Source organism: Eleutherodactylus coqui, chromosome 7 (assembly GCF_035609145.1).
Source record: "Eleutherodactylus coqui strain aEleCoq1 chromosome 7, aEleCoq1.hap1, whole genome shotgun sequence".
NCBI classification, from domain to species: domain Eukaryota; kingdom Metazoa; phylum Chordata; class Amphibia; order Anura; family Eleutherodactylidae; genus Eleutherodactylus; species Eleutherodactylus coqui.
The window spans coordinates 57,170,160-57,242,248 of NC_089843.1; the positions used below are offsets into that span (position 1 = coordinate 57,170,160).

At 43.0% G+C, this 72,089-nt stretch overlaps 1 protein-coding gene across 1 annotated transcript; it reads left to right on the plus strand.

Annotated features, from left to right (window-relative positions):
- The first annotated feature begins 22,650 nt into the window (after window positions 1-22,650).
- KDR (kinase insert domain receptor) lies at window positions 22,651-59,299 on the plus strand. The gene is made up of 30 exons (XM_066573067.1): window positions 22,651-22,887; window positions 25,391-25,463; window positions 27,143-27,330; window positions 27,990-28,129; window positions 29,903-30,071; window positions 30,212-30,351; window positions 31,689-31,857; window positions 32,264-32,378; window positions 32,469-32,629; window positions 32,714-32,870; window positions 35,600-35,693; window positions 36,698-36,806; window positions 37,889-38,221; window positions 39,331-39,480; window positions 39,936-40,067; window positions 42,860-42,966; window positions 43,365-43,500; window positions 43,611-43,715; window positions 45,437-45,550; window positions 45,884-45,972; window positions 48,537-48,690; window positions 50,293-50,387; window positions 50,490-50,612; window positions 50,697-50,808; window positions 52,497-52,596; window positions 52,981-53,086; window positions 53,174-53,319; window positions 54,825-54,918; window positions 55,002-55,087; window positions 56,988-59,299. The coding sequence occupies exons 1-30, from the start codon at window positions 22,821-22,823 to the stop codon at window positions 57,199-57,201; spliced, it is 3,978 nt and encodes a 1,325-aa protein (XP_066429164.1). The 5' UTR covers window positions 22,651-22,820; the 3' UTR covers window positions 57,202-59,299.
- Window positions 59,300-72,089: the final 12,790 nt, after the last annotated feature.

Genomic DNA, 72,089 nt, shown 5'->3' on the forward strand with positions numbered 1-72,089 from the left:
CAAAGGGATTGTCCTGGACATCTACTATTGATGACATTTTCTCAGGATAGGTCATCAATAGTTAGTTAGTGGGGATCCGCTGCTCAGAATCCCGGTCTATCAGCTGCTCGCCGGGCTCACTGTAAGTGAGGACAGTGTTGGAAGCAGGTAACTCTGTCAACATAGCAGCGGCCTAGATTGGGACTGCAGGCACAGCTCCTATTGAATGGGAGCTGTGCCTGTAGTACCAACCTCAGCCACTGCAGTATGGACAGTGCTATCTGCTTCCAGTGCTATCTGCACTGACAGTGGCCCAAACAAACAGCTGACTGACAGGGACTCAAAGCAGTGGATCCCACCGATCAGCTATTCATCAATAGTAAAAGTCTCGGACAACACCTTTAACATTGTTCCTGGAGGTAATAGGAAAGTCCAACATTTTATTGGAGGCACATTGAGCTGGGTGCCTCCTCAAGGGAATTTTCCAAGCATTTTTTCTATTAACGACCCATCCTCGGGATAGGTCATCAATAGATGATCAGCTGATTCCCAGCACAGCTGTCCAAATGAAGATTTCCTTTAAAGGGGTTATGCCAAGCTCACTACACCTGTTCATAGGCCCTATTAGGGCATGTGACCATCACGGAGTTGAGTCCCTCACTTGGGGCCATTTACTATGCTCCTGAAAAAAGACTGGTGCAGTGTGTTAAGGCAGCAGAAATACAGTCCCAAGCTCACAACCTGAAGGTTATGAGTTCAATCCCTGCATGGTTGAGGTAGCCGACTGAAAGTTGACTCATCCTTCTGAGATTGGTAAAATGAGTACCCAGCTAGGTGGGGGGTAATAAACAAATTACCTGAAAGCGCTGTGGAATAGGTTGGTGCTATACAAATTATTTGGTGCTATACAAGATTTATTTATTTAAGAGTAGCTCCTGTTTTTGGAGGCCTTGCACTATCCTTCTGTTACAGGATGGCCATTCATCTGAATGGCTGTCTTGCAATACTATATTTCTACTGCAGTGGCCACTGTAAGGGCAATATGTCACTGGCTGGCTGCAGCTTTTCCAGCAAAATTAGATGTTTGCCAGGAGTGCTGGATGCGGGGTGATTAGCCAATCAAGCCAGGCTCTGCATTCTGAAAGGGGTTGTACATGTTGGCACAACCTCTTTAAGAAAGAATGTTTCATAAATACTTTAAAAACCCTAGGGATAAGTAGAAAAAGAGAATAGGACAGAATTAACTCTTTAAATTCCCATCCACTACTATGTAAAAGCTTTTTTTCTGCATGTTGGATTGCAACAGGCCACAAGTATGAAAGATACTAATAAGAAGGATAATTGTAACTTTTATAACTAGCCCACTACTTGAGTTAAGCAGAGGACTGGGGATCACAAATGAGGTCTAGTAAGATTTCTGTAAGCAGATGTCATTTACTAAATCCTGTTTCTTTAGGAATACTTTTTCCATTTGTGAAAAGTTCAGGAAGTACAAAACTCCTATACCATGAGGATGAGGATGATGGCCTTAAGGTGACCATAAATGTGCTACTAATGACTTTCTGTGTAATTGCTCCCTGACTCCATTCATTGTGTTCTGTTATATAATTATGTAGGATTTGTGTTACCTTTCTTGTTGTTTTCTTAGTAACAATATAATTGCCTTCATCGTAGCATCCTCAGCTAGATTTACCTCTCTCCAAACAGACCTCAATTTGTCTTGTGCTATATAATACAGTAGAGTACGCGTCCCGCACGTAGGGCCGGCGCGCATGCTGGATGACATGGCTGGCAGTGGGCGGGGGCCGCGTATTCATGCGATACTTCCGATGTGCTACAGCAGAAGTATAGCGTGACGGCTGGCTTCCAATGACTACAATGGAAGCTGGCAATGCGTATTCCTGCGGCAAATAGAACATGCTGCGTTTTCTTTCACGCAGTGGAATTCCGCAGCGTGAACATTGAGCTATTAGATACCATAGAACCTAATAGCTGCGGGACAACGACGCGGATTTTCGCTGCTTAAAAATCGTAGAAATCCAGCCCTGGGCATTAGCCCTAACAGTGTATTTGCTTACTTGTTACAGTAGCATTACTTACTTTCATTCATTCCTTTGTTTGTAAATAAACAGTGCATATTTTGTAACTCCTTCTGCTGCATCATATCCTGAACCTTCATTGCCATACCACCTCCAGCAACAGTCTTCAATAAACATTTGCTGTCTTTGAGAATATAGTGCGTGCAATACTGTAAAATTTGAAACCCTACATAGAAACCCTGGGTGTAATAAAGGCTTTCAGGGCTCCCATGTATTTAACTATATTAAGTCCTGTATCTGTATTTTGGGCTAATCTATCGCAAGTTCAAGTCCCCTAGGGGGACTAAAAAAAGAATGTAAGATGAAGTCAAGTTTAAAAAAAAAAAAAAAGTAATATAACATTAAAAATCTCTCTCTCCCTTTTTTACATTATTCCCACAAAACAATCTAAACAGTAAAAAAAACATACTTGCTACCACCTCATCCAAAAAAGACGACACTATCTAAATATTACATTATTTATCTCACATGGTGAATGTGGTGAAAAAATAAGTAAATAAATAAAAAACATAGTTGGTCAACTCATGTCTCAATAAAAACTGAATAAGAGGTGATCAAAAAGTCATGTCTACCCAAAATGGTATTTTACTACAATATTTTACTACAGACTTTATAGTAACATCTGGCCACAACAAAAAAAAGTGAAAAATGTTCCTGGGCTGAATACGATTCAGGTACCTACCTTTCATGGTGCCCCCAAGCCTTTGCACATATGTATAGATGCAAAGGGTATCATGTTTAATACCAAGTACGAACTTTCAATTTTATTGCAATTGCGATGAAATAATATGAGGGACTGTGTTCTTTCTCTACTGGTGTACATATGAGGGCGACTATGTAGAATGTGTGTCTCAGAGCACACTGGAGTCGTGATTTGTGGCATTAGCTTGCTTCCCGAGTGCATTGAACATCCATCTAACAATAGGTATGATGTATGAGTTCCAGGGCCTCCGACTTCCTGAGCCCTTATCATGCTCTGCATAAGTTGTGGGAGTAGTATCTCGACTGTGGAAACAATTGCTTGGTATCAGCTACTTTCTCCTTCTCACTGATAACACTGCCAGAGAAGGAGTAATACAGAGGAGTATATATGATAATGTGGCAGACATAATAATGCTGTGCTGGAGATCAAAACACCAGGCTGTACACTTCTCTGATATCTTAATGAGGAAGACAGGAGAAAGTGGAAAAAGATTAATTATACCAAACCACGAGAAATATCTGTTCTAAATTACTTCATGTTATATTCATGCAAGGCACAAGTACAGCGTCCCTCATGGACGTCACCAACATGCCAAACCAAGAATTAATGTCCACAATGGACCAATATATACATCACCAAAACAAGGGTAACACAAAAAGGTAGAAAAAATGGTAGCAAAAATACAGGAGTAAGAATGCTATACCTAACCAACTTTGGCTTGGTGGATCCTGCCTAAAACTAGGGCCATTGCCCTAAAAAAGATGGCCTCATGTCTCAAACCTAAGGGATCTAGTCTATCCCTAGATGGATCATAGGGAAGAAAACATAGCAGATTGAAACTGATCTAGGCAAAGAGTAATAAATCTCATAGAGAATTAGTAGCCACAGGTACATAATTTACAGTGTACAGGTATCCGATGACCCGTCGGATAGAGAGAATAGACAGGACATAGATGAGGCATCCGACAACCCATCAGACAGAAGAAACAGACGAAAGGTTGTTCAGGCATCCGACAACCCATTGGATGGACAGAACAGACAAGACGTTGTTCAAGCATACGACAACCCATGAGACGGAGGGAAGAGACAGAACATGGTTCAGGTGTCCGACAACCCATCAGAAGGAGAGAACAGACAAGCAGAGGCGTAACTTGAAGCTCCCGGGCCCCGATGCAAAACTTGTAACAGGGCCCCCAACTATAATGCTTCACTCATAGTACTGGGTTCCCTATATGGAAAAGATAGGCCTTATGGGCCCCCTAAGGCTCCTGGGCCCGGGTGCAATCGCATCCCCTGCATCCTCTATAGTTACGCCCCTGCATACAAGACATGGTTCAGGCATCCAACAACTCAGCAGACAGAGGAAAACAGACAGGACAAGACTCGATCCAGACAAGAAGATGTTGAAGCAAGGAAAAGAAGAAGGAATCATTAAACACTGAGGCATTTCTGACAGATGACACCTAAGAGACTTTCTGCAATGACAGGAAACACTGAGAGATTTCTAACAGACAACACCTAAGGGGCCTTTTGCAGTGACTGGAAAGAGCCTATTGCTGAATGACAAGATGCATGCACAAAAGGCACGATCATGTCGTGACTCCACCCTGACTCAACGTCCTGATTGTGGCCAACTTGCCACAACACTTCCTTTTTCTTTAGAAGTTTCTTAGAGATTAACAGGGTTTTCCAGGACTATCTTTAGGATGGGTCATCAATAGCAGACTGGCAGGGGTCCGCCACCCACCAAATCCACCAGTCAACTGATGTGAGGGAACCATGGTGGGGAGGGCTCACAGCAACATGTATTGTGCAGCGGCCTGGGATGGTACAGCAGCTCTTTCCTATTCACTCTAAAGGCCCTTTTACATGGGACGAGTAACAAACGATACTCGACCCCGTGTATACTCGCTCTTGTGCTGTTACACAGAAGCGAGTATCGCTGGCTTGCTCACAGCATGGTCAGCAAGAAGGCGGAGCGGCTGGAGAGTTCTCTCCCCACTCTCCCACCGCCCCTCTCCATTCACTGTAAGCAGCAGTCGTTCAGTACAGAACGGGTGCTGTTTACACTAAACGATACGTCGTTCGGTTTTTAAGCATGCTGAAAACTGAACAACTGGACGACTCTCGCTCAGTCATTCAGTCTCTGCATGCATTTACTGACCTAGACAATGGGTTTACCAATGGTGTCCAAATCAATGGAGCGGAGTTCACACATGTGCACGGCTGCCCTTTTCATTTCAATTCCAGCGTCAGAGATTACCAAATGCTTGTTTTTGGAATCAATTGGAGGCTCAGTGGTCAGACCCCCACCATTATAAAGTTATCCCCTATCCTGGTCCCCTCCATAAATGTCATACATGTATTGTCTCATATACATGCACTGTGCAATCCTGTACTGTCATTTCCAGTGTGTGTGTTGCACAGCTGCGGCGCTTTAGAGGTTAACTCGTATAAAATCATGGTCTGCCAGTAAATGTATCAGTCTGTCATGTCATGTGGTATAAGTGAAGGTATAAATGCGAGTGCCTGAGAGCGGGAAAGGAGTCTTGTCTTCAATCTGTGTTGAAAGGGGGGCTCCATCTTGTCTGTCTGAGTGTGCTAACACAGAGCCGCATGGAAGCACCTTTAGCTTCCATGTCGGTGAAGATGGAAGAAGAAGAGCGAGCAACTACCTGTAGTTTCTGGCGAGTGGATGTGACAGGAGTGAGTCCCTTCCAGGGAGAGAGCTCACTAACCCAGTTTACTAAAAGAGGTACCTATTCACAACACAGGCATTTTTTTCCTGTGCGGCCATCTGTCATTAGGATCACCGCACAGAGGTACATAATTGTGACACCCACGAGGATGTTGTGCGGGGTGTATCTAGGCTAAGCCGTCTTCTTGAGTAATTTTGTCTGCCAGAGTGTTTGTGGAGTGACCTCCTACCCTTTTCCTCCTCCGGAGTGTTCCCAATTTCAGGACCGGTGACATATAGATAACATGGACTATAGGGCTGTATTGTTCCTGTGTATCCTCCCTACCTCTGAGTTAAAGCCTGTAACTACTACAAGTGAATTGTGCCTGTAAATTACCTGTTATACAAGTTTCCTTTAAGTAAAAGTTATACCTGGCCCTAACCATTCCTAGGGACCCGAGGTACTACACACAAGTCTCTCTGTTATTTACTCCGCCGCATTGATTAATGGTGTGTGGGAACGGTGGTGTCACGAGTGATATCTACGCTGGCCTTGGTTGCGTGTTACAGGATCAGAGCATGGTAAGTGCCACTGTGACACGTCACCACTTCACCCTCCCAGCTCTTCACATTAGCCAGGTGCTCAGGGTCACCCCTCTGGGGTGTTGCACCCATGTTGTAGGTGGCCTCAAACTGGCAACAAGTGGGTCGAATACAACTAGGTAGGGGCCAGCAAATTGCCTGCCACAGCCACAAAGATGGTAGGAGAAAGAAGCCTTTGCGGCATGCATAGCTTACCATAGCACATTTACGATGAAGCACGGAGCGTAACTGGAGGTATTTCTAACCCCGTAAGCCTCCATGATGTAAGTGTACATCATAGAATAGCTTGTCTTTAGCTGCTATAATAGACAGACATGTCATGTGTCCATGTTCTGACAGCCAAGCTCTCGCTGTAATGGCCAGGATCAGAAAGACTCTGATCCCTGTCATTTAACTCCCTAGATGCCATGATCAATAACGACTTTGGGATCTAGGTGACTAGACAGAGGGAAGGAGCTTCCTCTGTCTCCATCAGCACTCGACAAATGCAATGGCAGGATGCCAATAGATGACCATGGTGGCAGACAGAGGCCTTCGAAAAGACCCCCAGGTATGCCACAGCTGTATGACTATTAGGATGATCCTTCAACTTTGCACAAGTTGTATCTTTCACACCTCAATTTTCCAGGGATCCAGCTTCATTTTCCAAACTTCTATATAATCTCCTCTTCCATAGTGCCCCAGATACTGGTAATGCCACCTCAGGTGACCCACACAGTAATAGTGCTTCCTGTACGCCCTACATAGTATGTGCCACTTTTCGTGTCCCACACACAAAGTGACCCCACTCAATAATAATGCTTCTCTTTTGCCCCCGCTCAGAAATAATGCCCCATATAGGCCGCCACTGAGTATTAATCCCCTTCAGAGATCACAGCCAGTAATAATGTCCCATATAGGCCCCCACGCATTAGTAATGCTTCATATAAGCTACAACTCAGGATTAATACCCCATATAGACATCCATTTAATAATAATGCCCCTCACAGGCCCCCACTCAGTAAAAATGCCCCTCATAGGCCCCTCTTCAGTAGTAATACCCCTCACAGACCCTCATTCAGTAATAATGCCCCTCAAAGGACCCCACTAAGTAATAATGCCATATATGGGCCCCCACTCAGTAATAATGCCCCTCACAGGCCCCCATTCAGTAATAATGCCCCATATAGGCTCCTATTTAGTAATAATGCCCCTCATAGGCTTCCCCCTCAGTAGCAATGCCCCTCATAGACTCCAGCAAATGCTCTCTAGAAAAGTTCTGTCAAAGAAGATGGACGCTGTTCATTTGACCTGATGTTCCAGTTTGCCCAAAGCTGTTCAGTAGGCTTCAGGTCGGGACTCTGTGCAGCCAGTCCAACCGCGGAACATCCATATCCTCGAACCAACATTAAACAGCGTTGGATTTATGACAAGCTGCGTTGTCTTGTTGAAAGTATAGCTGACCATTCCCAGAATGTTCATGGTTCTTGTTACTACAACCAACAGACCGAGACCATGCCACATATAACACCCCCAAGACCGTAACAGAACCTCCACCATACTTAACTGTTGGTTCAACACACTCCGGCAAAAGGTGTGATTCGTCACTCCATAGATTGTTTTTCCATTTCTCAAGTGTTCTTTGATGATGCTCCTTGCACTATTGTAGATTATTTGAGAGAAATTGCCAGGCATTTGCAGGATGAATGGAGGGAAATACCAGCTGATGTGTAAGAGATGTTAGTAAAAAGTATACCACGGAGAGTATCTGATGTCATAAGAGCCAAAAGGAGCCCCACTAAGTATTATCATATGGAAATAAACACTACTTTTGATTCTTCCTCGTGTGTCTAATTACTTTTGGTAGGATAGTGTACATACTTTAAGGCCTCATGTCCATGGGTGGATCAGATTCTGCATGCGGGAGCCCGCAGCGGAATCCGACCCTGCCCGTGGCTGAGGACACTGCAGGACTTCTACTTACCTGTCCAGGTCTTCTGCGGGTCTTCTCTTTGCTTCAATACGGATGTGTGTGGAAGCACCGTCTGCCGCGCATGCGCAGTGGAGGTTTTTTCTTCAAAACTCCTGCTTTCCCACGGAATCTGCGGCACTGAAATGGAGCATGCTGTGATTTTTTTTCCGGACCAAAAGGTCTGCAAATCAAATCTGCATGCTTTATTTCGCTTGTGGATGCCCATGTATCCCTATAAGTGACTTGATTTGTGGATCACTTGCATGGATTCCGCAAATCAGATCCGCCCGTTGACATAGGGCTAGAGATGAGCGAGCATACTCTCTAAGGACAATTGCTCGAGCGAGCATTGTCCTTAGCGAGTATCTCCCTGCTCGGAAGAAAAGGTTCGGCTGCCGGCGCGGGTGAGAGGTGAGTTGCGGCGGTGAGCAGGGGGGAGCGAGGGAGAGATCTCCCCTCCGTTCCTCCCCGCTCCCCACCCGCCCCGGCAGCCAAACCTTTTCTTCCGAGCGGGCAGGTACTTGCTCAGGGCAATGCTTGATTGAGTAATTGCCCTTAGCGAGTATGCTCGCTCATCTCTACATAGGGCCTCAATGCACTATCTCAGGAAGCAATATATATGGCATCCTATTCAGCATTTGATGCAGTTGAGTCTTTTGCTCCCATCACTTGTATGACTAATGTGTGATTCTTTGCTGTTTATCATGGACCTCCCTTTGTCAGATAAGCACATAATAATGAAGGGATGCGCCTGTGGAACATTTTTGAAGTGTCTGAAGAACTGATGAGTGGGGTCTTATTCAGGAAGTCATAGACTAATCAGTCAGTGAAGTTCCGCCTACTGCAGACATCATCGGAGTACCGGGAGCACCGAGCGCACAGCAAAATAAAAATCACACCCTCGTTATCTTTCTCCTAGATTGCTGTAGCCAAAGTGCCTTCGAGAAGAGAAAGAACATTCTCAAATCTATTCTAAGAAAATTTCCATGTACAAAACCACATCGCTGGCAAACGCTCATTTCCTGATAATTCCGTCTTGCTACAAAAGACAATAAGTCACAAGCAGCTAAAATCTGTGACTACAGATAACAAGGAATAATAAACACACAACACTGAACATGTGCCCCGAAAGCTGCTAAAAAATAACGCTTTATTGGGTCTGTCTATGGCGCTAGAACAAATGTCATGGGTCTTGGAAGTAATGATCTGATTGGTTGCTTTTAGAGATGAGCAAGCATACTCACTAAGGGCAATTACTCGATTGAGCATTGCCCTTACTGAGTACCTGCCCGCTCGGAAGAAAAGGTTTGGCTGCCGGCGCGGGTGAGAGTGGGGAGGAACGGAGGGGAGATCTCTCTCTCCCTCTCTCCCGCTGCTCACTGCTGCAACTTACCTCTCACCCGCGCCGGCAGCCGAACCTTTTCTCCTGATCGGGCAGGTACTCTCTAAGGGCAATGCTCGATCGAGAAATTGTCCTTAGCGAGTATGCTCGCTCATCTCTAGTGGTTTTGCAGAGTGCATGAGACCACCCTTAAAACACAATAACAACAGCAGCAACGCAAAAGGTGTGTTCCCATCTCAACCAATCGTGGCCACAATACTCCTCTGCACAAGGTAGTTCGGAGTTATGAAAACAGCTAAGTAGGTTGACTTAGGCGAAATGCACACAGCCGGATTTGCATTGTGGGGGAAAATCTCAGCATACTCTATTTTGAGCTGTATTCCGAGCGAACGGCTTCCGTTGAAGTCAATGGAAGCCGTTTTACCTGCGGCCCTTCCGTAATCATCATGGGATGGGAATATCTCTTTAAATGAATGAATTATTTAAAGGAGTGTTCCATCTCTAAATACTTGATGACCTATCCCCAGGACAAGTTCTCAATGGCCGATCAGTAAGGGCCCGCCACTCGGGATCCCCGCCGATCAGCTGATCGCTGGGCTACTGTCACAGTGTACTAATAGCTCTGTATATTGTGCAGTAGACTGGTATGCTATTGCAGGTGTAGCACCCACTGATCGCCCACCGATCGGCTATTGATGACCTATCCTGAGAACAGGTCATCAGTTATTTAGAGCTGGAAAACCCTTTTAGTATTGTTCAGATCCATTGAAGTCAATTACTAGTAACCAACATTTGTATCTGTTCAACAAACTCAAATAGCAACTCTGTGGCATACTCTTAACTGGATGAAGAAGCAGCATGGTTACATAGTATAAGACATACACAGTACGTGTTATCATTAGTAGGTACTGCAAAGCGTAAGGTCTTTGTGACCTTGTGCCTCACTGCAGCCAGCACACAGAGTACTGAGTAAGCTTGGCAAAGTGTGCCATACAGCACAGGACGAAGAGCAGTAAAGTTTTATAGCCAGCTCCACAGATGGGATATTTCCTAGAAAAGATTTCTTTTGTCTCTTCCAAAAAGTTGCTGAGGTTGTGCATCTACTAGGAACATGTTGTGCTCTGTTTCCTACACATCTCTGACCACCCCTATTCTACTGTGATTTAAAAGGCTGTGCAGCCTAATTAGTCCCTTGCACAATTTCGCGGGGATGGGGTGTATATTTGCTCATCCCCGCAGACTCCTATGGTGCATAAATGTGTGCAAAAATAGAGCATGTGATAGTGAATCCATTCAAAGCAATGCATAATGCACGCGCTTGTGTGAGTCAGCCCTAAGGACTCTTTCACACGAGCGCATTTGCTTATGCATCTCCACTCGCATTGTGCAGAGAATAGATCCCATTGTTTTCAATGGGTTCATACTCACTTTTCATTTTGCGCTTACCTGCGAACACCGGATCCTCATTTGGCTTAATAGCCATTTAAATCAGGGTGGGAGTGATTCCCCCTCCCATGTGAATCAGCTGTGCCTGCGCAAATACATACAGTATTTGCGCAGGCACGCGCTTCCAAAATAGTCATTGATTGTGCAAATACATTGACTGAGACCGTCCTATGAAAAAGAACCTAGTAGCCATCCTTCCCATCTTGGTGGCCTTACATCAAAGACTAGATCCTAGGGCTCTCGCCTCCACTTATTTGGGACGCGGCTCCTCAATGCACAGGAAGACAGGCTTAAGCATGTGGAGACATTTTAATCTTATCAGCACACAAGTGTCTTTCGTTGACCCATCACCAGCTTTGCAACAAGCGGTGGGGATAGCACATCAGCAGTCACGTCTGCAGTCACTTGCTGAATAAAGTTACAAGGTTTGTGGGGGGTTTTAATACTTGCATATTTATTGTGACAGGTTTTTTCAACTTTTTTTTTTTGTTAGCGTTTTTTTATATTTTTTGTTGATAATTTGTATTAATTGAAAATCCTGACCCTGTGTAGCATTGGATTCCAATGTAGTCATTCATATGGGCGATTTTCGGGCACGTGAAAAAAAATCACACTGTCAAAACGTCAAGTCGTCGATTTTTCACACTTTCCTAGACTCCTATGGGAGCTGAATAAAAATGGAGGGGGAGGGAGTTTACTTGCGTCCGGCGCTCGAAAAAGAAGACATCTGCCTCTATTAAAGTATTAGAAGTAGAGATGAGCGAGTATACTCGCTAAGGCTAACTACTTGAGCGAGTAGTGCCTTAGCCGAGTATCCTCCCGCTCGTGTCTAAAGATTCTGCTGCCGGCGCGGGTGACAGGTGAGTTGCGGCGGTGAGCAGGGGGGAGCGGGGGGGAGAGAGGGAGAGAGAAATCTCCCCTCCGTTCCTCCCCGCTCTCCCCTGCCGCAACTCTCTCTGCAGGGGTAGGAGGCTGGAAGAGCCAGGACCAGTGCTCTGAGCTCCCGCCCCCTCTCTGCCTCCTCTCCACCTCCCTGCAGTATTTTCAATGGGGAGAGGTGGGACAGGGGCGGAGCTAATTCCCGGAACTTAACCCCACCACTGTCCCGCTTCCTCTCATTGCAAATAGTGCAGAGGGGCGGAGAGGGGGTGGAGAGGAGGCAGAGAGGTTGGCGGAAGCTCAGTTTCTGCTCCTGGCTCTTCCAGGCTCCCCCCCCTGCAGAGAGGGACGCCGTATATCGGCTCAGCGTGAATACCCGGCTGATATACAGTCGTCTGAATGCCCCCTTATATTAACGGCTTTAATACACGCATTTTAGTCATGTGCAGAAAAATAGGACTTGCTCTATTTTTCTGCGTATTTGCACAGCAAAGGAACCATAGAATTCTATGGGAAATGCCTAAATATGCGCACAATATGCAAGAGGTACGCTGCGTAAAACCGCAGGGGAAAGAACAAATCTGGACCTCATTAGGCTAAGAAGCCCTTTAAATCAGGGCAGGGGTGGGGTGTCGCACACCTATGAACATGGCCTGCATGTGTAAAAAAATACAATACAATTGCCAATATACGTGCAAATTAGCCTAGTTCACTGAGCAAATTGATTTATTTGGGCATTTTATACCATTGTTTGACCTTGAAGGGGTTGTGCAGTGTCGGACTGTGGGGCTCAGAGCCCGCCATTCTGGGGGCTGCACACAAATACTACCAGATCCCTGTTCAGAATTTCCCAGCCACATTACTCTTCGTACACTAATAAAGAGGTGGCTGAGTTTACAGAACGCGGTGGGCAAGAACTGTAAGACCCTCATTCACCTGACAGATAAGGATTCCAGAGGGGGCATTCATTGCACATCTTGTGAAAGATGAGATCACACATCGCAGCCGAAAAGTGCGCCAACATGCTGTTTTATCATAAAACAGCAGTTTTTAAACAGAGTTTAAGAGCTTATTCAGACAACCGTATTTGCGCAGGTATTTCTAAACGTTTAGGCCCCGGTCACACAGGGCGGATTCCCGATGGAAATTTCGCGGTTTGGCCGCAGCGAAAAACCACGACATTTCCGCCAGGAGAACAGCCGCTGCAAAAGCCGCGGCGGCTTTGAAGCGGCCAGGCCGCTCGCTCTTCCGCTGCGGCCGGCGCTCCCTAAGAGGAGAGTGCGGCTGCAGTGGAGAAAAAAAAAATAGACATGCTGCGGTCGGCAAATCCGCGTTGCAGCAGCGGCTTCTGCCGGCTTAGCCGCAGCGGATTTGCCGTCCTGTGTGGACGAGATTTCTGAGAAATCTCGTCCACATGGCTGGCTAATCCCAGGATTAGCGGCCGCATGTGGATTTGTCGCGGCGAAATTCCGCACGGAATTTCTGCAGCAAATCCGCCCTGTGTGAACCCAGCCTTAAAACTCGCACATAAAACGCGAGAATGTGAAGCATTGGATTTCAATGGCTTCATTCAGACGAACGTGTTTTTTCAACGCAAAATATTTTCACGATAAAAAATAGGACCTACTCGATCTTTCTCGGCTGTCTTTTTCATACGGCCAGATTCACACAAGTGTATTTGCGCGTGCAATGCGCAGCGAATAGAACCCATTGATTTTAATGAGTTTGTTTTGCACATGTGTATTTTGCGTGTGCAAAGAAATATGCAGTATATCCTATTTTCCTGCAGATTTGCGCAAGGAAAGTGAACATTTTGAAATCCTGAAACTAATTGGCCGTCTCAACGGCTGAGAGCATCGCTGCGTGTTTTTATGCATGTGCAAATGCACACCATTTGCTTGCGCCAAAATTACAGTAAGAGACGCAGTTGCGCAGCATATAGGTAACGCCCATTCCGCAAAAACATGGCACAACATAGCCGAGTATCTCCCCGCTTGTCTCTAAAGATTCGGGTGCCGGACCGGGTGACAGGTGAGTTGCGGCGGGGAGCGGGGGGGAGAGAGGGAGAGAGAGATCTCCCCTCCATTCCTCCCCGCTCTCCCCCGCTGCTCCCCGCCGCCCCCCGAATCTTTAGAGACGAGCGGGGAGATACTCGGCTATGGCACTACTTGCTCGAGTAATGTGCCTTAGCGAGTACACTCGCTCATCTCTAATTATAACATGTAAGGGGTTAAACTTCCAAGATCTGAGGTTTTTCCGCTACTTGCTGTTAAAGCAGCAGCCTGGCTGTCAGTAGTTAGTCAAGCCACCTCTATTAACCCATTATCGGCCGCCATAAAAAGGAATATTGGCAGTCACTAAGGAGTTAATAAAATCCTTTTTAGCATTGCAGAGACTTCGGTTTGATACTGGATCATACATTGTAAAGGAGAATGTCTAACTGTTGCATGTTCTTGGCAAACATCTCCGGTGGAAAGGTATAAGGCAGGAAACATGAACATCTGGGAGTGGAAACATTCATCCGCCCTGTCACTTTTCTACATAGACTAAGGAAGGTGAAGGCCTTACACAAACAGACTTGTATCAAACTATTTCCTACCCTCAATGTGTCGCTGCGCATTTCTATGTTCACACAAATAGTAAAGAATCCTGAAGTCCATAAACATAACTGTTTGCCACCATGGAGGCCCATTATTGCCACCCGCTGTGTCACTCATCCTAGATAACCCATCCCTTTGCTTTCAAGGGATGTGTGACCCTAAGGGCTCCTTCACAATAGTGATCACGATATCTCCGCGAGCAAAATCACGGCAAAATCGCAAGCTTTGCTCAGGCGATTTTTGAAGGTCAGCGGTGCCCGTGATTTTATTGCGCAAAAGTCAGTAAGAGTTTCTAATGTTAAAAACGCATCACATAAAAAATGTGTACGTTGCGATGCGATAAAAAGGAGGCTTCATAGGGAAACATGGCCTAGAAAAAAAAAATTGCAAAACGCAAAATGATAGGGAATTGCGCAATTTTTTTTTCACGTCACATCGCATGAGTGAAAACATCGCAAATGAGAATGAAACCATTGAAAATCATTGGTTTCATAATTCGCTCTCACATTGCGTGAAAATCGTGCGATTTTACCGCCAGTGTGTAGGCAGCCTAAAAGACACTCCTGCCAGCATGTTAGATGATACAACCTGACATTGTGATGACCTGTCATGTTATACTTTTGGGATATGTACATGTTCTATTAAAAAAAACCCTAAGTATTAGGCCCATTTATAAAGAGGCGACACCTTTTATTGTCTTCAGTGAAATGGTTAATGGGGTATTCTATTAAAAGGGGCTTTCCATGACTTAAAATTGCTTCACAACCCCTCTGTCCTTCCTGGTTGCTGCTGACCAGGACATGTGACTGCTGCAGCCAATCACTGCCCACAACAAATACTTTCTATAGCCAATGGTTGGCTGCAGCAGTCACAGCAACAACCAGGAAGGACAGAGGGGCTGAGAAGCTATTTCAAGTCTTGGGAAATAATATACATTATTGCTTCTGTAGCAGACAATTTTCTAATATACTTTGTGTATCAGTTCTTTGACAAGTTTTACCTCTTTTTAACTATTAGGAGCACTATAGTAGTCATTAATAATGCTTAATAAAAGTTAATTTCAGTAATCATAATCCTGGCATTGCTGTAGAATAGGGCTTTTTGCAACCATTGATGGCCTTAGGATAGATGGCACCCTGAGCTGAATTTTTGGCACCCTCCCATCACAAGAAATAAATTATATAGATTGCACTGATAGGCAGACTGCCTATATTCTGTTTGTGTAAAAAGCAGCAATTTTGCAGCATACCCACACCAGAACACCTCAGTGAATTACAGCACCAGAACCAAGCTCATAACCTAAATACAGCACCAGAGCCAAGCTCATAACATGCATACAGCACCAGAATCAAGCTCATAACAAAAATACACCACCAGAACCAAGCTTAACCCTTTCCAATCCACTGTCTGACTCCTGAAGACATTCTCATTGAAGGCTGTACAGCTCCGATGTTGGAAGACATCCGGCAGGGTATTCTTACTGTATGTTACTGGCTGCTCTGTTGTCGGGGGGCCTCTGCGGCATGTCCCATACCGGAAAGTACTGCTCTAGACAGCAGATGGCACCATTGTATAATGGCAGAAAGAGAAAGCCCGCTCGGAAACCCTGAATCCAAAATTGGATTGCAAAGGGTTAATATATAAATACTGCACCAAAACCAAGTTTATATAAACATCCATACAAAACTAAGCTAATAAAAGAAACACAGCATCAGAACTAAGCTCAGTACATAAATACAGCACAGACCAAACACAGTACATAGATACAATATTAGAACCAAGCAGATAACATAAATACAGTAGCAGAACTAAGCAGTTGTGTTGTGGGGGCGACAATGCCTGGCAGCAGCCCCTTGGTACATCAGTGGGGAGGAGACAGAGCCAGGAGGTGGATAATTCATGTAACTCCACAAAACAGATACATGGAGGATAAAGATCCTCTGGGCACATGGTCCAAAGGGAGGTGATTGCCTGCAGCCGACATCTGTGTGATGACCCCCTGCAAGCTGGTGGCCATCACTCAATGTGACCACATGTATTCAAGTCTCGCCATGTTTAGAGCCAAACAATCTGGTGGGTGGAACTGGACCGTTTGAGCTACCCAGAATCTCCTCTGTAGACATGCCCCCTCTCCGCATGATGATGTGGAAGACATCTGTACATCATCCACAAGATGTTCCAAATCCCACTTGTGCCACACTTTCTGTGAGCAGTGCATGCACAGTTGGTTTGGACCTGCTGTGGGCAAACACGTCAGCTTTTACTGTACCTGTGTGTCACCCCTATTAAGATTATATTGTTCTCTAATGTAGGCATCTCTAACTTGCTTATACTTCATAGAGCCCTTTATCACATGAAGCAATGTTGCATGGGTCGAAGAAAATGTAAGACGGATGAGCGGTCAACCCAACAGTTGACTTTGGCTTGTCATCACTAGAAATGTTACTTCTATAGCTGAAAAGGTGATGAATGATGATATTGTCAGGGCTGGTCACTAGAAGTGCTTGCTGAGCGGAGTATAGACACTCTGACCATAGACTGACAGGGAAGAAAGCAGATATCTGTCTCTTCCATCCAAGGAGATGAGTCAGGTGACAACAGCCGCCTAAAGACCATAGGTGTTCACAGACAGCTGCCTTTAATCTTCCTATGGGGCAGATAAGATTAGTGGAGGTAACACTTGGCATCATTGTACAATGATGATTGTAGCTGGCGGGGAGATTTGTGCTGTGTTCCATGTGTATTATGTGTTTTAGACACTTTTTCGCCTCAGTAGCCAGTGTGTAGGAAATGTACATGACTAAGAGGCGTTGTGAAATGCGCCAAATTTATTTATAGCATGTGCCAATTTGTGTAGCACAAACTACTTGACATAAAATAGGCCAACTAAGAGGGGACTCAGGGCTTCTTCAGACAACTGGGATTTTGTCCCATTTTGCGCAAGAAAAAAAGGACTTTTGACTGGTATATGTGCAAATATGCTCCATAGCGGCAAGTGTACTTGTGCATGCGCCTGTCTGAAGAAGCCCTCAGAGTTCTGCCATGGATTTTCATGTAGATCCACAGACATTTAGTCGTAAGCACCCTTCACATGGGTTTATTTGCCCACGCAATATGCAAAGAATAGAACTCATTAATGTCAACCAGTTTGTTCACATGCGTGTATTTCTCCTGCACATTTCAGTTGCGCACAAAGCGCAGCATACTCTATTATACTGCGCATTTGTGCACCAAAAGTTCCCATAGAAGTCAATGTAAATGTACAAATATGCGCAACATACGCTAGGAGATGTGTGAAATACTCCATAATTGCACAGGAAAAAGAACATATCTGAAAACTCATTAGACTAATTGTCCATTTAAATTGTTATGTCTTCGTTTGCTGCACGCAAATAAACAAGCCTTCTAGCATGCGGAAAAACTGCAGTAAAGAACCCTGACCTTTGATCGTTTTTCTACCTGGCTGCAAGCAGCTCTCTCCAATTCCAGTTTTCTTTTGAGTTCACTTATCTGAGACTCCAATGCGCCATTTTTCTTAGCCAACTGCATTTTCAACTCCGCCATTTGATTATGCTAATCTTTCAAAGTATTGTTCACACGGTGCAGCTTGCGCTTCCAGGCATAATCTGCGATCAGGTTCATCTTTCGCTACATTTCTGAGGTTCTCCTACTCTTTTCAGACAATCTTAATTTCTATTTTCAATTGAGTGGCTACTTTGACAGCGTCCTCTCTTTCCCTCTGGAGTCTCCCTGTTTTCTCCTCTACCACTAGCCTTTGTTTCTTGGCCTCTTCTGCAATTAAACACAAGCTGACAATTCCCTTTTCTAACTGCGAGTCCTATCTCCTATTTGCAGCTTGACATGCCTCTTCTGCACACATCTTAGCCTTCAGAAGAACCACTAGGCAAGCTCGCATCTGCACAAGGTCCTCTTGACCTATAAGCAACGGATCACTTTCCTTCTCATCTTGTACCTCATGGTCTGCACTGACTACATCTTCTGTCATTAGAGAAGCAGTCTTCTTTTTTTTCTTTGTAATTTTACTATTTGTAGTCCCGAGGGACAGTGGGTTGCTACTAGCAACTACCTGAGGTAATAAGAAACTACACTGGCCACAACTCTCTCTAGTTTGCTTTTCCATTAAGTACTACATGCATTATTTTCATTATTTTTACCGTACCTTTAGAGGCATATTTATCTATCTCCTATCTATCTATCTATCTATCTATCTATCTATCTATCCATCTATCTATCGCATATCTATATAATATCTATCTATCTATCTATCTATCTATCTATCTATCTATCTATCTATCTATCGCATATCTATATAATATCTATCTATCTATCTATCTATCTATCTATCTATCTATCTATGTCATATCTATCTATCTATCTATCTATCTATCTATCTATCTATCTATCTATCTATCGCATATCTATCTATCTATCTATCTATCTATCTATCTATCTACCTATCTATCCTTTAGTGGGTTCTGTTTATTACTACATGTACAGATGTAGCAAAATTTAACCCAACACATCACTTCTTGCAACAGCTTAAGCCGCTTTCACATCTGCGCTGCAACATCTGACCAAAGGTTCAAGCGCAGATGTGAAACCACCATTAGGTCACTCCCACACAGGGTGCTTTTTACTGCGATTAGTGCTGCGTTCCCTTGCTAATTGCGGTACAACGCTCCCATTGATTTCAATGGGGCTTCGTAGACCAGATGGGTTTTTTTTTAACACCGGATTTTCAAGCACTATCCGCTCTATTTCTGTGCATTTTTGTGCTTTTTAACGCACCTCATCACCCATCACAATGATGGGGTGAACTGGCAACTACTGACGTACTGCTTTTTACTGACGTCACGTGTGACAGCGGCCTTAAACTTTGCTACATCCGTACAGTATTTTCCACTTTAGCACCTACCACCGCTATAACTTATTTAACATCTTCTCCTTTTCTATCAACAATCTAGAATACAAAAGTGAAGATATGAAAGACGTTTATTTAGTTTGTATGAATGTCAGTGATTATGAATCAGTGCTGGATGTTTCGTTAGGTTGCATTTGCTTTATGTAATATATTCTAGGCCCCCCCGCCTCCCCTCACACTCAGACTATGTTTTCACTGGAACACTCTGGGGTCAAATGTATCATTTTGCTTTTTTAGACGTTTGAAATTTTAGATGATTTTATGATGTGGAAATGATGTGGTTATGTAAATGTTATATATCACTAGATGCACCAAAATGAGTGAACTACATGCAAAATGCTCTTCTTGTATACAGAGCAAGTACGGCCCAGAATAAATACTCATATGGAGGCAGCATATTCCATGTTAGTATGGTCCAGCTTTCAACTTTCGATGACCCATCCTCGGGACGGGTCATCAATAGTTGGTGGTCAGGGGTCCTTCGCTTGGCATTCCCACCTATCAGCTGTTTGCTGGGACGCTGTCAGTGTGTTTGGAGTCAGAAGCTGACTGCTCCGTACACTAAGGGCTCCTTCACACGGGTATATATGGGCACCTTTTTGTGCGTGTAAAATGTGCGTGTGCAATATGAAGAGAATAGAACCCATTGATTTCAGAAGGTTCATTCTCCTTTCTTTTTTTGCGCAGAGAAAAAGCGGTATGCTCTACTTTTGCGCGCATTTGTGCGTAGACGTCCATGGGGGTTGCGCAAATGCACATGCAAAGCCCAAAGAGATGCGCAATACGCTGCGCAATTCTACAGGAAAGAGAACACATCTTGAACTCCATAGGCTCAATAGCCATTTAAATTGGGGCTTCGTCTACTGTGTGTAAATGAACATGTCCTACGGGTGCAAAAAAGTAAGGTAAAATTCGCCCATTATGCGAAAAAAGACCACTTGTTTAGAGCTTCGACAGACGAGCGTATGTCACAATACCCTCGCTCCTGCACAATGAACAAATGTATTTTGCACGCTCTGATTTAAATGCCCAATTAGTCTAACACTGCTCCAGTGATTGCGGCTATGCGCAGCGTTTAGTGCATTCCCACGCGTGCAAATACGTATGTTTGCGCTCCTCCTATAGACCTCTGTGGGGCTCTTTGGTGCACAAATACGCACAAAATAGAGCAGGGTCTATTTTTTTGTGCTCGCGAAAACAGTCAGCACTAGAGATGAGCGAGTATACTCGCTAAAGGCAATTGCTCGAGCGAGCATTGCCTTTAGCGAATATCTCCCCGCTCGAGACAGAAGGTTCGGGTGCCGGCAGTGAGGAGGGAGCTGCGGGGGACAGCGGGGCGGAACGACTGCCGCTACTCACAGCTCCCCCGCTGCCGGCACCTGAACCTTCCGTCTCGAGCGGGGAGATACTCGCTAAAGGCAATGCTCGCTCGAGCAATTGCCTTTAGTGAGTATACTCGCTCATCTCTAGTCAGCACACAAAAAAGAAGTGACAATGAACCCACTGAAATCGCGGTAAAACACGCTAGGCTTGCACATACACTTGTGTGAAGGAGCCTTTAGCAGCAGCCCAGGTTGGTATTGCCACATTACGGGCACTGAATTCAATGGGAAGTGTACCTGCAATACCAACCTGGGCTGCTGCAGTGTATATGAACCTCTCTGCAGCCAACACCTATAAGGGTACGTTCACTTGGAGCAGAAATGCTGCAGGTTTTCTGCAGCCGAAAATTCTACTGTAATATCCACAGTATCTCTGCACCAAAAACCAGGTTAAAATCTGCACTTCTATTTCGGAATGGACTCAGATTCAGGTAAAAATCTGCAGGTGATTTTAGCCTGCACAAAAGTGCATCTCTCACCTTTGAATATGGCGCACTGCCGGCCCTGATAGCGCATCGCATGTCATCTCCCAGCAACTGCTACTACCTTGTTTCCCTGAAAATAAGACATACCCTGAAAATAAGACATAGCATGATTTTCCAGAATTTTTGAGGATGCAAAGTGATTTTTCAGGCTTTTTGAGGATGCTTGAAATATAAGCCCTACTCTAAAATTAAGCCCTGCTAACAGTTAATTTTAAAAAATCAATTTAAATAGAGTCCAGGCAGCTATACATGTAAAAAAGTTAAACCTTTTTGAACAAAAATTAAAATAAGACACTGTCTTATTTTCGGGGAAACACGGTAAGCGCTGCCATCACCGCTGGTTGTCTATCAGTAGCAAAGTGACCGTGTGCGCTGCGCTCTTGAGGCTTCTAGCGCTTTATTCGGAGGTCAGGGAAGCTCTTGTGTGCGGGCTGCAATCAGCAGATATACCGCTGAATTGGAGTCAACATCTGCAGCAATAGTGCGGATTTTGACGTGTTTTTGATGTGGAAATTCTGCAGATTTGGGTACAGAATTTTCCATGTAAATTCTGCCTCAAAAGAACATCTGTCACGGTTTTTGGTGTCCATTCACACATGGATTTTGCCCTGTCCATGGGTAAAACATGTCACTTCCTGACATCCTGGGTCTGTAGTCTGTAATTAGTCAGTTAGAAAGCAGAATAGGGACAGAACATACATTGATGTGAATGGGCCCTAAGGGCTTATTCACACAACCGCACTGCAATGCGCATTAAATAGAACCCACTGATTTCAACGGATTCTTTCACATGAGGGTGTTTGGCACAAGCATTTCGTTCGTGCAAAGAAATACGCAGCCTGTTCTAGTTTTGTGCACATTGTGTACGAATGTAACTCAACTGCCCATTGAAATCAAAGGAAGCATGCTTGCGTGTATTTTTACGCACGGGACATCTCGTAAATATGAAAGACAAATGTTTGTGTAAACGCATTTTTGCGTGTGTGAAGCCGGCATTACTAATCATTTTGGGATCCGTTCAACAGATCCAGCAAAATCTGTTCGCTTTAGCTTGCATCCGTTAGGCCGGCTTCACATGGGCGTAAGTGTATTTATGCATGCATTTGCGGGATGGGCGTTGCATTTTTACGTGTGTGTGCATATTTTTCTGCATTTTTTTGTGCATGCATGCCCTGCATATTTGCAGATGGGCGTATTTGCGCAAGTTTTTGCATGTGGAAATACACTTGCGCAAACCGCAGACAATAGAAGCAATTAATTGGGTTCCCTCACATTACTCATTTTTGCGTGCGCATTTCTGTCGGGTGAAAAAAATACGCAAACTATATACTATCTATACCTATATATATATATATATATAATGTGTATATGAATATATATATATGTTTTGTAAACCTTCATGTAAGATCAGAGAATAAGGACAGCAAGCGCTGGACCTGAATTTATGGTGGGGGCTACTGTGCCAATCTTATGAATGAAAGTGGGTGTGGTCTAGTAGAGGGGGCGTGGTTTAGGAGTAGAAGCACAAGTGCTGTCTGTGCTCTGCTGTCAGTGGAGTGGAGGTCTCCTCTATGCATGGTGCATGAGCTACTCACCAGCATCCCCAGCCCTGAGTGCACACACATCCCTCCAGGCACTGTGGCACCTTGCACTGTCCATGTGTTTGGCAGCAGAGCTCTTCTGATTCCCTCCAAACTTCTCAGTTGGGATATAAATTGATCCAAGGAAGACGATGAGGAGTAGGGTGATGCTGATTGTCGCCCTGTACGGCTACATGGTGGGGGTCTTCACAGCTTCCGGTAAGAGATCCCTACAACTTTTTGCTATAACACCTCCATATTATGACTTGACTTTGTTACTTAGTTTAGACTTTGTATTCTCTTGTGATTAGTTCATCCCGTAGAGTTGATACTTTTGTGGGTGGAAGAAAAGAATAAGGCGGAATCTAATATGTATCTGTTTGGCACATATTTGTCTCACTTTCACCAAGTATCCTATAAAGAATAACATGAACTGCGACAATATCCGTAAATTAATTCCGCCACAGCATGCTGGATATAGGTCCGTGACTGATGAAAACTCCAAAACTTTCTATACGTTTTCCCATGGAGCTAAAGGATTTTTAACTAAATGTATCTGCTCACCATTGCAACATAGACTAAATAATTATATTGGAGATAACGGGTTATATTGAAAACTTCATTAGACAGGGGTGGAGGGGGGGGGGGGGGGGGAGTTATATCATGTGCACTTTTTTAAAGTCAGTTCCCCTGGATGCCATGTTGTCATTGCTTGCAATACATTTATCAAATGTTGCACGCTGCTGACCAATTAGTCACATCTTTAAATATGTCTGGAGATGTTACGTCCTTTTTCCACCCCTTGAGTGAAATTGTGACAAATTTTGCAACTTTTTGAAAAATCAAATCTGTCTATAAAACTCATTCCAGTCAAATCCCACCTCCTTTTCTAGGCACTTTGGAAAAGTCGAGCGCGGGGCATACAAGAGCAAAAAGTTACTAAACTTTTGAGTAAAACCCTACTCTTTAATGACCGTGAACTGCCACATATCCTTGATACATTTCACCCTATATTGATGGAAATCTGATAGTAGTATCACTTCAGTAGTAGAATATTTTTTAGAATTGTCATGCTCTGGCTGTTTTGACTCTATGTGTGTACGGATGTAGCAAACATAAACTTGACATTTAACGCGCTGCAATAACTACAGTGTATTACAATGCTGTAAATGAAGTTATCACAATGTACCGGTTGCGTTAACAATAGCTACATTTGTACACATAATTACATTTATGGATGTATAGCATGCAGCTAAATTATGTATCGAATTACACAAAAAAAACTTTTATTTCTTTATTCTTTCATTGAATTGACTCTGATCCATAAGGCGTCGTGTATAAAAATGTCTCATCATGATGTGATTCGTCCCATTACAATTGTTCCAGGCAAGTAATTAAAAATGCCTCGGTGGACGGGGACTGTATCACAGCACTTACCATTTACATTAGATATTTCTTAAAGGGGTTGTCTGCAACTTTTTGGATTTTTTTCTATTAATGACCTATTCTCAGGACAGGTCAACAATAGACGATTCGTGGGGTTTGCAACTCAGGATCCCCGCTGATTAGATGATTCCTGATTCATGGTACAATTGCCACTACAGACCGTGCAGGAAGCAGATTGCGCCGACCGTAATGCAGCAAACTGGGTTGGTAATGCAGGTGCAGTTCCTATTGAATTTAATGGGAGCTGTGCCTACAATACCAACCTGGGCTGCTGCGCTGTATGAAGTGGTAGCGGCACTGGAAATCAACTTATCGGCAGAGATCCGGCCAATCATCTATTAATGACCAAAAATTCCCGGATTACCCCTTTAAATGTCTTTATATTTGTTGTATGTTGTACACGAACCAATAGATCTTTAAAAGTTTTTGTCGCCATATTGTGGATACATAACAGTGTATATAAGGGCTTCTGCACGTGGCCATATTACACAGGACCAACACCATCCTAAGCTATGCCTCTGATTTAATTTCTCAGGGTCCATAGATTTTAGACTATTTTTCAATGTACGTTTTTGTTTAGGGATGAGTAATGATGTCTCATTTCTCGTACTGCTACCACCGCACCCTATCTGGTATATTAGGCAACTTTACGGGAACATGTACTTCAAGAGTACATGTTGTTCGCTAGTGCCTTTTTATGACGGTACAGAGGAAGCACACCGGAGAACAATGCATGGAGGCGAACAACCTCATTAACACTAGATTAATTAGTGCTTGGAACCACAAGTTTCCAAATAGCGGACAGATGATTTATTATAGTATCCCAGCAGCGATCCAAAGGGAGTGAGGTCATCAGATGAGGGCTCCCTCGTTTCAGTGTCCCACATCCTTTGTAACGACCTTGAAGCTGGCCTGGCAGAATAACAGGAACTCCACCCAAGGTTATGAATTGATTTGCTAGCATTTTACCTCTGGACCATCTGCAGCAGCTTCCTGTTATGAGTCCCAAATAAATGATATGAAGACTTTTCTATAGAATGACCCATAGAGCCAGGGCTCTTTTAGGATGCTTTACACGTCGCTGATTTGCTGCAAATTTGGTATGGATCTGAAGCGGATATCTCCTCTTCAATTTACAGTCAATTGAAATGGTGAAATCTGCTGCAGATCTGCGCCAAAATCCAAGACAAACTCCGCAGCAAATCGTCACTGTGTGAACATTAACTTATAGTACTGTTACTTTCTATTACATTATGTTGTTTCTTCTGCCTTCCAGATCCCCCCACTTTAAGCACTAAGAACGCCAATCTCTTCGTAGCGTCAAACCATACGTTAAATATTACTTGCAGGTACAGTATGACACGTTCAGAAACTATATATGGGATGTGTTTAACTTTTTTTTGTCTACACCAGCTTTTAAGTTGTGACTTGACTCATTAAAGCTTTAGTTGCACTTTGTAATGCATAAAACTTTATATATATCAGCTGATCATGCGGGAAGTAACGTATCGGCTTTCATTATAGCTTGGATATGCACTGTAGTCACCACAACCAATGGAATGATGTGAAAATATAGATAAGAGTGCACACTACACTTGAAGGCATTAGCTCATATAACCAGTGTTACATGGAAATGCCCAACCACTGTCACAAAATTCCATAAATGTTGATTAAAAAGGGTATCTGACAGTAGTGGGCTACTCATTTACACTACTACCGTCTCCCTGAAAATAAGACATACCCTGAAAATAAGACATAGCATGATTTTCCAGAATTTTTGAGGATGCAAAATGATTTTTCAGGCTTTTTGAGGATGCTTGAAATATAAGCCCTACTCCAAAATTAAGCCCTGCTAACAGTTAATTAAAAATGTCAATTTAAATAGTGTCCAGGCAGCTATACATGAAAAAAGTTAAACCTTTTTGAACAAAAATTAATATAAGACACTGTCTTATTTTCGGGGAAACACGGTTTTTGATCAAGATCAATATGGTGTGTTTTCCGTATATTTAGGTCCATACCCAACCTTAGCTATGTGTTACCCATGTTGTTGTATAGTATGCCAGCCACCAACTTGGGGCACCAGGCAGATGTAGGCTAGCACGATTACTCCCCCAGTAAGGTCCATGCTGCAGCATCTTGTGGAGCTACATTAATTATCCCCCTCCTGAATCTGTCTCTGCTCCTCTGATATTCCAAGGCATTGCCGTCAGCCTATTGGCACCCCAACAATCGTTTAGTTTTGCTACTGTAGTTATGTTATGAGCTTTGTCTTGGTATTGTATCAATGTAGTGGGGTTGGTTAATGCTGTATTTATGTACTGAGTTTGGTTCTGGGCGCTGAATTGATTATAAGCTTGGTTCTGGTGCTGTACTTATATTAGAAACTTTGTTCTGGAATAGTATTTATTTCTTGAGCTGTTCCTTTTGTTGGTAGGCTGGGATCTTGCTGCTTTCCACACAAGCAGACTACAGGTAGTACAGTATATTTAATTATTTTCAGGGGGCACCGAAAAAAAACCATAGAGTGCCACCTAACCTAAGGCCAGCACTGCATAGGACTTTTTCTACAATATTGCAGTATCTACTTAGCATGCCTAGTAGATAGTCTATCCTTGTTGGTGGTTTGGACCGTCTCATCTAAGATCATGGGTCTGAGCATGGTTTTACTACTAGGCGCCCCTAGCGGTCAGTTGTTATTGAGAGGGAAGCTGCAAGGCATCTCTAATTGTCTAATGGCCAACTGTAGCCCTCCAGAGCTGGGCAAACCTTGCCCAATCCAGGGTACCAATCCAGGGATTCCTTTTGGCAGATTATTTAAAGCAGACATTTTCAGGAAAGAGTGATCTTAGGTTACAAAAATGTATTGGCTTTCCCTGCATTCTTGCAGAATGTCCTGTGGAAGTGGAAATGACTCAGATATTGCAATAATGTGACACTCCAGCATTACACATCCCACCATTATACACAGTAAGTTATGATGCGTAGAAGAAGATAATATGTAAATGCATCTTCTCTATTGTTTTAGGGGGGAGCGACCAGTATTTTGGTCATTGCCGAGTCCGGTTGATAACCGCGTGTCACTCAGTGAGTGCAGTGACGGTGTGTATTGTCAGATACTTGTTGTACCCCAGGTCACCATAAATGACACTGGACTATACAAGTGCCACTATGAAGATAACCAGACTGCCTCCAGTGTTCACGTGTCCATTGTTGGTAAGTGGACGCATGTCATTCATATTCTATGAGATGTTAAATAGACCTTACAGATCGGGGCATACAGATACCGATCTTGCCGTTTATAGGAGGGCACTAATGTCACAAGGGGGCCTCTGCTCTATCGTGTATATGTCCAGCTTTAAACTATTGCTGACTTAACCTGACAATGGGGCAACAATAGTAGGACCATTGGAATTGGCTGTTTGCCAGGTCAGTGCACTGATTCACGGAGTTCAAGTGTTCATGAAGTAGACAGCTCCATTTCTATTGCAGTGGTCAGGCTTGGTATTACAGGCAAAATTCCAATTGAAGTGAATGGGAACTTTGCTTGTAATACCAACCCAGGCCACTGCAGTGAGATTGGAGCTGTTTGCTTCCTGTACACATTAGCTCTGACCACCAGCTGATTGACCTGGTGAGCAGCTGATCTATAGAGGTTCTGGGCAACAGCCCCCAGCCTATGTAAAATTGATGATTGTTCGTGACGCTAGACCATCAATATTTTAAAGCTGGGCAACTGCTTTAAATGAGTATTTTTTTTCTTTTGATGTTATTTAAAATTAAAATATTCATCCTCTACACTGAAGTCTATTGCCAGCTCAGTATTATATAATTGTTGCATTTACTCATGTATTAAATAATCATTTCATTTTTAGATCAGAGCTCTCCATTTACGTCATCTGCGCTTGACAAGCCCATCGCCGTGTTTATTCCTGGTGGTAGTGCTGCAGGAAATGAGACTGTGATAATTCCTTGTGTGGCTTCCAGGGAGGATCTCAACGTAACCTTGCGCACTGTAAGGGATTTCCAGATTTCTATAACATTTGGTTGTTTTTCTTTAACCCTTTCCAATTCACTGTCTTCCGTCTAAAGACATTCTCATTGAAGGCTGTACAGTTTCTGATGTCGGAAGACGTCCATCAGGGTATTCTTACTGTATATTACTGGCCGCTCTGTTGTCGGGGGCCTCTCCAGCATGTCCAATACGACAGTACTGGCTCCAGCCAGCAGGTGGCGCTATTGTATAATAGCACAAAGAGAAAACCACCTAGGAAACCCTGAATCCAAAATTGGATTGCAATGGGTTAAACCTTCGATTTGCAGCAACCCTCAAGTCCTGGGAAAACAAAGATGGCTGCACCACTTCTCGGACTACCTGATGCAAACTATGCACTAGTATGTGTCATTAGTATAAGACACTCTACCTGCTTTGATTGACCAGTGCTGCCCACATGAACAGTACTAACCAGTCAGATCAGCATGTAGCGTCTTAGACTACCAATGCATACAATGCACAGTGTACATGTAGATCTTTTCTGTATTTTCGTGTCTGTCAAGATTTTTCAGCAGGATGTGAACATAGCCATAATGCTTATGTATTCATGTTTATGAGATATGCAAATTAGCGGTCCTTTCAGGAGGAAGGAAAACTATCTATCTAATGCCACCTACTGGAGGTAGCTCCCCTGTGGGTCAATGTCCTTCCCTTTAACAAGCCTTGCAACATGAGAAAAAGAAACAAAGGGAGCTCATTTGCATTCTGTAAGCCTTATTTTCTGATGTGATGACTAATTTGCCCAAGAGACTTTTTGAAGTGATCAAAACCATTTTTGAAATTGTCAGAACATTTGCAGTTCCAGTTTGGAAAATTATTAGTTGATTACCATTTAAATGCACAAAAGCAATTGTTTTGTTACTGTAGGTGGTCAGATCACAGCAATGCTACATCAGGGTCCTGCTTTCCTCTGTTCGGGGAGCAGGAAAGGGGAATCCCTTGTCCGAAGGGCCGCATCTTATGATGGAGCCGAACAGGGCCAAACAGACCCCATTGACTAACATGGGGTGTGCCCGCTTTCTGCTCAGCTGCATGGCTTTATGCCCAAACACATCCTGCATGCAGCACCTTTTTTCTTCTATTTTGTGCCAGATCTGCAACGGAACCTCCAACTAGATGTTCCAAAGCAGATGTGAAACCACCCTAAATGTCTGGGCTTTCTGTACTTGAGGGTGGTACCAATACGGACCCCATAGATAGCTGCAATCTACCTTCCCATGGCGAACCAAATGTAGTTAGATAAGGTGTAAACAAGGGGAGTTAAAGCCTCCGCACACATTACAGTTTAGTCGACTGATAAAGGTGGAGCCGGTTGACTCTCCAGTGTGTTCATCTTTCCTTAAACATATGATGTCAATGAAAAGAAGGATCCGGGACATTGAATTTCAACACCTGACCCTTTAATTCCACTAGAGATAAGCCACCGCCAAAGCTGTCTTGTTGCAACTTAATTCCCGAAAGACATGAATGTTTGGCAGAGCTGAACATTCATGTCCAAGGAGAAGCAGCTGACCGTCTGACAGTTGTTGAAGGCGTATGGGCCCCTTGAAAGTAGCAAAGGTTTCATGTGGGCACTTTTAAGTTGACCCCTGAAGGCCATTGAGCTCATTACTGTGGCTGATTTATCTGTGTGGCTACAGCCAGCTCACACAACTGGTTCACACCCATGATATGAACTTAATACCTTTTGATATTGTAGGTTGACTGATTACAAATCTCTATATTTCCCTATAGAAATATGCCGAGCACGCATTTGTTCCCAATGGGCAGAATATACAGTGGGACTATACAAAGGGTATCATCATCTCAAGTGGGCTGCTGAGGTTTTACGATATGGTCTTCTGTGAGACAATTCTGAATGGACAAGCATACAGATCCTCAGACTACATCCTTGTAGTTATAGGTAGGAATCCGTTACTTCTTCAGTAATGATCATGTTCCAATAATCATGCTGTAGTGTGCATCTTCTCGTTAGCATTCTGTAATCAGGTTACATGTTACTATAGGATTCTGAATGATATCTTTTTTTCTCCATTCGCTTAGAATTTAAAATCTTCAGCCTATCAGTGAGCCCCCACCCTCAGATCCAGGTTGTGGTTGGAGAGAAGCTGAAGCTAACTTGCAGCGCACACACACCATTCAATGTCAGAGTCCAGTTCAAATGGGACTATCCTTCGATGGAGGTAATCCACGTTTTTTGGTTGTGTGTTTACAGAGCTTCTGTCATTTCAGATAAATTCACTGGGAGCTTGAAAATAATAGGGAAGAGTTGGCTCGCTTCATGGAAGACCAAGGGATCCGAAAACTTCTTTTATTGAAGCAGTGTGTTTCAGCACCAAACAATTAACCAGACGATGGCGCCAGTGCTCTGCCAAAACCCATTGCTTCAATAAAAGACGTTTTTGGATCCTTTGGTCTCCTGTCAAGTGCGCCAATTCTCGACCATTATTTTCAAGCTCCCAGTGAATTCTCATGGACAGTCCTTCCTCGCCCCATTGGAAGTGGCTGTTGCTTCCTTTGGCAGGCTTTGGCCATGTTGTACTACTAGCACAACCCCCTCAGGTTGATTATTCTAATTTGCCTTTGCGTTCTTCATCTCGACTGTGCTACGCAATGGAGCGCAAATTTTTTTTGTAATTTGCATATAAAGGTTCAGAATGAACTATTATATCACTTGAATCAATGCTGAGTGTAGGTTAGATGGCAGCCCTTGTCATAAGAAAAAACAATATATATTGCATTGATAGGCACTCTGGATGTTTGTGCAAAAAGCAGCAGGATAGAAGCATACCCACACCAGAACAGCTCAGTGAGTAAATACTGTACTGGAACCAATTTCATAACATAAATGCAGCACCAGAACCAAGCTCAGTACTTAAATACAGCAAAAACCAATCTAAGTACATAGATATAGTACCAGAACCAAGCTCCTAACATAGATACAACACCAGAACCAAGCTCAGTACATAAATGCAGCACCAGAACAAAGCTCAGAACATAAATACAGCACCAGAGCCAAGCTCAGAACATAAATACAGCACCAGCGCCAAGCTCAGAACATGAATAGAGCATAAACCAATCTCAGTACATAGATGTAATACTAGAACCAATGTTAGTGCATAAACAGAGCATGAAAACAAAGCTAATCATATAGATAAAGCACCTGAACCAAACTCATAGCATAAATACAGCATGACCCAAACTCAGATACAATACCATTGAGGTGCACATACTTTTTTGCGGGTGACATATTTTTTAGGAACACTTACCTTTCAGGGGGCACATGTACTATTCAGGGGGCATATACTTTTTTGGGTGGAGGTGCATAATTTTTTATGTGTCACATACTTTTTAGGGGCATTTACTTTTTCTAATAGGGATTATACTTTCAGGGGTCACACATACATTTAAGGGGTGCATAATTTTTTAGGAGGCACATACTTTTTAAGAACAGAGTTGTCATGAATATGCTTGGGTTTTTACATACAAGGTTTATGAATGTAATTTTTTGTGATGTTAGGATGAAAGAGCAACACTTCAAGTATCCAAACCAGAATCACAAGGTGTTCCAGAGTACAGAGCAGTTCTGACAATAGAGGAGGCAACTTTGAAAGATGACGGGTATTATAACTGCACGGCGGACACTGGGGGCATGAATAAGACCAACGTCACCAGGGTCATTGTACATGGTAAGTAGAGACTGCAACTGAGTCACCCAAAACCACTATATTCCCAACCTCCTCTTCAGAGGCATAACTTGAAGATTTGGGGCCCCAATGCAAAATCTGTAACAGGGCCCCCCAACTATAATGCTTTATTCATACTACTAGGCTCCCTGTATGGAGAAGATGGGCCTTATGGGCCCGATAAAGGCTCCTGGGGCAACCACATCCCCTATAGTTATGCCCCTGCTCTTCTTCATGTCCCTATAGGTTTCCTCAGGGTACACTAACTTCTTATTAAATTAGCCCCAGTTTATATGTTGGCCCTACATAAGCAACAGAAGCAAATAACTATTGATCAGAGTTTGTGATTGTATCAGCATTGCAATGAAATCTGAACATCAGTGTAACTGAATGCAATTTCTATTCGTAGAGAAGCCGTTTATAATAATCGATGAAGACATGGAAAAGGAAATTGTGTGTAAGCCCGGAGACAGCATCAAAATGCCTGTGAGATTTACAGCACATCCCGCTCCTATTGTGAAATGGTACATCTGGTATCAATAGATCCGTGCTGAAACGCCCTATAATACAACTTTTAAAGGTGTAACTGTGAATTTACTCTTTTTTTTTTTAAGGTTGAAAAATGGACTTCCCTTTCCCATTCGTTCCAAACTCCTCCCAAACTACCTGTTAATCAATCACTGCACTGAAGAGGACATTGGGAATTATACTATTTTTCTTACTAACCCAATGACAAGAGATTTTGAAAGCCACACCATTCAAGTCCTTTTCCAAGGTGAGTTGCAATCTACAGTATTGTCTACTGTACATCATGTATGTTATTATATAGCAGAGTTGATGTGCATATTTTGTTCTGTAGTACCACCGCAAATAGGTGAAAAGGCTGTGTCTTCCACCCTGGAATCATACAAGTACGGCAAACACTCCTCTCTGACATGTACTGCATATGGAATACCAACCCCTGTAAGCATTCAATGGTCATGGCAGCTGGAAGAAGAGTGCGAGTACTTACCAGAGTAAGTTATTTTACCTTAGCTAATACAGAATCTAATTGGTAGACTATTATTATTATCCTGTGTACCGTATGGGATATACTAAGGGTTGTACTTAGAACCTGAGGGTGACCGTTGGTAATGAGTGAACTTTTGGAAAGTTTGGTTCAGCAGGTTTGCCGAATCAGTTCGAACCGAACCAGAAGTTGACCAAACCTCGTAAAGCTGGTGTATAACACTGTCTAAAAGCCATAAAAGCTTTGTATAACACTATTGAGAGTGGTTTACAGAGCTTTTATGGCTCGTAGTATTATACACCAGTGTTCAGGACTAGTTTTGGGTGGAACCTTTCTAAAAGCTTGGTTCGGGTTCAATGAGCCTAAACAGGGTTCTACTGCTTGAGTTTGCTCAATACTTGTGACAATTATTTATATACATTGTGGCTGCTATCTTTGGCTCCATGCAATGTAACTTTTTTATAAGCCTATATAATTTTTAAAAAATCATAAAAAATTTCTTAAAGGGGATGTTGTTCAAGATTAGAGGAACATGGCTGCTTTTTTCCCAAAAATAGATTCACATCCGTCCACACTGTTTTTCCTATAGACAGACATGTTTAAAAATGACAAACCCACTTATACGTACCTGTTTTCAGATTCAGTGATCCAACGCTGCAGCACCACGTTCCTCACGGTCTTTTCTTTGGAACTGACACCATGTGACCACTGCAGCCACTCAAAGGCCACAGCTCATGAATGTCGATTTCCGGCATATCGGCCCCCACGATTCTAATTGGCTTCAACAGTCAAATGGTGTCTGTTCCAAAACAAAGACCAGGAGGACCACGCTAGAATGCTGGGCCTGATGACAAGTAAGTACCGCTGGGTTTGTGATTTTTAAACATGTGCAGCTATGGGTAAAAATTAATTTTGTAATTGGCAAACCTTTTAAGTTCTCTATCAGCATTTGATACTTGCATATGATGTCATGTCTATGGGCTGCCAAACACTGAAGGCCCTATTATCACATGGGCCAAACGAAGGTTTGTAGGAACTTTGTTCCTGGACATAGTGCTGTGTAAACATGCTCAGCAAACAGCCAAGAAATGAGCAAATGCTTAATTGTTATTAATAACATTAATAAAACATGCTTGTCAGCAGCATAACCTCTTGTGTAAACAGGGAATGTGCCGCCAATTATCATGTAAACTATGTGGGAACAAGCAAGCATGTTAAAGAATACTGATCGTGAGATAAAATCAGTAGGGCTTGCAGCATAGCTCTGCAGATTCTCTGACTTTACCCCTGTTTTTTTCTCCATACTCACCTCCGTTGGCCTGAATTGGCTCCTTTCAAGCCTGGCTAGGTGTCAAGTGGGTGGTCCCCATTGCTCACTCTCAATGGGTTATGTTGGACTATCAGTGAAGTCTGACGTCACCCATTCAGAGTGAGAGGTGATACATGGAGAGCACCAAGAACTGGATCTACGACGAGCCTGTCCAGGCCAACAGAGGTGAGTATGGAAAATAAGGATAGAGTCAGCCTGCTGATTTTATGCTATGATAGGTCCTCTTTAACAATAATTCTCAACCCTATACAGTTTGTATACTCACGATGATTAGCATGCTGTACCAATTATATCTGCTCAAGTCCAAAGGCTCTTACTTCAAATCGAACACTGGGGTGAAAAGCTGGACTTTTCCTGTATATCTCTATTGTTTTCCTGATGATTAACAGTGTTAGAAGTGTTGATGGTCACCCACTGCCTTCACATCAATGGATTGATGTCCATATTCAGCAACTCAAAGTCACCATTTGACATTGAAATTGATGTAAAAACCTATTTTTGGAGCCAGTTGTAGCACATCGAATGACTCTAAACGTTCTAACGATACTAAATCTGGTCATAGACATTGGTTGTATCTGCTTGTCCACCTTTCTTAACAATAGAAGTGCCACTGGGAATAGTCCATACCATGGCCAGAAGATAACCCAGCATACTGGTGCAACAGATGTGTTTTTGCTGCCTCGTTCTTTTTGCTTATCTAAGACTGTCTTAAGACGGCCTTGCCTCTTAGTACTAACTCAGAAGACTTCTTTGTATAAGCACTTAAATGTGTCTGTGGATCGCTCTAGATGGCCTTCTTATCACATCTTCTATGTAGTAGTTCTCAGGCGGAATGAAGGCTACAGTAAAGTTTTTTAAAATTATCTGTGTGAAAGGCCATCTAAGAGGAAGTGTGCTGATTGATGTACAGGCTGATAGACAGGGATCCTGTGCTGGGACCACATGGTTTCCCTTATCAGAACTCTGCACAGGCTTCAACTTCCTGCATCAGAGACTAGAGTATTCCGCTTTCCTGTTGTTGTTGTCCAGATGACTTCCTCTAACTTCTTCCTTTGGAGCCATAGTGCTTCCTATCATCTCATAGAACAACACTAAGCTGGTGCCTCGGGTTCAAGACCATGCTGCTTCCTCACAACCACATAAATGTAGAATTAACGAATTATGAATGAAGTTGTTTTTATTTCTCGTAACCCCCTCCTTTGCTTCCTCCCACCTTCATATTAGAATTAATTTAGGAAAAGACCTAGGGAATTCACCTCTTCACCCGGAAAGTGGTATTTATTTACCTGTCGTTGATCTTCTCAGTCTCCATTGTGCTTGAATACAATACATTGTTTAAGGGTTATTTTATTTGCAGAGGTTGACATATATTCTATTAACATCTAGGGATCTTTTCTTCCTTATAGTTGTTCGCAGTGGAGGGAAATTGATGACCAGTATGGCGGGAACATAATCAAAGTACAAGATATTCGTAATGACATCATCGAAGGAAAACCAAAGGTGTGATTATTATTTTCATCTATTTTATCTGCTTTCCGTTATCACTTTCATTCAAGTGTTACTCATTCTTACTCATCTACTGATATACATGGCTCAGAGGCTAGGTAGTAGCATTGATAGTCCCATACGGCTTGTACTGTACTGCAGGGACTCTGTGTGCCGTTGGGCAAAGCTCCATTGAGTTCAATAATAGGAGAATACCTCCATAATACAAAATCTAATAGAGCATTCAGTCAATGGAAGACAATAAATACAGACACTATAGTGAAGGAGACCAGTGGAAACAGAATAGGTGTGCGGAAGACAACCTCAAGAGAAATGATGCTCATCCAGCATGGTTGTGCTTAGCAGGCACAAGAGTATGAATCTGCAGGCTCTACCATAGCGTATCAATGCAGACACCCCTGCTGGACAAAGGCAGGAAATAGTCAGAGCTTTTGATATGTGGAATGGAACCAAGGATGTAGCAAGAAGATTCCGATAAAGGTGTCCATCCGATGCCGAAACGCATTGCCATAATTAAGGTTCTTGCTACATCATTGGCACCATTCTACATCAACAGCACCAACCATCTTCTGCCATTTTTCTTCTACTCTTCTTCACCTATAGAGAATGTCACTGGGGCCAAGACTTGTACTTTACATGTCTTCAATGTCATACAAAGGCATACAGAGGTAAGGTACAGGCCAGAGGCGTAACTTAAAGCTCCTGGGCCCCAATGCAAAATGTGTAGCAGGGCCCCTAATTATAATGTTTTATTAATAGTGTTGGGCTACCTATATGGAGAAGAGAGGCCTTATGGGCCCCCTAAAGCTTCTGGGCCCGGGTGCAACCGCATCCCCTGCACCCACTATAGTTACGCCCCTGGTACAGGCCTCTTGTACCCCCAATGGATACCCCATTATGTCTACTTGCTAAACAGAGCCAAATGTTTGGGGCCTTATACTTGTTTCGTTAAGCTCTCTTAATAACATGTAGTAAAAATACTTTTTGTCTTGCTTCAGACTGTGAGCAGGCTGTTTATTTCAGCTGCTAATGTATCAGCCGTGTACAAGTGTACAGCCAAGAATGAGGCAGGACAAGACGAACACATTATTCCTTTCCACGTGACTCGTAAGTTAAACATCCTTATACATTGTAGCTTTCTTTTTAGTCTAGATATGGGAAGAAAGTAGTTTGCTTATCTTGTAGGTTTTTTTTAGTTATATTATGTCTGTTTATAGTTATAGAAACTTGTACCGATCCGTAATATGATGCTGCTAAACGTGAAGTTGGCATGTTCCATGAGACATTGAGCATTGATTCATTTGCTTAGTCTTCTTTCCTCTGATGTTCTGAGGCACCATTGTCAGCCCATCAACACCCCTGCAATATATTCGCTTAGTTCTGCTACTGCATTTATGCGATGAGGTTGGTTCTGGGACTGTATTTATGTTATGAGCTTTGTTCTCGTATTGTATCTACGTACTGAGGTTTGTTCATGTTGTATTTATATTAAGAGTTTGGTTCTGGTGCTGTATTTATGTTATGAGCTCGGTTTTGGTACCACATTAATTCTATAAGCTTGATTCTGACACTGTATCTTTGTGCTGAGGTTCATGCTGTATTTATAAGTTTGGTTCTCGCGCTGTATTTATGTACTGACCGTGGTTCTTGTTCTCATTTATGTTAAGTGCTTGGATCTGATATCACATTGAGGGCTTAGTCACATGGGCGCATCGGCACTGTAGAAAGAAGACGGCCGTACTTCAAGACGGACGACTCCCCGCAGCGCTGAAGAAAGAACACATGACTGGCAATGAAGCGGGTCACATGTTCTTTCTTCCGGCGCTGCAGAGAGATGTTCGTCCTGAAGTGCGTCCGTCTTCTACCTGCAGTAACACGGGCGCCGATGCGCCTGTGTGACTAAGCCCTTATGCAATGAGCTTCTGATGACAGGGGTCTACAAGTACAATCACCCTCCTCCTGTCTCCGGCCCTCTGATGTTCCAAGATGCCATATTTATGTTATGAGTTTGGTTTTGGGGCTGCTTTTATGTTATGAGCTTGGTTCTGGTACTGCATTTATATTATGTGCTTGGAGCTGGTATCCCATTTATGTTATGAATAAGTGGCACCATCTAACCTAAGGCCAGCACTGATTAAAGTATATAGTTGAAGTAAGAGAAATTAATAGTAAATCACATTGTTTTTTAGGTGGCCTTGATGTCAGCATACACCCTAGGGGGAGGCTTACTGAGCGAGTCAACGTGACTTTAAAATGTATCGCTGATAAACTCACTTACGGAAACCTAATGTGGTTCAAGCGAAAGCCTCCTGGAGCGAGGAGCGGGTCAATGCATACTTGTGGAAATTTGACCAACCTCATTAAAATGAATTACGCTACTATGGAAATCAATGGAGAATATTTGACCTTGGAGCTGACTCTGCATAACATCTCAACGGATAACCAAGGTCACTACGAATGTGTTGCTCATGAGAAGAAAACCCTTCGGAAGCGTTGTTTCACCACTGAATTATCCATTCATGGTATGGCAAACATTATATTTATAGCATAAATCCTCAGATTTTATAGCAATGAGCAAAAAGTATATTTGGACCTTGTACTGAACTTGGGATGAAAAACACAAATAGATGATACTTTGGATTGCATTTGAAGAAAGTTGTTGAACTGGGAAGATGTGCGAGTAGTCTTATGAAAAGTACATCTCCAGATAGGGCCCTTTTACACGGGGATGATTGTCAGGTGTAGAACTCTTCCTTATACAATGTATGCATTTCTACATAAGTCAGAAATACCTTTTTAACAACATATCTCAAGTTTTCTAATTTACATGGTCATTGAGTTGTCAACAAACTTTGCATGAAGCAATAGTACAGATGAATATAAGAAACTTTGTAATATATTTTAGCAGCAAAATGTCCTTCTTTCTGGACTTATAAGGCTCATTTCTTTCTCCCTCTTCCTAAACTGTTCACCCACTCTGAAAAACTGGTAAAATCTCTCTTAGTAGAAAAGATAAGATAATAGCTCACTGACAGATGAGATTAAATGCTGATCATAAAGTCTACAGAGAAGAGAGGAGGGGTTGGAGCTGAGTGAGAGCAAAGCAGAGGCATGCAGAGATTCTGCTGCAGCTAATAGTGTTTTACTGTCTCGCAGCTATCGGAATCACATCTACACTGCTCAGTACTGCTGTATGATATTTCCAAACTGATTTGGCATCTGTGACTGTGCTATATACACATAGGGGAGCAGGATCTGCTCTTCTGTTTATGTGCAGTGCATTGGAGACATCATAGCAGCTAGTCTACACCCACCAGCTCAGAGAGAACTCAGAATTAAAGATGGAACCTTCAGAGGGCAAAATTGGTGATAAATACAGGATATAAATCATATAATGGCCTGAAATAGTGTTTTTTCATCATGTACACATAGCAGCTTATTCTGAAGTGTCGCCTGAAAGTGAGAGTATGTTTTTAGTAAACAAACTAATAAATGAAGCCAGGGCACTTACACACATTAACATACATATACATATACATACTGATGCACAGTGTCACACATGCAAATATATAGCACTGACTACACTTTTTAGCATGTAAAATTAAATATTCATTTGCTTTCTAATAAACAGCCCCAAAACGGCCAATTATTCATCATGATTCAATCAAGAACCAGACAACCAATGTCAGTGAGACACTGGAGGCACGCTGCTTGGCCACAGGATTACCAGATCCGCATATCCTTTGGTTTAAAAATTCGGATGCTCTGGTGGGAGATTCAGGTAATGATCTTTTCTACTGTTTTTAATATCTAAACTGTTTTTCCACTGTTTGATATTGAATTCTTTTTGTTTCATTAACATATTCTGTAGCATAGTACATAGACATATTCACCCACACTAGTGCAATTCTTAGAACAGTTTCATCATAAGCTAGAAGTACGATATACCAGGGGCGTAACTATAGGGGATGCAGAGGGTTGCACCCGGGCCCAGGAGCCTTAGGGGCCCATAAGGCCTCTCCTCTCCATATAGGGAACCCAGTACTATGAATAAAGCATTACAGTTGGAGGCCCTGTTGCAGGTTTTGCATTGGGGCCCAGGAGCTTCAAGTTACGCCTCTGCGATATACCATTATATTTTTGTAATGCATCAGGGTATTCTAAATAGACTATTGCTAATGTGTCAGGTTGTAATACATCAGTTCATTTACATGTCATTGGATTCTTTTGTCATAGGCATTATTTTAAAAGATCAGAACAGAACGTTGACCATACAACGCGTTAGGAAGCAAGACGAAGGATTCTACTCCTGCCGAGCTTGCAACGAGTTGGGTTGTGCTGAAGCTGAAATGTACTTTACAGTTAATGGTAAGTATGCTCAGTGTCCACCATAATGATTAACCGTTACAGCATATATATATATATATAATTCCTGAGTTCTTCCATTAGTATAAATGTTATTGAAGTCTGTTCTTTTATAATTTATGGCTAAGATATGCCATCAATATGTGATCAGTGGGACTGCAAACAATATGAACGCTCATACTAAAGTGGCTGGCTATCAACTATATTGGGTTGACCAAGTCAAACAAGAGTCATCGGAAGATGATGTAGAGTGATTTTTTCATTGCATCGTTCCAGCTCTGACCCCACCAATCAGACACTGATGGGATTTCCTAGAGGGTAATATGCTACTTTAGTGAAGCAGTTTGCACATATATCACATTCTACTGTCTTTGAGTTTTATCTGGGCCATTGTCATTTGCTTTTTGTGACTGCAGAGCTCAAAGTAATGGGTGAATAGTTTGCAATATCAAAATTGACCATTTATTAAATATACACTGAAATACAGGGTATTGTAATAAATACTTTGACACGCCACAAATAAATACCATGCTGACATGCAGTAAGTGCAGCTGCCATACACAATGTTCAAGAGGGGTATTCGATTTTTTTTTTTTTAAGTTTGTGTGCTGCCATACATAGTAGTGCAAAATCAGCATGACTGGGCTTTGGAAAACTTAAAATTGAATAGCGAGGATAGTCAATACGCTCCTAGTTGCCCACTATGTTTTTTTTGTCCCCTGATGAGCCTATCATTTATCCTGTAATTGAAATGTGTTGCGACTAGAGATGAGCGAACGTACTCGTTTAGGGCGATTTCGCAGTCGAGCACCGCTTTTTTCGAGTAACTGTCTACTCGGGCGAAAAGATTTGAGGGGCGTCGGGGTGAGCGGGGGGTTGCAGAGGGGAGTGGGGGGGGGGAGAGAGAGAGCTCCCTCCTGTTCCCCACTGCTACCCCCTGCTCCACCACGCCGCCCCCTGAATCTTTTCGCCCGAGTAGTCAGTTACTCGAAAAAAGCGGTGCTCGATTGCGAAATCGCCCTAAACGAGTACGTTCGCTCATCTCTAGTTGTGACACATTAGTGAACCTATTACCCAATAGGGGCATCATTAGGGTCACTCTACAGGTTCGCCCTTGTCAGGGTGGCTACCCTGTTTTTGTAGGGCATATAAGTCTGTAGGGTCAGAGGCAGATCTCTCTTTCATTCTTCCTGTCATGCTGTTGGAATTATTGATCAAGTGATATCAGAACTACAGATCTGGAATCATCCAGTGCCACATCTGAGCTTGGAAATCATCATCTGATCCGTGAGATTGTTCTGATTTTCTATATTCTGTGCATATAGTGAAGGTTTAAGGGATTGTTATATTTACACTATATACCTTGTACATGTACTCATTTATATATGAGATGGTGTGTCAACGTATTTATTATAATATCCTTTATTTTAGTACATATTTAATAATTGCAAACTATTTACCTATGCTTTGTATATATAGTGCTGGTGATATACAGAGTATACTATACTGAGGTCTTCATTCTAGTTTAGAGCTCGAAATAAAAAGCAAATAGCTAGGCTTCACTGGGAAACAAGTAATCATATGTTCCCATAAACAACAATTGAGGGGATTCGTTAAAAAAAAAAGAAGTCAGCTGCAAAGAAATACAGTAGCATTTTTTAAAAGCAACCATTTTCGCTAAGACGCTCATATGCCCTAGTAGTACATATAAGCAGGGAATCCCATCTCGGCACAATCACTTTAACCCACAAACAGTTACATTAACATGGGAGCCACCCCCACCCGCCGAAAATGTCCCTTGTTTTTAAGTTTGAATGTATGTCCCATATAAATATATTTGGCGAAGAACTTCATTGGCTTTAGTCCATTTTAACCCCTTAGTGACAACAAATAATTTCAGTCTTAAGTACCAGTAAATCTTTTCCCTTTTGCTTTCCAGCAGTTACAACTTTTTTTAATGTAACTGTATGACGGCTTGTATTTGCTTGTTCTAGATTTCATAGGAACCAGTTTTGGGTATACATAATGTATTGAATAACTTTTATTATTTGCTGGGGGGCAATGCCAAAAAGCTATTTCCCTATTGTTTGTTAGGATTCATTTTTACAGCGTTCACCAAGTGGTGAAATTATTGTTATCTCTATTCTAGGGTTAACCACCTAGTAACCGGCATATAGTCTTTTTGCGTTCTGGCTTTCTGAGATTTAATCACCAGGGCCATAAAAACACGATCGCCCTGGGGATTAAAGCCTCGGGGGCTGTGGATGTGACAGCTCCCTGCTATCAGCTGCCGGAGGTAGCCGAGAGCCTGGATCTGTCATGAGGGGCCACGATATGCGACCCCCGGTAATGCAATCGCCGTTATCCAATGGGGGGGTGGGGCTAAGTAAAAACAATAATGGGCTCTAGATTTCCAAGGATGTGGTTTTGTGCCCCAATATCTGAACAGTTGTAGAGATTGTGGATAATGACTTAAAACAAATTAATACTTAAGAAACCAACACAAACCTTCATTGTAAAAATGAGCGTTTTAGTTTTGGTCTTGTACAATGACCTTGGCACTTTTTTCACCTCCCCGAGGCCCCAGTAACTTTTCTCATCAAGGCTAAAAACAGCAGTAGATTTTTTTTCTCACCTACAGAATAAATGTCCTATTGAACCAACAAAGCAGCAGGCCTAATTCTCCTCAGTAATGCTACTTGCTCAGGATTAATGGACTGTGCTTGATGACTTTACTGCTACCCTAAAACAGTGAGCTGACATGAACTGTCAAATGTCCAATTGTTTCCCTCCAGACTCAGAAGAGAAAACAAATCTGGAACTCATTATTCTGGCTGGCACCGGTGTGATTGCCCTGTTCTTTTGGTTGCTTCTCGTAATCATCCTTCGGACCGTAAAGAGGGTAATGAATCAAGTTTCTCTACTGTCCCATTTGTATTTCCTTGGCATGACAAATGAAAACTGACGGGGAGCCCTTTTGTTTCACGTTCTTCCCATTGTACTAACGTCAACAGACACATTTTCCCTTTCAGTGCCATAAAACCCTTGCATGGTTTACTAAGTATGTATTAATTTGATTTTAATTGCAATTGCCCGTAAAGGAAAACATTCCAGGGCATTCTTTTCTTCTTATGGGCAGAGAAATTAATTATGATTCGTGTGAACGGTCTTTAGGACTGGAGATCTGAGTTGTAGGCGACTGTTGGCTCTCTGGTGTCATATCAGAGAACGCATGGGAATGTTTTTTTATGACAAGGTCATGAAGAGCTGACCATAAGCGTCATCATTTTTTTTTTCCAGCCCAATGAAGGGGAACTCAAGGCTGGCTACTTGTCAATCATTATGGACCCTGGTGAAGTTCCCCTTGATGAGCAATGTGAAAGACTTCTCTATGACGCGATGAAATGGGAGTTCCCAAGAGAACGGCTTAAACTAGGTACCTCCTGCGTTTATTATATGCTCCATCCACAATAGACAAAGCTTTCATCTAACAGGTTTCCCTAGGAAAAATATTAAACTGAGCATATTTTATATCTTCTAACACAGGGAAACCTCTTGGTCGAGGAGCTTTTGGACAAGTCGTAGAAGCCGATGCCTTTGGAATCGATACAACCTGCACTTGCAAAACGGTTGCCGTGAAAATGTTGAAAGGTAATCCAATATAGTCCAGTCTGGCTTCCGACCTCAACACTCGACAGAAACTGCCCTTACTAGGGTATCCAATGACCTACTGACAGCCAAATCGAGGGGCGATTACTCCCTACTGATCCTCCTCGACCTTTCTGCAGCGTTTGACACTATTGACCACAAACTCCTCCTCAGTATGCTACGCTCCATTGGCCTAAAGGACACTGCCCTCTCCTGGTTCTCCTCTTACCTATCTGACCGCTCTTTCAGTGTCTCCTTTGCTGGCTCTACCTCCCCTCCTCTTCCCCTTGCTGTTGGGGTCCCCCAGGGCTCGGTCCTTGGCCCCCTTCTCTTCTCTATCTACACAGCCCCTATTGGACAAACCATCAAGAGTTTTGGCCTCCAATACCACCTGTACGCTGATGACACCCAGCTATACACCTCTGCCCGTGACATCTCTGCACCCTTCCTCCAAAACATCACCGACTGGCTGTCCGCTGTCTCTAACACTATGTCCTCTCTCTACCTAAAACTAAACCTCTCTAAAACTGACTTACTGGTATTTCCGCCCTCCACTAACCGACCTCATCCTGACATCTCCATCTCAGTGTGTGGCGCCACCATAACTCCTAGACAACACGCCCGCTGCCTTGGGGTCATATTTGACTCTGATCTCTCTTTTGCCCCCTACATCCAATCTCTGGCCCGAACATGTCAGCTGCACCTCAAGAACATCGCAAGAATCCGCTCTTTTCTCACTGTGGAGACATTAAAAACGCTTACTGTTGCCCTCATCCACTCCCGGCTCGATTACTGCAACTCGTTGCTGATCGGCCTCCCCTGCACCAGACTCTACCCTCTCCAGTCCATCCTGAATGCGGCAGCCAGGCTCATCTTCCTGTCCAGCCGCTACTCGGACGCCTCTGCCCTGTGCCAGTCACTGCACTGGCTGCCCATTAAATACAGAATTCAATTCAAACTCGCTACCCTCATCCACAAAGCCCTCCACAGTGCAGCGCCACCCTATATCGCCTCCCTTATCTCAATCCATCAACCAGCCCGGGCTCTCCGCTCTGCTAATGAAACCAGATTGAGCGCCCCTTTCATTCGAACTTCTCATTCCCGCCTCCAAGACTTCTCCAGAGCAGCACCTGTCCTCTGGAACGCACTACCAAAGGCTACCCGAGCAATCCAGGACTCGCAGAACTTCAGGCGTGCTCTAAAAACGCACCTCTTCAGGGAGGCATACCGCATTCCCTAAGAAAAAAACCTCTCTGTACTCCGCCTGATAACATGCTCCCTGACCTACTGACTGCAATCCCTGCTAGCCATCATAAACCGCTCCTGCAGTCACACCGTTTCTGCCGTCACACGGCTAAATGTCTGACCATTGTCTATGTGTATAACATCGCTCACACTTCGCCATACCGTGCACATCTCCAGCCCGCCATACCGTGCACATCTCCAGCCCCTTTACCCTCTGTATCACCCCATTACTTGTAGTATGTAAGATCGTTGGAGCAGGACCCGCACCCCTATTGTTTCCATCAACTGATTACTATGTAACCGTGGTTCTGTAATGTTTGTATTTTGTCTTTCTGTATTCCCCCCTGTCTATGTAAGCGCTGTGGAATATGTTGGCGCTATACAAATAAAGTTTATTATTATTATAGGTTACTAGAAATAATAGGCAATTATGTTCCATTGAATCTTATTCTGACATATTCTCTCTTTTGTCTTCACAGAAGGGGCAACCGATAGTGAATATCGGGCATTGATGTCAGAGCTAAAAATTCTTAGTCACATCGGTCATCACTTGAATGTAGTGAACTTGCTCGGAGCTTGCACAAAGTCTGGAGGTGAGTAACTGTCTTTCTCACATTAGGTATTGGATTTAGCTCCTTCTTTTGACTAGAAATCTCTGAGATTACCGACCTATAGAATTTTGAACAACCCTAGCTATTCTGCCACCACATTTTGGAATCTTGGGATCCTCCTTTTGGTCTACGATGTTCTTGTCGAGTGAAAATAAATGCAATTTCTATTAGTTTTGTAATATTGTGCATTGGGCGTTTTATTGTCACCTTTTTAATCGTCATCTCCCCACCCAATTAGAATGCAGAGTTAAAGAGAACTGTTGCAAATGAGAATTTCATTTGGTTTACATATAATCTTCAATGCCTCTGTTCTAGGGCCTTTGATGGTGATCGTTGAATACTGCAGATTTGGAAATCTATCAACATATCTAAGAAGTAAAAGGAGTGACTTTGTTCTGTACAAGGTATGTGTAAGTATGTGCACCAGCTGTTGTATCACGGCGTGATTGGCTCTGCTAATTACTAGTCCTATTTAAGTTCTTGAGATTCTTAGAACCTTTCTTATAACCTAAGCATCTCTGTACATCCTTCCTGTCTCATCTGTCTGTTCTGATACGTAAGAATTGATTTATGCAATATGTAGAAATCACAGTAAAGAATAGAGACTAGTGATGAGCGTGTATACTCGCTAAAGGCAATTGCTCGAGCGAGCATTGCCCTTAGCGAGTACCTGCCCGCTCGAGACAAAAGGTTCGGGTGCCGGCGACGGGCGGGAAGCAGCGGGGGAGAGCGGGGAAGAACGGAGGGGAGATCTCTCTCTCCCTCTCTCCCCCTGCTGACTGCCGCTACTCACCGCTCCCCCGCGCCGGCACCCGAACCTTTCGTCTCGAGCGGGCAGGTACTCGCTAAGGGCAATGCTCGCTCGAGCAATTGCCCTTAGCGAGTATACTTGCTCATCTCTAATAGAGACACATTAACAGGCCAGTCAGCATATCTGTACCCCTCTCTTTCCAGCATCTTGATATATGGAAGACAAGCGTTTTATATATTCAACCTGTACGGTATCTACGATCCAACTATTTCATTGTTGGCATTGTGTACTTTACGAGAAAGTGTATGTTGTAATGGGTAAATGTATTACTTGAAAGTACTGCACATTATGTATTTAAGACCGAGCCCTTCACCTCTTGCTTCAGTTTAATGTCATCCTAAACTTTAGGCCTATGCAGTCATTTATTTACAACTTGTCACTGTTATATTACGGCATTATATGTGCATTGATGTATCCCTAAATGGGTTCACATTGGCACTGTGGTTTCCTCTTTTCTGCTCCATTATGGGAGCAGGAAAATGGAATCCACTGGCCTAATGGATCTGCCTTATCATGGAAGCAAACAGTGCCGAATGGACCTCTTTGGCTATAATGGGGTCTGTTTAGTTTCTGTCTGGTGTTTTATGAGATGAAACAATGCATTTAGTCTTGTACTTTAACAGATTTCAGCAATGCAGTCTTTGAATGATACCATTAATGTACGCAAGCCCTAAACCCACACCAAATATACCCAATTAGGACACTTTACCTTTAAGGACATCGGAAATAGTCATCACTTTTATAAATATTCTCTCCCTAGGTTCCTTTTTTATATAAAATCAAGTTCCCCTTTGCACGGTTCATGTTTTGCACCTCCTCAATCTGCTCTGTTCTTCCTTGAAAATGCTGCCAAATTTTGTATCCTTCATACTGTCTTCCATTGTGATGTTCTTTGCTACACCCTTCCTGCAGACGGTACAAAAATAGGATTGTGAGGTTAAAAAACACTTCAGATCCAGTATTAAAACATCTTGCATGTATAAATGAACTTATGGCCATATGCTATAAAGCAGGAAAATCAGCTACATGGATTAATGGAACACATACAGATGATACAAGTAGCCTTCTGCATTGAGTTGATTTTCTGAGTATGTGTTAAAATCGTTAGCTGACCTCCTAGTATTCTTCTATAGAACCGCGTGTGCCTCTAAGCCAGTGGTGGCGAACCTATGGCATGCGTGCCAGAGGCGGCACTCAGAGCCTTCCCAGCTGGCACTTGCCACCGTCGGCTGCTCACCATAATAGTAAATACCGGCAGGGGTGCCGCAGCTCCCCTGCTGGTATACATTCAACGGCGCTGCTAGAGGCGCTGATCCCGGCACACACTGTGATGTCAGTGTGCAGCCGGGATCCTCTTTCCCCCTCCTCTGACATCTCCTACTTGGGTCCGCGAGAGCAGGGGAGGGGAGAAGGTGTCCGGCAGCACGTCACATTGTGCTCCTTGGATCAGTGGCAGCAACAGCACCAAGCAGAGGAGGTGGGGGGGGGGGGGGGGGATTTGGATCTCAGAGGGAAGCTCTATTACTACAGGGGCCACTATGAGATGTCGCTATTACTACTGGGGGCTGATGTGGGATGTCACTACTACCACTGAGACTACTGTGTGGTGTCAGTATTACTACTGGGGGGCCACTGTGGGATGTCACTATTACGACTGGGGCTGCTGTGCGGGGTCACTATAACCAGTAAAGCCGCTCTGGGGTGGGTCACTATTAGCACTGGGGCTTTTCTCTGGGGGGTCACCCTTACTGCTGGGGCTGCTCTGGGGGGGTCAATGTCACTGCTGGGATATGTTTACACGAGGTGGAAATGCTGCAGAATGTCCTCAGCGGAAATTTCCGTGGCAAATTCCACAGCATTTCCACATTCAAAAGAAGTCAAAATCTGAACCCGGTCTATTTTGAAACAGCTTTGTCCTTTTAAGAACGACGGGTGTAAAAAATCATATGTCGTGATAAGCTCCGCCCCCTGACGTGTTGGCACTTTGCGATAAATAAGTGGGTTTTGGGTTGCAGTTTGGGCACTCGGTCTCTAAAAGGTTCGCCATCACTGCTCTAAGCTATCTGCTATGTATCCACATCTTCATTCAGTATCTCATGTAATGGGATGTAACCCAATTCTAAATAGTTACTAATCAGTACAGTCTTTTCCTTGCAGACCAAATCTGTGCGGTACAGACAGGCCAAGCATCATTATGTGGAAACTCCTAGGGATTTGAAGAAACGATTGGACAGCATTGCTAGCAGTCAGAGCTCAGCAAGTTCTGGATTTGCTGAAGAGAAATCTCTAAGTGACGTCGAAGAAGAAGAAGGTAGGATGTTAGTGTGTGTAAATTAAAAAGAGGTTTTAATCTACCACTGGTTTCTTTCCAGCTGTATGGATGGATGGATAGATATGGGATGGATTGATGGATATGAGATGGATGGATGGATAGATATGAGATGGATGGATGGATATGGGATGGATGGATGGATAGATAGATATGAGATGGATGGATTTGGGATGGATAGATGGATAGATAGATATGAGATGGATGGATGGATAGATATGAGATGGATAGATATGAGATGGATGGATATGGGATGGATGGATATGATATGAGATGGATGGATATGAAATGGATGGATGGATAGATATGGGGTGGATGAATGGGTGGATATGAGATGGATGGATATGAAATGGATGGATGGATAGATATGGGTGGATATGAGATGGATGGATATGAGATGGATGGATGGATATGATATGGGATGGATGGATGGATATGGGGTGGATGAATGGATATGGGGTGGATGAATGGATGGATATGAGATGGATGGATGCATATGGTATGGATGGATGGATGGATGGTTTAGTGTGCTACATCATTAGTTTAACATTGTAAACATTCAATTGGCACACTATACTATTTCTGTAGTTATTACTTTGTAATGACTGTCAGACTACAAGAACAGCGTAGATCTGCTACAACTCTGTAGTGTTTCCCCAGTCAAGCCTGGCAATGCTACGTCTGTAGATAGATAGATATCCTAAGGAAGATTGGATGTATCTGTTCTTACATTTATTAGGTTTACCTGTGCTCCCTCCAGATATCTGATATTTGTGAACAGTTGCTGATCGGTTACTGGACTACAGATATAGCAAACGTAAACTTGACTTTTTAACACGTAACAATAACTTAAGTACAACTCACTACAATGCTGTAAACCAAAGTATCATGCTGCACTAGTCATATTAAGGATTGATACATCTGTACATTATGGAATATCTACAATGATGGAAATCAATATAATTTAAGTGCATTTTTGGCCACTTAGTATCTTATGCGATTACTAAATGCTAACGATCAATACAACACTTTTTAACATGAAACAAATTAGAAAAATGTTGATAAAGTCATAAACCATTTACAACCGATGAAATATGTTTCCATCTGTCCGAAGTAACTGTTTTCATCCCATAACCATAATGATAACTTTTAAAGGTACCTTTACTGAGGCCCAAAGTCGCCTGAATACTCGCTCGTATGAATGATTATGGTAACTGTCATCCCGCGCACCTACGGCCCCCGATAGGGCACTGAATAAGAAATCACTCAATAGTGGCTAGTCATTCCATTCCAATAAACGGAAATGAAATGACTACTGAGCGACTTCTTGCTCAGTGTAGACAGGAGTCACTCAATCTTTGAGCAACTGCCTGCTTGCAGTGAATGGATGCGGTTGGCCAGAAGAGATCTCCAGCTCGTGTTCGCCTCCATTCTCTAAAACGACTATCGCCCCTGTGTGAAAGCAAAGGAGCAAAATTCATACCTTACTTTTAGTTAAATTGGTGGTCAGATCATTAGGTTTCATTTTTGCTTCTGTAGCAAGTTTAAATCGGCAGATAACTAACATGATTCAATCTTACGTAGTGGAAGAGATGTGCAAGAATCAGCTTTCTATGGAAGACCTCATCTCATACAGCTTCCAGGTGGCACGAGGCATGGAATTCATGGCTTCACGGAAGGTATGCTTGATTTACATGTTACTGAAAGACCATTGATCAATTCATAGAACCTGACAGGTGACAGAAGTTGGACAATTTCATGTCATGCTGTTCTATCTCCAGTGCATCCACAGGGACCTGGCAGCCCGTAATATACTTCTGGCTGACAACAATGTGGTCAAGATCTGTGATTTTGGTTTGGCACGTGACGTGTATAAAGATCCAGATTATGTCCGAAAAGGAGATGTAAGTAAAATATAGCCATACCTTCATCGAGTTATCCTTATTTTTTAGACATTTTTAAATTTCCATCTCTTTTCCTCCCCAAAGGCTCGACTTCCGCTGAAGTGGATGGCACCAGAGACTATTTTTGATCGAGTGTACACAACACAAAGTGATGTATGGTCATTTGGAGTCCTGCTCTGGGAGATATTCTCATTAGGTAAGACAATTTTTACATTTATTTTTGTACATTGACATTGGGCCAGTTCACATGGGCGTATATGCCATCCATATGCTGACTGTGTATTTGATGGGCAACACGCAGACACATTATAGCCTTATTAGGCTATTCACATGTCCGATTGCCCATGTGAAATAAGTCACAGCACGTTCTATTCTGGTCCATATCATGGACAAGAGTAGGATATACAATGTCCATTGTCCTGCAGATTGGACAGCACATGGGTGTCTGTGCCCTGTCCAGTGCCAGTTACACCTGAGAATCTCGGGTGTGACTTGAACACAGCCATCTGATTGTGGCCTTAGTTGCCAACTTTTTTAAAATCCTTTCCAGGGATGTTGAGTCAATTTATCTAAAAAGTAGTATTTCAGTGGACGTGGCACTACTCTTGGAAGTTGGGACATCTAATAGTTATGGTAAACAGTCCTGTCTCAAGCTCGCCATACATTAGATTCAAGAGGTTTTCCAACAACAAAATTAATTTTTGAAAGATGGTTCCTTACTAGAGATGAGCGAGCGTACCCGGAAAAGCACTACTCGCTCGAGTAATTTGCTTTATCCGAGTATCGCTGTGCTCGTCCCTGAAGATTCGGGTGCCGGCACGGAGCGGGGAGCTGCAGGGGAGAGCGGGGAGGAACGGAGGGGAGATCTTTCTCTCCCTCTCTCCCGCCCGCTCTCCCCTGCTCCGAATCTTCAAGGACGAGCACAGTGATACTCGGATAAAGCAAATTACTCGAGCGAGTAGTGCTTTTCCGAGTACGCTTGCTCATCTCTATTCCTTACACATTGTTACCCACCAACACAGTTCCTCCAATACCTTACGAGTAATCCCACCACTGTACCACTATACACTTTCGCACGAGTGGTTTGTTTACAGTTTCTGATCTCTCTCTGTTCCCTTATCTATATTACCTTGTGTTGGCTTCTTTACCAGCGTAAGAAACGCCCTACTCTACCTGTTCAACCAAGTGTGCCCACTCACTCCACCTCTGCATTGCCAGAGATATAGCATCTTGTTAGCTGAGCATGTGCAGTTCCAAGTTAAGTGGAACGGTCCATGCTCAGGAGGCACTGCAGTGGTCAGTCCTGCCCAAATCATATAATTTATATATCCGCCTGATATCACTGCAGATAGATAGGCTTGGAGAAACGCTCAAGTCAATCAATGGACATAACATTGGTGGAGGATCAAGAAATGTAGGTGGGTGGTATCACAGGAGCTGCATGAGAAGACAGCTGTCCATGGCAAGAAGGCAGAGACGATACAAAAATGCTTCCTTATACATCATGGGTTAAATGGGGTAAATGCATATGGGTGTCGGAGAACCCCTTGAAATATGGCCAGTAGGGTTGAGTGTAACTATTGCAGCTAATCGTTGTTCATTGGTTGATGACAGGAAAATGTTTGCAAAAATGATAGCACTTGGCGCTTGTACTCGGCTATCTCCGGCAGTTCCATTAAAGTGAATGGAGTGGTAGTGTACACGCACAAGCACCGTTCAATTCATTCCAGAACACTCGGGACCCCATTATCCTGATGGATGGAGTTTCCAGTGGTCACTCCTCCAAAAAAAACTCATCCCCTATTCTATAAATATGGTGGATAAAGTAATTTTGTGGGACAACCACTTCATATGAATATAGAAACATCTGATGGTTTATTACAGGAGGATCTCCGTATCCTGGAGTCCAGATTGATGAAGATTTTTGCAGGCGATTAAAGGATGGAACAAGGATGAGAGCACCAGATTATGCAACAGTGGAAATGTAAGTTATCCGCATAGCTTCAGAGCATATTGCACAGAATGACTAAAACAGTAATAGGTTGGGTGCACGCTAGCCGGGTGTTTAAGTTGTGCCCGAGAGGCTTGGGTGCAACTTGCATCAGACAACATATAGACACGGGGCCGTGTGCTGTCCAACTTACACAGAGACGGCCCATCGACATTCATTGGTATGCCCTACTTCTCAGTCATGAAAAGGAGAGAAATAGGGCATTGCTATGAGTTTTCATCGGTCTGTGTAACAAACATCAGTGTGCAAGTCTTCATAGTCTTATAATGGGGCCATGTGGATTAGGACGGACAGCATACGGCCCAAGATATGCCATACGGTATGTAACCATTAACTGACATTGGTTTGTCCTATCAGATACCAGACAATGCTTGACTGCTGGCATGGGGATCCTCTGCAAAGACCTACTTTTTCTGAACTGGTGGAACATCTAGGAAATGTCTTACAAGCTAATGTCCAAATGGTTAGTAATAACTGGATATAGAAGTATAGGATGGAGGGGATCATTAAAATGTAGCACTGATGAAGTTTATTTCCATTCATTTTCTAGGATGGCAAAGACTATATTCCACTTACTCTGACTCTGACCGTGGAAGAAGATTCTGGTCTTTCTATGCCGACCTCACCTGTTTCCTGTGGGGAAGGAGAGGAAATTTGTGATGCAAAATTCCATTATGATAACACAGCTGGAATACGGTGCGGACCTATTTATAGGCGTTATACAATGACTGCACGTATGACTTCACAGTGGATTTTAATAGGTGTATGCATAGGGAAATGCTTTTGACATATACACTGAGTATGTACATAGGGTACCATGGACCTAATGAGTACCTTTTGGTATCCACCTGGCTGCTATCTGTTTAAGATACTCTTTTATTGTATTAAAAAGCACAATCAATTGTTTTTCAATGCAGATTCCTCCTTCAAAAAAAACTATATTATACTGGTTTCTTTAGAATGGTAGTCAGCAATGTGTGAAAATGTATTGTATATAATTGCATACCTTGGGGCTATATGTTCAATGCATGCTTTGGGAGATTTTCTGAGCACAACTGCCAAAGGAAGGATAAAACATGATATGAATGAAGCCTAAAGACCCCACACACATTCTAAAAAAGTTGTCCAAACCCATTGATTTCTGCAGGATTGGCTGACCATGTGTAGGGGACCTCCCGATTGTTCCCCAATAGATGATTCAGGGGAAAGAAGGATCGGGTACATTGAATATAAATGCCCAATCTTTTTGTTTTCCCTGGAGTTAAGCCACACCAAAGGCGTCTGGCATTGGCTTACTACCTTGTGCCCATGAAAAATACATGAATGCTCAGAGGAACTGTGTATTCAGTTCCATGCATAGGGGCAGATTGGGAACTTAAAATCTAAAAGTGGCCTTATATTGTAGGTGGATCCAAATTACCAGCAAAGGGAGGCAACACAAGTATTACAAGATTCTAGATCTGTACTTTCAGATTTTATCCGTTCATTGCTTGTTTCTCCGAGCCTAGATGACTTGAGTACAGTACACATTCACGCCAGAAAGTAAGCAGAAAGATGTTTAAATTAGAAGATGTCGGAATCGATGATGACAATGCACTAGCACCACCTCAACGCTATGCAGCCACATTGCCTCCTGTACTAAAAGGTCCTCTATTGCAGCCAGCCTGCAGCTGCTCCCTGGCCCAGAGCTAGCTGGAGAGCGGCGTCTGTAGCAAGTGCTCCAACTTGCATCAACCCTAATTCAGCTTTGGTGAGCCCATTGGAGTGCAGTAGGTCTGGGCATTTGCCCAGGTGTCTATGCCGGCCCTGCCTGACCAGATTGGGCCATAACCTACTTGGCCATCTGGGTTTTCTCCCTGTAGAGCCTATGGTCAATCCACCTGTGTGCATGGGAAAGTTGTTTAACCAACAGCTGTTGAAGGTGTATGGGTAGTCATCAGTTTACTACCATACAATGTAAATAGCTGACAGTATCTCTGCTTGACAGGTAGAGCATGAAAATGTTTAAGTAGGAAGGAAAAGGACATGGTTGAATGTGACTAACAAGATTAACATGACCAACGAGCAACATGAAATTATTAATGTATCATTTTACTTATGTAGGACCATTGGCTCATAAAAAAACCCCAAAAAGTTGAATTTGTCTATGTGATATATTTAACATATTTTCAGTGACTTTAACTTGCATTCATTGTCTTCAGGCATGTCCAAAACTCAAGGAGGAATAGCCGGCCTGTTAGTGTCAAGACATTTGAAGATATTCCTATAGAGGTCACAGTGAAAGTGTCTATGGAGGTAGGAAAACACTTCCCTATCTCCACTCTTCTATATTCTTTACTTAATTAATCGAAAAATATTAAAATTCTTGCTTTTTGTAGGACAACCAAACAGACAGTGGGATGATTCTTGCATCAGAGGAGCTGAAAACATTGGAGAATCCACAAAACGAAGCTCTGTTATTTAGGTATGTGATTTCCAAAATTCCCATCTTTTGTTGGGATATCAAAGATATCCCCATATACATTTTTTACCGAGCCCTCAGTTGCTTTGCCGGCTGAGGGCTGAACGTCCACTAGAACTTGAGATTCTTTTACAGAGCAGCTCTCCGCTCCGGCTCATGGAGCAGGTGTTGTCTTCCTGGCATGACTGCTTTAAAGGGAACAAACATTTACCCGTCATGTTTGCGATAACTGAAATTGAGGAACTCAGTTACAGATGAACTATTCCTTACCTTTCCTCTTAGTTCAAGATATCCCGAGATGAGAAGTATAAGATGACCAGTAGATGAGCGAGTATACTCGCTAAGGCACATTACTTGAGCGAGTAGTGCCTTAGCCGAGTATCTCCCCGCTCGTCTCTAAGGATTCGGGGGGCGGGGAGCGGCAGGGGGGAGCGGGGAGGAACGGAGGGGAGATCTCTCTCTCCCTCTCTCCCCCCCCCCCCCCCGCTCCCCGCCCCAACTCACCTGTCACCCGTGCCGGCCCCCGAATCTTTAGAGACGAGCGGGGAGATATTCGGCTAAGGCACTACTCGCTGGACTAATGTGCCTTAGCGAGTATACTCGCTCATCTCTAATGACCAGCCTTTAAAAAACGAAAATGATTTTGTGTTACTCTACTTTTCCAAAGAGTAATGTGCAATAATTTCGTTCCCCAAGCGCGTCATCTCAGGAAATTCCAAAACAAGAGGAAAGGTAACATTATTTACATGTAGATGTAGCGGTAACATTATGAGGCCGGAGCCATTCTTCAGTAACCGCACCATTGACATTCTAAATTCTGGCAGGGTATGCAGCAGGGAACAAATCTGTTGGCACACTATAAATGGGTCATCTGGGAAGTAAATTAGTATAAGCCCATTGACTTAAAATAATAAACTACATTATACTGACCTGTTTTGTTACCTTCTGCATTTCAGTCCCCGTCATTCGGTTCCCTCTGGTCTCTGTTCACTTCTGAGTAGCTCTGTTGCAAGGTTGTCTAAACACTTGACAGCTTTGCCCAATCCTTGTCCTTACCTCTACCAAACTTGAGGCCATGGATTGGCATTTTTGGTCACATGCTTATGGTCCCTTTAAACGGGAGAACTGTCGGGTGCTTAAGAGCCCGACAGCTGTCCCAGCAATCATCATTCCTATGCTTTTACACAAGAGTGATAGTCTTTCTGTGAATGTACGCGCAGTGGGCGGGAGATATCTTCCAGCCATTCACCTCCATTCCCTGCGAATAGGCAGTCTCCCAAGGATTCAGCAACTCCTGTTTACATAGGCCGACAGTCTCTTGGTTTTTAGGTGAGCTAAAAACCAAGTAACTCCAACAAATGAGCGGTTTGTCGCTTAGTGCCCTGTCAGCAGTCACTTGTTTCCAGCAATTATTCAGGTGATAATCGCCTCATGTAAAGGACTCTGTCATGACAGAGATGCGGGAACTGAAATGATGGGAATCAGACCACTGGAACAGGTGAGTATAGACTGGTTTATTATTTTACAAGAAGCCACTGGGCTTATACGAAAAATTATACTCCCTAGACCAGTGTTCCCCAACTCCAGTCCTCAGGGACCGCCAACAGGTCATGTTTTCAGGATTTCCTCAGTGTTGCACAGGTGATGTAATTATTGTTGGTGCCTCAGACATTGCCACAGGGGTTCTTACTATAGGAGATCCTGAAAACATGACCTGTTGGTGGTCCTTGAGGACTGGAGTTGGGGACCCCTGCAAACCCTTTAATGTTGCAACTATATTTTGAATCTGAGTGATTTTCACTTCCACAATGAGATCTCTCGATGAGCCATTGACTCATTAATAATCAACAGTCATTAACTTCGTTGCTGTTAATTTACCAACATTGTTCTTTTCTCATTTCAGCTGTTTAAAATATAGTAAAAGCAAAGACTCAGTCACATCAGGATCTTCCAACCAAACCAGCGATTACCAGTCAGGTTATCATTCTGATGAAACTGAAACCGTTAATGATACCAATGAAAAAACTCACCTTCTCAAAAAGGAGAGTTCATCGGAGCAATGCTACATGGAAAAAACGCCACACCAAGCTGCCATCCAGTTGACCACAGAAGTTTAGTTCAGAACTTTGTTATTTGTCGAGAAGCACTCAAGCAGAAGAATCTTTGGTCTTCTGTTCTGCAGGAGAAGACTACTTAAAGACATTGTCATGACTCTACAGAAGGCAGAGATACCTGGAATTGTTTCTACTGTATTTTTCGCATATGAGATGGACTGCTGAATAAGCAGGGTATGGACTTTTGGGAGCAAATATTTCCTATATGGAAACCAAGTGTCTGACAGTGCGACTTTTGGAAACCTGGAATGGCCATCACTATGCTTTTCTTTATTCCATCTATGGAGTGACTTCTGTAGACCTACATCCCGATATGTTGGCCACACTATGGACTAAGTAAGCTGCCTCAAACACTTAATGGTGGTGTATATATGATAGTATTATGCACTATTTTGATTTTTATGTTTTTTAAGTACCTGACTATAGTCAAATGAATGTCCCATCTAGAAAGCATTATGTGGTGCCGCATCAACGGCATCTCTAGAGGGAATGTATTATGTACTTACCTTCAACGGACTTCCTTTAAAGGTCCAAGAACAGGAGTCAGCTTCTATACACTGGGTACATGTTTCTCTCCGTGTTACATTTTTTTTTTACATTAAGCAATATGCAATTCACATTGGTCAACGGAAGAAATGGTACAGTAAATTCTGTTATATTCCTGATCATTGGACATCAACAAATATCTGTCTAATGGAGGACTTTATTGGAGGTGTTTGCAGTCAGGTCTGCAGACTTTTTACAGTAATCGCTAAGTATGACCATTATTGATCTTGCAGATGCCAGATCTTACTATAGTTGATAGGTTGACAAAATGTGCTCTTAACAGTTCTATAAAGCTAACCTGGGTGACGTATCCACCTTGTAGATATGCGTTTACATGTATGTGGTCAATCATGTAAGTTTCTAAAATCTCTAAAGGCTAAAAAAGTCACCACATTAGACAGGCTCTCAATGAGCGGATCAGAAGTACAGTGGTGCAACATCTAGGTCTTGGCTACAATGTTATAACAGGGCTTCCAAGTTACAGATGTGGCAAAGTTTAACATGTTACAACAAGTTATCTTATAACAAGCCAATGGGAAGCTATAGAAAGGTCAAATAAACCAAGGCGCAGAATTCTTTCTTGCATTAAAGTGACTACGCTTCCAGGTCAAAAAGTTGTCCTGTGCTAGGAGGCGTAAAGGGGTATATTAGTCCTAACACTACCAATGCACTGTGGGGATCGGGCGGTCTGAAGATTACGTCAGACATCTTGGATGTCCGAAAACGGGACACTGAAGTAGCCTGGCAGAGAATAACAATTGCAGGTAACATATTTCCCCATTCAGAATTTCGTACCAAAACCGGAGGGTCACTTCAAGTTAAACTTTGCTACATTTGTACCATGTGCCATTTATAATACTGGTGTCGTCTTATATAGCATAAGGTCTTTTAGGCCCTCATAAATACCAGCTACTGGGTGCCACTGCTACCACTATAGCTAGGACCCCATCTTAGCAATTGTCTTAGCGTTAAGTATATACATATATTCGTAACATTTCTAAGTATATACATGCTTGTAGATGTTAAATGCCTTTAAAGCAGCATTATTTGGACATTATGGCATGCCCTCACATATGAGGGATGAGATCCCATGAAGATAATTTTAGGATATTTTGCAGCCTTGTTTCTGACTAATATTAACTGTACGTTGTCAGTGCTTTTTAATGGGATTGTTGAACAGACTGTCACGTTTTCATATCCATTATGTCTCACATATTTGGGATTGTCATCAGTAAAGCTGACCTGGTATTTAGTGGTAAATGGGATAGGTCAGGTGAAGAAGGGGATTTACAAGTTCCTTGGTCCCCTGCAAAACCAAGTCCTAAAGTGTCTTTGTCTGCACTAGATTTCATATCTGAGACCCATGGAGTGTAGCTCATGTTGTAGGACATTTCGGACCAAGTATATACTGTATCAATGTGTTACTTATTTATAATTCAATGTAATAAAAGAAATGTAATATATTATATTTATAAATATGTTTTATCTGTATATACCATGAGGAATGGAAACTATTCTTTTTAGCAGTATTAAAGATTAAACTTTTTTTTTTTAATAGCATGCTTTCTATTGCTTTATTCTACATGATTTACGGGATGACCGATTACATAAAATACAAGCAACTTTATTTAAAATACTTGATAATTACCGTATATGCTCGAGTATTAGCTGACCCGAGTAAAGGCCGAGACAATAAGTTTCACCACAAAAACTGGGAAAACTTATTGACTCTAGTATAAGCCGAGCTATACTAGAGTATATACTAGGTTAAAAAAACCCTCCATACTCCCCTCCCAGCCGGCGTCTGTGTCTGTGCGACAAGCTGCTTGAATTCTCCCCACTGTCATCCCCCGCCATCCTCTCTGCTTGGCTCTGTCAGTGCTGTGTAAGTAAGCGCTGTGATTGGATTGAGCACCAGCCAATCACAGCCGGCGCTCAATCCAATCACAGCGCTTACTTACACAGCACTGACGGTAGGCGATTTGAACGCCGAGCAGGGAGATGACAGCGGTGAGAATTCTAAAGCAGCTTGATTGGCTGGGAATGATCGAGCGCCGTCTGTGATTGGCTAGTGCTCGCTCCAATCACAGCTCTTACTTACACAGAGCTGACGGCGGGGGATGACAGAGCCGAGCAAAGAGGACGGTGGGGGATGACAGCGGAGAGAATTCAAACAGCCTGCCGCACCGCCACCGGGGACACAGATGCCGGCTGGGAGGGGAGTATGGAGGTTTTTTTAAAGTCTTCCCTGACTCAAGTATAAGCCGAACGGCGCTTTTTTAGCACAAAAAATTGTGCTGAAAAACTAGGCTTATACTTGTATGTATATACAGTATATTAGCAATGCAGATGTGATAAAATTATGACTAAGTGAAAGAACAAAAGTAGTAGGAATCTTTTTTTTTTTTCTATAGAGGAATGCCATTAAAAAAGCCTTACCTAGGGCATCCTGCAATTCTCAAAAAACATAATGATGTCAAACAAATACACTAAAAGTTTAAAAAAAATGCCACGGAAGAAGGCACAGCTTGTAGTATAATTCCTTATTGATCAACAGCTAACATCTGGACACAATGCTTTGTGACACACAAAATGTCAACTTCACCTTCCTGTTGTTTGATACTTATCAAAAGCCATCTTGATTTTCCCCTATGCTGTGCTAGCAATCCCTTGATACATACAGCATCACATGGCCAGCTAGAGCCAGTGCCATCTCTGCTTGCTGGGAGGACAGTGTAATTATGATTACCTTCTGTACTCACCTAAATATGTTAAAGACCATAAGCATTATAACTGTGTGACAGGAGCCACTAATCATCATCAGTAACTGTAATAGGAGTTTATGCCCACTGTGAAGAGTCGGTATGGTACAGTCCATGCAGTTTCATCATCATACAGGCGGTCACAATGAGATCACATGACTCACGTAAAGAGAAGGAGTTCAGCAATTTTCCGATAGGGAGGAGTAACTAAACTAGATAATACTAGCTGAATACATATATATATATATATATATATATATATATATAATATACACTCTGGGTAAACTAGAATTGTGCCCTGCCCATAAGTTTAGACAAAGACAAAGTCTTTGGTTCCCTTGTGTCCTATCAGGATGCATTATGTAAGATAGCTTGCACTATTCTGAACCCTGAGGCTCCATTTACATGGGGCAGTTTGATTGCAATAAAAACTGCACCAAAAAGTGCATTTGCAAAACTGTGTGCATTTTTTTTTGCCACATTTTACTACAAACATAGTTTTTATTGCAACTGAACACCCCCCCCCCCCCCCCGTGTGAATGCAGCCTAAGGGTATGATCACACACAGAATTTTCACCAGCGAATGGCCAACTAAGTTTAATGAGCAATATGAAGAGAATAGAACGCATTGATTTCAATGGGTTCGTTCACATAAGCGCATTTTCCTAGCGCAAAACATTGCGTAATACACTCTATTTTCCTGCACTTATTGAACTAATTGCCCACTTCAATGTATTTTGGAGCATGTTTGCGTATTTTTTTGAGCGTGCAAATGCGCATGATTTGCACACACAAAAAGTAGAGTAAAAACACACTTGTGAATGCATTGACGCAACGCTCATTCCGCAGAAATGCATTGTAAATGCACGTGTAAATATGCATACACTCATGTGAATCCGACTTTACGGTGGAGTTTTATGTCACTGATTTGTTGCAGATTTTGGAGCAGATCTGCAGTTTGAATTTAGTTGAAAGGCTGAAATCTGCTCAGATCGGCACCAAAATTTGTAACAAAATCTGCAGCAGATCGTCGGGGTGTGAACGTGCCCTTAGGAATATTGTCCTCGCATCTCCCCTGCACTCTTCTCCACAGTATAATAGGCAGCAGGGTTACCAGTAGGCTAGAAATAGAAAACATCCTTGAGGTCCGTCACTTATTTCCGAAGAGCTGATGCATCCACCAGGACTTCAAATAAATATCGGTGAGAAAACATAAGTATGGAGGTGAGTAAACAAGAAAGTATGTATGGTAGGAAGTGGAGGAGAATGTCTGCCGAGTCCTGGAGGGAAGAGGAAACGGATTACTGTCTGTCAAATGAACTCAGACTGCACAGGCTTAGAAAAAAGGTGGAAGCCATCTGCAGGGCAAGAGATGCTGTTGGCCCCCGACGGGGGGTAGAAATGGCATCAATATACATTCCTGCAGGCAAATCGGTGGGACGTCAAGAAGAGAAAGAGATGCAGATCACACACAGACCTTCATGAGGTCCCAACACTGGCACCACTCATGAGAAGTGTGCTTTATGTGTCGATATTTACGGGGTATCGTATGGGTTTGCTATAAGGGTCTTTTGTCACAATACAGCTTTTGATCTGCAGAAGGACATACATGTAATATACATCTTGTTTTCTGCATTCTTCTGGGTGTATTAGTTCATTCATTCTATCATATATGACATCAACTTCATTCATACACACAGGAGCACATTTAATGGGCTTAAACACATGGGTGTTTTTTTGTCCAGTTTTGTGGTTGTGAAAATCGCGGCTGCAAAATGGGTCAAAATGAATCCATTAATTTAAATGCTTTTGTTTTCACTATCAGGATTCTCACGCATTAATACTAGAAAAGATAGGGCAGGACCTATCTTCCAACTTTTTTAAAATTTGCGCACCATAGTGCAGAGTTTGAACGGTAAAGAAAAAAAAATTACCTTGTTCATACACTAATACACTCCATAGCAGCGGACGTATTAACGCATGCACTCATGTTATAGCCCTTAGGCCAGCCTCACATGAGCGCATTTGTGGCTACAGTTGCGGTCACAAAATCTGCGCTCACAATGTGCAGCACATAGAACCCATTGAGTTCAATGGGGTCCTTCACACGTATTTTTTGTTCCATGTGCATTTTGAGGGCGGGGGAAAAAAAACGTGACATGCTCTTATTTTCAGCCGCAACTGTGCACCGAAAGTCTGCATGAAATCACGCACAGAACTTCGCAATTTCATGAGACTAAGCAATTCTACCTAGGCCTACTAGATCAGCTAGTCAGCTGACTCGGTAAACGGGTACTAAGCCTACTAAGTAGGCTGCCCCACCTACTCAAACATGGCACTGTGGGGACCACGCCAACATGAGCGGTCCGGGCAGTGCAATAAAGTACAGTAAAATATGTCAATCTGGGCGCAATAGCCTGTGATCATGCATCCCGCATAGCACATCTATGCCTCACAATAGCAAGCGTATATGTTCTTACGCCCGTGTAAGGCCCCCCAAGACCAGTGTTTTACACACCAATTTTAGATGAGTGATAACAGAGTAAGGGCTGTTTCACACGGCCGTCTTTGTGCGCATATTTGCGCGCAATGCGCAGAGAATAGGACCCTTTGATTTCAATGGGCTCATTCTCATTACCCATTTTTGCACCTGAAAAAAAAAACGTAGCATGCTCTATTTTTGTGCGCACTTGCACACCAAAAGCCCCATAGAAGTCTATGAGAGGTGCACTCAATAGATTCACTAATGGGTAATACGCTGTGCAAAACTGGAGAAAAGAACAAATCTGAACTTCATTAGGCTAAATAGCCTTTTAAAGCAAGTAAAAAGTACAGTATTCTGCCTGATATGCGCGCAAATCTACCTCATCCAACCTCATTCATGGCACAAATACGTAGCGCTGTGGCAAGTGTTTTTGTGCACATGGTCGAGTGAAGCTGCCCTAAGGGTACTTTTAGATGAGACAATTTATCATTTGAACGAGTGTGTGACGCCAGAGTTCGCTCATTCGCTCTAGGGCAGCCTGTTTAGGGCTCAGTCAGAGGAGCGTTTTTTTCCTGCATCTATAGATGCGAAAAAAACACGGCTCTATTACAACCAATGTTTTCGAATGAAAGTGGTCACATGTTCCTTTTTCTACAAGTGAATAAAATTCACACCTGCAAAAAATAGGACGACGTTTTTTGATTCACACAAAAAACACGTTTTTTGTGCGAATCGATTCAACTTTGACAGCAAGAAATCCTACTGTCAAGGCCCTTAAATAAGCCCTAGTTGCTGGAATATAAATAAATAATACATCACCTAGAAGCGTCTTCTCCCCGTCCCGCTGCACTGTTCTTCATTTTTTTCTGCCTGGGGGTTGAAAAATCCCCGCGTCCTGGAAGCGCTGCCTCTGATTGGCTGAGTGCTTTGACCAATCACAGCCGAATGCTATTGGTCAAAGCACTCAGCCAATCAGAGGCATCACTTGCAGGAGGCGGGGATTTTTCAATCCCCGGGCAGAAGAACATGAAGCAGAAGAAGAGCTGGGGAGCGCTTCTAAGTGATGTATAATTTTTTTTCCTGCATATAGGGCTTCTTTTTGGGGTAGGGCTTATATTTCAAGCCCCTACATCCCCCTCCAAAAATCCCCGCCGGCCCAATTGAAGGCAGTGGGATAGCATCACACTCCTCTGCCGCAGCTGTTGACAGCTATGGCAGGGGATTCCTTCATCCCCGAAGGGAGTCCCCTTCTCAGTGAACACTGTGACAGTGATTTAGTGATGAGGGGACTTGCCATGGGGATTCGGGATGAAGGAATCCCCTGCCACAGCTGTCACAGCTGTGGCAGAGGAGCGCGATCTTCTCCCCATGTTTTCAATGGGGCCGCGGCTGCTGCCGCCGGCCCCATTGACAGCAAGGTGAAGCCCCTGGATCTGACAGCATCCAGGCATTCACATTCAAGAAATCCACTGGTTCAGCTGTCACAGCCGCAGCAGGGCATAGCAATCCTCCCCTATTGCTTTCAATGGGGCCGCAATATATGTGTGAACTTTAGCTTCTCATGACCGCGAATAAAAACTGCGTCTGCCGCTTGGATCACGCATTTTTTATACATACGTTTTGTGTTTCGTTTTCACGGACCTGTAGATCTGTGAAAAAAACGCTCATCTGATTGAGCCTTTAGACAGGTAGATATATTGTTGGCTTGTTCAAACGAGAAATCGTTCAGAATCGTTCAGTCTTTCACATTTGCTGTATAACTGAACAATTGCTGTTCAAACCAACAACATATGAACGAGCTGCGATGATTTTTATGCCTGTCTAAAAAGAACCATGAACAAAAAATGAACGATTTATCTTTCGTCGTTCAGTCGTTGGCTGCGGTTAAACTGAATAATTATTGTTCACTTTCACTCATTTGAACGATTTTTTAAACAATAATCTTTCCATCTAAAAGCATCTTAAGAAACAGCAAATGTAAAAAGAGATGCGAGTGTCTTATAGCATGTGGCACATCTTATTAGCACGTGCCATTATTTGAAATCTACAGCAAGTGAAACCTGCCATAGTTGGCTTAAACACTTATCGTTCAGTATAAATGTAGCAAGCTGGGTCAGCCCTTTGGCCGGGGAGACAGTGGCTCTACCGTCTCTACTGGGTGCATCCAAAGCAGCAGCCTGTCCAAACGTGTACTGGACCCAAGACTTGTAGCCTTGTTAAATGAGTTCTTTACTTGTATGTTACGTGACGCCAGTGCCTCTTACCAAGCGAATAACCGCTTATGCAGAATAAAAAAGTCCACAGTCAAAGGTTAGGCATTAAAACCAGAGGCACACGGTTTACTTTTACTCACGTTTACAGCTTTGACTTTCCAAGAACAAAATACGGTGGCAATCTTCAGCATAACACTTCTTGTAAACTTCCCTCTGATACACTTTTCCAACCCATACATTTCTGAGAGTTACTTTTCTCTTTTAGGCGACGTCAGTCTCAGCTATCGGGTACACTCCGGACACAGAGGGGAAAACACACCACTCGGTCTTTTTCCTTACTTGTTATTGTCCTTTCTTTTGATAACTCCAACAGTGAAGTCCATGGTTCCACTCAGCCTTGTCTCTTGATGCAGTAGTTAAGTTGAGGAATGTACGATCATAACCACCAACTCCTCCAGAAGGCTTCGCACTCCGAGCTCCAGTCCCCCAAGGGGGCGCCTCCGATGGCAAATGGGATCGCCCGAGGCTCTGCCCAGGCAGAATCACCAGAGCTTCGGCCTCCTGCTCACACGTCCTCCTCCACCAACTACTTCTCTCCTCTCCTTTCTTTTACTCTGTCCTTAACGTCTCTAGACCTCCAATCACGCCACACACAAGTTAAAGGAGACAGGCTTGCCACCACGAAGATAGGTAACACCAACACAGAGCATAAACCAACACAAATACACACACAGATATACACAAAGTAAGTACAAATACCGCAAAGGTACCTCTAACTCTGGGCCACTACATAAACAGCGCTCGTTTGATCCCTCTCATTCACTTATACGAGCAAATGTGAAAGACTGAACAATTCTCATTTGAATGAGCCAACAATGTATTTGCCGATATAAACAGGCTGGCCGAGAGCGAACAAGCCAGCAAAGACGTCACTCACTTGTTCAAATGATAATCGGCTCGTCTACGTGGACCCTTACTCATTGGAGGACTGTTTAGTGGGTTTGTGTCACAATAGGTCTCTGGTGGAGAAGCATTTCCTTCATCATTATGGAGAGAGTAGTCAAATCTTAGAATGTTCTAGCCCAGGAGGTAGTATAAACATCATAAGAGTCTAAAAAGAAGTATAAAACATTTCTCTTTCTTCTCTTATGTCTACTGGTGGTAAGTAAGGAGAAAGCATACAGCAAACATATAACAGTTTCATAGGCTGTTCAGCCCAGCCTTCTGCTTGGTGAAATGAGTCTGACAATGGCTGAACCCGATGGACATGTGTGTTTTTTCTTTTTTTTTTCAACCAATGTAACTATGCAACAATATAAAACAATTTGACCACTTCTAAACTAACAATGTCTGCATCTCATTAATCTTCAGAACTTCCTATTCTGTCATTCTATGAAAAGCTGGTCTCCAAAATAGGAAGTCATTGTCACTTGGGATGTTGAGCTCAACTAGAGGTTCTTGGTATTTGGTTCACACGGAAGTCTAATTCAAAATCAGATCCTCCCAATCTATTTTTGACACTTAGCACCTTCTTGCCTATTGTGTTAGGTTTTTCTTTTGTCTCATACACACAATCTGCTATTGATTTACGCTAGCAAGTAAGCCCGAATGGCTCTGAAGAGTGAGCATGGGGACATGATGTTATAGTACAAAGTCGTAAATAAGGTATCTGCACTGAAGCAAAGTAATACCTAAAGGTGCCGCAAGATATTAGCAGCTGAACCTGCCTGTTGACTACACTATGCTACCAAAAGAACACCTGAGAAAGAATGAAAAGTAGTATTTACATACATATGTTAATTCTTAGTGGGGCTCCTTTGGTCCTAATGCTATCATTACTCTCCATGACATACTTTCTACTAACGTCTGTAACACTTTAGCAGGTATTTCCATCCATTCATCCTGCAAACAATAGTCCTTTGTCCGAGCAGCAAACCAAATTATTAGATAACTTTTTGCTTGTATTACAGGGTAAAACACTGTACAGACTAGAAAGAAACAGACAAAGAGGTCTTCAAACCGTAAATGAGATATTCAGCTCATCTATCATTGCATCTGTTTCTACAAAGGTGACCCTGAGAAGTCAGGACCTATAAAACATTCCTAATGCCACTTACTGAGAAGGTTACTTCCTTGGCCTTTTGGCTCACATTTCCATTGTAACCCCTAGAGAATCAGATGCTTCGGTCACCTATTTACTCACACCTCAATGACTAGACAAAATCTTGGAAATCCTGATTGATAATTGTTTTGAACCATTATCAGATCAACAATATGGTGAATTAAGTTATGTTTGACTTTAAGTAAAAAGAAAACTCTTAAAATTAGTGAGAAATACAAATAAAAGGCAGTCTAGGGAGAAAATGAAAATTAAATGTGTTCTGCACAGTATAAAAGCTTCTACCTCATTGGGTTGTTTTTTTGGGCTTCCTCTGGATCAACATTGGTGGGTAATAGGCTGAACTGGACGGACATATGCATTTTTTCGGCCTAACATACTACAGTATGTTACTATGTCATAATCACCTTGCCCGATCCCCTGCAGCTCCCATTCCAACAATTCCCCGCTGCCTCGCTGCACTCCTCTGGCTCCAGTGATGACGTTCCATCTTGGGGACATGTGACCTCTCTAGCAAAACCCATACTAAACACTCAACACATTCTCCACAAGCTCCTGCATGCATTGTTATTCGCAAGTCAATAAATCCTGCAGGACCATTGGTGATTGCTACACCTACACTCAGGCTTTAAATTACTTGTTTTTTTTGGGTTTTTTGGCTTACACAACACTCCATAGTTAATTAACCTCTTGAAGATCCACAAAATTAGCGGTGAAATGCGTCGAGTGAGTTAGTAACCCTCGAGTGTGTTAAGCTTAAATTGTCTGAGCCACCGTATTAAACCTAGACCATGTGTCTACCTACAATTTAGGGAAAGACAGTATCTTTAAGGGCCTAGGCTTTAGAGAAACCAGTACCTATTGTAAATTAGTCGGGTCTATAAGGACTCGTCTTATTAAAATATAACACCAAATCCCGTTAAAGGAGGCATCAAAGTGTACACAACGTACTGGTCCTCTAGTCATTGGTTTTATATGTATATGTCTGAGTGTGTGCCACGTTTGTCATTGTTTACTGGCCCTGTTGATGCACCCCCTGGTTTTCTCCCTCATTGAGGGGGGCTCCTAGGGTCGGTCTGTGCCCTTATGTATGTGTGTTTTTTTTAATCATACTTAAAGCAATAATTGTAGTCTTAGTCTACTCTGTGAAGGGCTTTTATACAGTACTGAACACATTTCAATTCATTCTCTACTCCCCAGACTACCCCTTGAAGATGTTCAGATACATTTTGAAAGGCCATTGAGCAAATCTAAATGTTTACATTGTAAAAAAAAAATTTCTGTGTGAAGATTTGACAGATGGAAAAATACATGTTCAAAAAACAAGGAAAATATATACCAAAATAATAGTGCACAAACATTGATAAATAGCCCCCACCAGGGGCGTAACTAAAGGCTCAGGGGCCCTGATGCAAAACGTGAGCTGGGGCCCGTATCTGTACCCGTACCCATGCCTAAACCATGCTGCACATAGACATAACTTGAAGCTTCTGGGCCCCAATGCAAAACCTGTAACAGGGCCCCCAACTACAATGCTTTATTCATAGTACTGGGCTCCCTATATGGAGAAGAGAGGCCTTATGGGCCCCCTAAGGCTCCTGGGCCCGGGTGCAACCGCATCCCCTGCACCCTCTATAGTTACGCCTCTGGCCCCCACTGCTCCTAGAGATCATAGACAGAAAGGAGTCTTGCAAGCAGCACACAGGAATCTTTCTTATTAAAAATTACATCCTTAGATGTGTCTTTATTGTGTCCATTGAAAAAGCGACGTTTCGGCCCACTGCAGGCCTTCTTCAAGTTCCTAGAGATCAGTGATTACTGCTATATCAATTCTTTTGCTGAATTCCAGCTCCACACAGGCGCATGTGTTTTTGCGCACATCCCAGCCCATGAGCGAGGTTTTTTGTGCACATATCGATGTATTTTACTGCACTTCTTGCGCATGTAGTGCATGTTCATTTACGTGTGGCAGACAAACACGCAAGCACTGCTAAGGGTGAGTCTCTGTAGTCTGACCCCCCAGATGCGTTAGTGAACACTTATTGTGACATATATGAGGTTTGTGTGGCACAGAGTGTTAAGGCAGCAGAAATGCAGTCATAAGCTCTTACTCACAATCTGAAGGTTGTGGGTTCTATCCCTGTGTGGTTCAGGTAGCCGGCTCAAGGTTGACTTATCCTTCTGAGGTTGGTCAAATGAGTACCCAACTTGGTGGGGGGTGATAAATAAATTATCTAAAAGTGCTGTGGAATAACTTGGTGCTATACAAATAACAAGACTTAAAGGGGTTGTCCCGCGAAAGCAAGCAGGGTTATACACTTCTGTATGGCCAAATTAATGCACTTTGTAATATACATTGTGCATTAATTATGAGCCATACAGAAGTTATCAGAAATTATTCACTTACCTGTTCCGTTGCTAGCGTCCTCGTCTCCATGGTGCCGTCTAATTTTCAGCGTCTAATCGCCGGATTAGACGAGCTTGCGCAGTCCGGTCTTCTTCTTTTCTGAATGGGGCCGCTCGTGCCGGAGAGCGGCTCCGTGTAGCTCCGCCCCGTCACGTGCCGATTCCAGCCAATCAGGAGGCTGGAATCGGCAATGGACCGCACAGAAGCCCTGCGGTCCACCAAGGGAGAAGATCCCGGCGGCCATCTTCACCAGGTAAGTAAGAAGTCACCGGAGCGCGGGGATTCAGGTAAGCACTGTCCGGTTTTCTTTTTTAACCAGTGCATCGGGTTTGTCTTGCGCCGAACGGGGTGGCTGTTGAAAAAAAACAAAAACCGTTTTGGCGCGGGACAACCCCTTTAATGAGTTCCAGCTTTGTACTTTTTTTTCATGAAGTTGTGCATTTCTCACACATTTGCGCACCCCCCATAGACTTCAATGGGAATCCTTGGTGCACAAGTGCGCAGAAAGATAGAACAGGTACTATTTTTTGCGCACGTGAGAAATGCGCACGCAAAATTAGGAAATGAGAACGACCCTATTGACATCAATGGTTTCTATTCTCTGCGTATTGAGCGCACAAATTTTGCATGTGCAAGTACGGGCGCAAGTACGCCATTGTGAAGCCGGCCTTACTTGTTTGCTGCTATTGCTGAGCGCTATTGAGTTATATCCCAGACCAATAATTGAATTTGAGGGTGACGGCGGACTTTTCAAGTCTCTGAAATTGTCAAAAACAGTCTTGTGTGTGGAACAAGCCAGCTAGAAAAATATCGTGAAATGCTAAAACAAACACCAGCAGAACACCAAAAGGACGTATAACTTCATGGCTTCCGGCGTTGTCTTATTTACTTCTTGAGGTTCTTCCTTATTGGCTGCCATCGGAGATAGTTGATACAGCAATTGAAATGAATAAGTACTACAGTGTTAACTGGGGTCATCTTCAAACATGTTTTACTGGCTACCATCACAGCAATTACTACCGGGGCTGCACACCTCCATATATTAGACTTGGTTCATTAACCGGGATCACTTGCTACTACTTTTACTGATCCCTGGGGTGGAGTAGCAATTCTATGTACGAGTAAATACTTCTCTGCGGCAAATAAACACTTCATAAAGGACGGATTTAGATTTCTTGTCTAGTAAATGCCTTGGAAATCACTTGTATATATTATGTAGAGGGCAATTAAGGATTTTCTTTATGTGGATGGAAAGATTTCGACTTCTAATAACTAGAGATCAAAGTAAACCTCAGTGTTCTATTACATGTATATGTTTTATGAAGAGCAAAGAGATGAAAGATTGGATGATATTAAAAACTTGGGAAAGTTATTCTATAACTTCTATAACTTCCTAACTTTCTTTTTTCTTTGTCGGAGCATTGCATCAAAAATATAAGATGTGTACGTATAAGTGATGTGGCGTACGACTAGTCGCTCATAGGCTATGCATCTTAAAGGGAACCTGTCATCAGTTTTTCTCCTCCTCAGACCTCACTCACATAGGCGATGCATTTTTACGCTGGCCGCATCACGTGAATGCGAAAATCGCATGAACGCTAAAAAGTTGCGATCAAGTCATGGCTAAAATTAGCGTTTTCTCATCCATTCGCAGGTGTAAACGTCACAGTCTAGAATTCCTTTGGTCAGCATAAAAACTCGGAAATACTTCTAATGCCTAAATAGAGGCACCTGTCATGTTTTCACAGCTTGGCCACTGCTGAACTGTCTCCTGCTCCCTTTTTCGGCAGCTCCCATAGGAGTCTATGGGATCCACCAGTGTATATCAGCTAAAAGATAGGGCAAAACCTAGCTTTTCCGTAAGGTGTATAAAATCGCCTGCTGTATTCGGTCGACGATATTCTATCTTTTCGGCCACAACAGTTTTTTGACGCTAAAAATTGGCTCATCTAAATGATTACATTGGAAACCGATGTTTCAGATGATCACAATTTTTTATCGTGGCTATATTAGCGGCATAAGAGAGGTTTTTGTAAATAAGGCCTCACCATCGTAGTGATGGAACGCTCATGTGATCTCCAGGACCAGCACCCTCCCTCTGTGAATGCTTTACATGCTGCATCAACAACATCAATAGCAGCATGTAAGTGGTTAACAGTGGGGATCGGTGTTTTCCCTAATCCCCGCTGTTGCAGTAGAAGGCCGGCTGTGAGTCACAGCCAGCTCCTGCTGCAGATGGTCTGGTCTCAGTTTTTCTGCAAGCTTATGTCCATTTGACCTATCCTGAAGATAAGCAATCAATAGTTGAAGGGGTTTTGCAATTGCAAACTATTGATGGGCCTATCAGCAGGAGAGTAGA

What these genes read in the sequence shown, in the direction of transcription:
- KDR (XM_066573067.1), top strand. Translation starts at nt 22,821, where the DNA reads ATGAGGAGTAGGGTGATGCTGATTGTCGCCCTGTACGGCTACATGGTG. An exon ending in TGTTCACGTGTCCATTGTTG is followed by an intron (nt 27,331 to 27,989) that starts GTAAGTGGACGC and finishes TTTCATTTTTAG; the next exon opens with ATCAGAGCTCTCCATTTACG. An exon ending in CAGTGAAAGTGTCTATGGAG is followed by an intron (nt 54,919 to 55,001) that starts GTAGGAAAACAC and finishes TGCTTTTTGTAG; the next exon opens with GACAACCAAACAGACAGTGG.